This window comes from Schistocerca serialis, chromosome 7, assembly GCF_023864345.2.
Source record: "Schistocerca serialis cubense isolate TAMUIC-IGC-003099 chromosome 7, iqSchSeri2.2, whole genome shotgun sequence".
Lineage (NCBI taxonomy): Eukaryota > Metazoa > Arthropoda > Insecta > Orthoptera > Acrididae > Schistocerca > Schistocerca serialis.
This window is the reverse complement of record NC_064644.1, coordinates 116,284,561-116,356,649: the sequence shown is the minus strand read 5'-3', so window position 1 is coordinate 116,356,649 and position 72,089 is coordinate 116,284,561. Positions and strand designations below refer to the sequence as shown.

General features: G+C 43.0%; 1 pseudogene; it reads right to left on the bottom strand.

Moving 5' to 3' along the window:
* Positions 1 to 30,972: 30,972 nt before the first annotated feature.
* LOC126413581 (5S ribosomal RNA) lies at positions 30,973 to 31,091 on the bottom strand (annotated as a pseudogene).
* Positions 31,092 to 72,089: the final 40,998 nt, after the last annotated feature.

Here is a 72,089-nt window from a genome sequence, read left to right as displayed (position 1 = left end):
TGACGGACAAAGAATGTTGGGAAAAAAAGATTCCGAGCTTTTCTGCTCTAATGTTTTCATCATAAACCTGAAGATGTGTTTTCTAGCGCCACGACACCGGTAGTGGTACAGCAATAAAGGACCAAATACAGCTGAAACGGTTATTAATACCTAAGATGAATACTCATAGCTGTGGTTGCCCCACCTAAAAGGCTATCTGTCTCAAATGGATTTGTTACTCAGGTGACACGCAGTGCGTCGTCCACGCTCGAAATCACTGAACTCTCCTGACATATATTGTGCTGTTTCTGCTTCTCTTTTGACAACACAATACTACCCGCCTCCTTTTAACTGGCGATTCCGTCTCTCTTGACACCTACTGGTCAATTCGTCATTACGCCAGATAGTATACTTGAAAGTCTAATTTGACAAGGATGATTCAGGTAGGCGGCCATTGCTTTGTAGTAGGCATTTTCCTAAAGTAGTTTCGTTTATACATTTTTACAAAGAGGGTATTTGATAATGTAAAAGACTATAGTATACTGTTCGTTACATTCTCAACATCAGACAATGCATGCGTAGCAGACGCCTCCAACTGACACTAGACTACGATGAGATTCTGGTTGCCATGTGTGTAACGAAGCTATTCTTTTTCTTGCCTGCAAAACTGACTTACCACTCTTCCGCAATGAGTGAGCTCTTGGAGGAGGATAAAATGTTAGTATTATCTGTTGCAAACTTTTGGCGTGATGTTTTTCAGAAAGAGTGTTGTGAAATGACAGAGGTTTATTAGTATTTACTTAGGTTATACTTTTCTTATGAAGCCTCTACTCTATTTTATCCAACTGTCCTTCACTGTGTTGGTGTTGATTTAGCTCTCCGCGTTAGTCGACTCCGTGCCAACCTCTTTATTTCTGATTAACTACTGCAGCGCACTACCCAAACGGATACGTTCGTCGTTCGTCCCGTATTGATTTCTGCCGTTATTTCACACAGTGTTGCACAGTCACTGACAAATCTACGCAAAAGCCGCTGTTCTTGGTCGTTAACTGAAGACCGTCGGCCACTGCGTTATCCGCGGTGAGAGGTAATGCCCGAAATTTGTTATTCTCGGCACACTCTTGACGCTTTTGATCGTGGAATATTGAATTCCCTAACGATTACCGAGATGGAATATCCCATGCGCCTAGCTCCAACTGACATTCCGCGTTCAAAGTATATTAATTCCTGTCGTACGCCCATAATCACCTCGGACACTTTTCCACCTGAGTACAAATAACAGCTTCACCAATGCACTGCCCTTTTATACATTGTATATGCGACACTGCCTTCACTATCTGTATCCGTGCATATCACTATCCCATGACTTTTGTCACCTCAGTATTCCCTGATGCCTTAACAAGCTTCCTATCACCCTGTACCTTCTTCTTGTCAATATCTTCCTTATATTCCTTTCCTCGGCAATTCTGCGAAGAACCTCCTCATTCTTGTCTTATCAGTCCAGCTAATTTTCAACATTCGCCTGTAGCACCACATCTCGAATGCTTCGATTCTCTTTTGTTCCGGTTTTCCCACAGTCCATGTTCACTACCATACAATGCCGTGCTCCAGACGTACGTACATTCTCCGAAATTTCTCCCTCAAAATAAGGCCTATGTTTGATACTAGCAGACTTCTCTAGAGCAGGAATGCCCTTTTCGTCAGTGCTAGTCTGTTTTTATATCCCCCTTTCTCCTTCCGTCATTAGTTATTTTGCTGCCTAGACGTAATTATTAGACTTCGTCTATTCCGCAATCCGCAGTTACAATGTTGAGTTTCTCGCTGTTATTACTTTTGATGCCCCTCATTACTTTCATCTTTCTTCGATTTACTTTCAGTCGATATTCCTTACCCATTAGTCTGCCCATTTCGCTCAACAAATCCTTTAATGGGTTTTCATTTTCACTCAGAATAGCAATATTATTAGCGAGTGTTATGATTGATACTATTTCACCGTAAATTTTAATTCCGCATTTGAATCGTCCTTTTATTTGCTTCACTGCTTATTCGATGTATATATTGAATAGCAGGTTCGAAAGACTGCACCTCTGCCTTACACCCTTTTTTTATTCGAGAACTTCGTTCTTGTCTTCCACTCTTATTATTCCCTTTTGGTTTTTGTACATATTTTCTTCTAGCCTACCTATATTTTTCCCCCCTATTTCCCTGTAGCTTACTACTATTTTTGTCAGAATTTCTAACATCTTGCACCATTTGACACTGTTTAAATAATTTTCCAGCGAAACAAATCATACGAACGTGTCTTGATTTTTCTTCAACTTTGCTCCCATTGTCAGCCGCAACGTCAGTACTGTTTCCCTCGTGCCTTTACATTCCTGAAGTCAACTGACTGTCATCTAACAGATCCTCTATTTTCTTTTCCACTCTTCTGTATATTTTCTTGTCGGTAACTTAGATACATTAGCTGTTAAGTTAACTGAGCGATAATTCTCGCATTTGTCGGCTCTTGCTACCTTCCAAGTTGTGAATATGATGTTTTCCCGAAGTCATTTTGTTGCCACTCCCCCCAATTATTTTAGAAATTCATATGTAATGTTCTCTATTGTTTCAGCCTTATTTGATCCGAATTCATCCAAAGCTCTTTTACGTTCTAGTGCTGATAACGGCTCCCCTATTGCATCCCTGTCGATTCTTGTTTCTTCTTCTATCAAGTCATCAGACCAGTTCCCCCCTCCCTCCCCCCCCCCCCCCCACCACAGAGGCGTTCAGTATACAGTTTCCTCGGCTCTCTCCTCAGCATTTAACAGTGGAATTCGCATTGCCCATGCTTTTAATTTTACCGACGGTTGTTTTGACTGTACTACACTCATGCTCATAAATTAAGGATAATGCTGATACATGGTGAAACGGCACTCTGGTCGGCGGTTTGTGGGTTTAAAGCACCTCGGGTTACGACCATGCGGTGCATTTGACCTGCAGTAGTCGCACGGTAGCGCTGGCAGCAGTCCACATACGCAGAGGTGTGTTGCTACATGTAAGAGTACGTGCAGCGAGTAAGTGTGCAGACGTTTTCATCCGTGCTAATGGTGACTGTGTGTTGAAAATGGCTCATATAACACATATTGATGACGTTATGAGGGGTAGAATACTAGGGCGACTGGAGGCTGGTCAAACACACCAGGTCGTACTACGGGCCCTCAGTGTGACACAAAGTGTGATCTCAAGATCATGGCAACGATTCCAGCAGACAGTAAACGTGTCCAGGCGCTACAGTACGGGACATCTACAGTGTACAACACCACAAGACGACCGATATCTCACCATCAGAGCCCGCAGAAGGCCACGGAGTACTGCAGGTAGCGTTGCTCGGGACCTTACCGCAGCCATTGGAACAGTTGTCTCCAGACACACAGTCTACAGACGACTGAACAGACGTGGTTTATTCGCCCGGAGACCTGCAAGGTACGTTTCACAGACCCCTGGTCACAGGAGAGCGCGAAAACCTTGGTGTCAAGAACACAGTATATGGACATTGGAACGGTGGTCTAAGGTTATGTTCACAGACGAGTCCAGGAATAGTCTGAACAGTGATTCTCACCGGCTTTTCGTCTGGCGTGAACCAGGAACCAGATAACAACCCCTTAATGTCTTTGAAAGGGACCTGTATGGAGGTTGTGGTATGATGGTGTGGGGTGGGATTATGATTGGTGCACGTATACCTCTGAATGTCTTTGAAAGAGGAACTGTAACAGGTCAGGTGTATTGGGACGTCATTTTGCACCAGTATGTCCGCCTTTTCAGGGGTGCAATGGGTCCCACCTTACTCCTGATGATGATAACGCACGGCCCCAAGGAGCTGCCATCGTGGAGGAGTACCTTGAAACAGAAGATATCAGGCGAATCGAGTGGCCTGCCTGTTCTCCAGACCTAAACCCCATCGAGCACGTCCGGGATGATCTTGGTCGACGTATTGCTGCACATCTTAAAACCCCTGTAACATTCCAGGGGCTCAGACAGGCACTGGTGCAAGATTGGGAGGCCATACCCCAGCAGTTGCTCGACCACCAACCTATTGTGCGGCCTGTGTACGTGTGCATGGTGATCATATGCCATATTGATGTCGGGGTACATGCCCAGGAAACAGTGGCGTTTTGTAGCACATGTGTTTAGGGACGGTTTTCTCAACTTATCACCAATACCGTGGACTTGCAGACATGTGTCGTGTGTGTTCCCTATGTGCCTATGCTATTAGCACCAGTTCTGTGTAGTGTCACTTTGTGTGACACCGCATTCCGCATTATCCTTAATTTATGAGCATGAGTGTATATGCTGAGTCAGTGTTTGGGACAGTCATTTATTTTTCGACTTCTTCACATTTCTCATGGAGCCATTTCGCCTTAGCTTTCTCGTATTTCCCGTTTCTTTCATTCCTAAGTGACTTAAATCACTGTATTCCGCAATTTCCTATAATATTTTGATACAACTTTTGTCGATCAGCCAAAGTATTTCTTCTGTTACCCGTGGTTTCCAAGCAGTTATCTTCCTTGTACCTATACTTTTTTCCAAGTTCTGTGATTGCCCTTCTAGAGATCCATTTCTTTTCAACGTTCTCCTAACTGAGCCATGCGTTATCACTGTATCTTAAGTCTCAGAGAATCTAAAGGGTTTCCCTTCATTCCTTAGTATTTCCGTATCCCATTTCTTTGCGCATTGATGCTTCCTGTTTAGTGTTTTGAAGTTCAGCCTACTCCTCGTCGTTACTAAATTGTGCTGTGTATACATTATAATCCAATATCTGATTTCGGAATCTCTGCCTGACCATTTGGAAACTTCTCGTGACTCCTGTCCAGTTATACCTGCTCCTCTTGTGATTCTTGAACTTAGTATTCGCTATTATTAACTGATATTTAATACAGAACACAATTATTATTGTTTCACCTCACTCAATCCTACGAGCAAACCCATATTCTTCCGTAACCCTTTCTTGTACTCCCATCTCTATAACTACAACTCAATTCCAATCCCCTATGACTATTAGATTTTCCTCTCCCTTTACACACTGAATTACTCGTTCATTATCCTCATATACTTTATCTCTTTATCCTCTGCTAGCGACGTCGGCATGTATACCTGAACTATCGTTGTCGGTGTTCGTTTGCTGCTGATTCTGATGAGAACAACCCTATCACTGAACTGTTTGCACTAACTTACTCTCTGTCCTACTTTTCTATTAGTAACGAATCCTACTCCCGTTATAATATTTTCTGATGCTGCTGATACTACTCTATACTCACCAGACCAGAAATCTTTGGCTCCTTACCGATTCACTTCTTTGATCCCCAATATACCTAGATTGAGCCTTTGGATTTCCCTTTTCAGCTTGTCCTAGCTTCCTTACCACATTCCATGTTCTGATATTCCACGCTCCGACACTTACAACGTTGCTCTTTCGTTAGTTACTCAGTCTTTTTCTCATGGTCAGCTTCCCTTGGCAATCACCTCCCAGGGATCCTAACGGGGGAAGTAGTCCGGAATCCTCTGGCGTTGGAGAGACCATCATGATAATTTTTCAATTAAATATCATTTATTCTTTGATTAAACATCATGTGTTTTTAATGCAGTGGTTTGCGTTGTCTTCTGTATCTTCAAGCCGTTGATATACGCGATTTTCTCGCGTTGAGGGGCGAGAGAGTACCCTGAATCTCTGTCCGCCTTTCCACCCTATTTGAAAAGGCCGTTGGAAGAATGAGCATCGCGTGACTTCTTATGCTGTAAGTCTTCTGCCACCATTGCTGATGATTTTTGTTTAAAATTAAAGCAATGACAAGGTTCGAACCTGGGACCGAGGACGTTTCTAATACTAGTCTTTACTAGTCAAAGATGCTACCCCTAGATCATAGGTGATGTCAGGGAGACACATGGGAACCTTCCTATCCAATAAATACCTCAACATCACATAGACAGTTCATAGAGACACGTGCGATGTGTTGACAAGCATTGTGGTATGTGCGACTTTGTACAAAATGGTAAGGAAAGATGGGTTACATAACTGTGCGAAAACTGTCGTCGCAGGAAAGCTGTACAGGAGCAGGAATGTTGAGCGCACAAGCTAGCATAGTAAGCAGAAGATTTACTTAACTTGTATTCCTCCAAGACTAATTGCAAATAATGCAGCCAGAAACAGAGTACAGCTATCACAATGTCGACAACGATGAGCCCCTATGTACTAAAGCACGATCAATGGAGTCAGAGCCGCGTCTTGATACGTCTGCGCTGAATCACATAGCGAAGAGGGGGCAAGTGAGAGTGGGCTGTGTGTCTGCCACTGGCCGTCCTATATTGCAGCAGCAGAGGTCGCTCGCAGTCCAGAGCCGCTGGAGACGTGGCCAGCAGGCGTGCACCATTGGGTCTGCCAGATCACATGTGACCGCTATTGGTGTCCGATGGAAACTCGCACATTCCATTGCCAACCGTGACACATGTGGGGTGGCAGTGATAAATGACACCACACACCGTCCTGTTGAACAATGGTACCATGATACTGAAGCACGAGAGGTAACAAAAGACGACACAGGATTGTGCCGCCAGAGTTCCTTCAGTCACTACCAGCAGTTATATGCAGTCGTACCTGATGGCTCCCCACATCCTGATGCAATGAGTAATACTGCTGTGTCTCTCCAAAACGTTGTAACAATGGAACGTCTCACCAGATCGGCGCCATGCATCCTGACAATGGTCATTCAGAGTAGCAGAGAACTGCTGTTTATCAGTGAACACAATGTGGCGCCATTCAACGACAGTCCATGCTTCCCGGCCGAGGCACCAATCCAAACACAGACGTTTCTAAAGTGGTCTTAATGGTAGCCTCCACATGAGACGGTGACTTCGTTGTCTGGCTGTAGCTAGTCTCCAACTAATTGTGTGAGATCACACAGAATGTTTCAGGGAGTTCATAAACTGTTTATGCATGGCAGGAACAGATGTGAAAGGATTGCGATGCTTTTGGTGCACAGTATGGCATGGCTCATGGCGGTCTAGAAGTAGTGTGTCTGACTAGTAATTTAAACGTCCTCGATACCGGGCTATAACACTGCCGCTACTTAAATTTTGAATAAAAATAATCCACAAATGGCGACTGAAGACTTCCGGCGTAAGAAATCACCCTCATTCTGCCAATGGCCACGTCAAAGAGGGCAGAAGAGTGGACAGAGGTTGAGGGCACTCTCTTGTCCTTTGGGTGCGAAACTGTCCTTAAACGCGGAAGAAACAGCAATGATCAAGAGCATGAGGATGCAGAAACAACGAAAACCACTGCTTTAAAGACAGGTAATGCGTACTCATAGGACATTGAAAAAGTGTCATGATGATCTCCATAGTCAAATGATTCCGGAGGAGCCCCCATACGGATGCCCGGAAGGCGACTGCCAAAGGGGAGGTGACCATGGGAAAAAGGTCGAATAACCAACGAAATTATAACATTCTGTAAGTCAAGGTGTGGAATATTGGAAGTTTGGACGTAGTAGGGAAGCTAGAAAATCGGAAAAGGGAAGTGTAAAAGATATGTAGTGGTGATCAGTGGAGAGAAATGGAAAGATGACAAGGACTTATGGTCAGATAAGTACAGCGCAATATCAACAGCAGCAGAAAATGTTGTACTGGGACTAGGATTTGTTACGAATAGGGAAGTAGGACACAGAGTGAGTTACTCTGAACAATTCAGTAACAGGATTATTCCCATCAGAATCGACAGCAAACCAACACTCACAATAATAGTTCAGGTATACATGCCGACTTCGCTAGCAGAGAATAAAGGGATAGAGAAAGTATATGATGATACTGAACGGGTAATTCAGTATGTGAGAGGAGAGGAAAATCTAATAGTCGTAGAGGATTGGTGTGAAGTTTTAGGTAAGGGAATATGTAACGGTAACACCGACTATCTTAAATAGGAATCGATACTAACATTAAACCTCTTCGAGGAATTTTGAGAAAGTTGTGACCGTGAGATAACTTAACGGGAACAGAACAATTAAAACGGGATTCGTTTCCCAAACACTCCAGCAGAATACAACCAACAGTAAACAGGTTGGTCAGGAACAGACGTTCTCCCAGCACAAAATCGGGTTGCAATACTGCATATTAATATCGGTCGCCAGCCTAATGAGGCATTCTTCTGTCAAGCAGTAAAATAAAGCAGAAGCTAACTTAACCTTCCTTGACATACACACACACTAAACTCTTTCTTTATATCTGTTCACATTACAACACAGTAACCTAACCTTTCAGATAAATGTGCTATTAACTTGGAAGTCAGACAAACAAATGGGGAATGAGGTATTAAACAGTTGCCTCTGGCAACATGTACCTCAAATAAACTACATGGAGCAATTTATAGAACCAATCACCAGCACACATGAAACAAGTATCAATGCTAAACAGGGAAGAGCCTGATATGATTCTGATTTAAATCAGAGGATCAGCTGCCGATCATATTCTATAACATCATTGCTTAGTACAGGGGCTCTATGCCTGTGCATTAAACAACTTGCATAAGAATAGCTAATTATAATTAATTTTAATTAGTAATTAAGTAAAGCACAACAAACTATCTTTAAATAATAAAAGCGCTTTGATAAGCAGTCTTTAACCTACTCAAAATATAGTTGGCTGTGAAAATGCCCACACAACATTAAATTCAAGTTCAAACACATTCTCATTAAGTGGACACTGATAAAACTTCGTAATTCTGATCAAAGTGCATAAATGTAACAATTAATAATCTTTTTTACTTCAGATCAACTTTACTATTTTCAGACAGTTTTTCAAGTGCGGATAGTTATTTAACGAAATGGTTGCAAACTGACTTAAAAATGATCTGGAAGCGAACTTTAAACACTATAACTCCACACATTAGAAAGCAATCATAAATGTTTTAACAGCTGCCGAATAAATCTTACCATAATAAATTAGGACACTCTGAATTACATTCACTAGGATAGGGTTCCTGTTCAGGTTTGCGATTTGGCATAATCTCGGATATGAGATAGAGTTTTTAGCAACATGACAATTACTATTAAAATCAGCCAAATTTCACAAATACCTGGTCCATTTACAGAGTGCCAAATACAAACAATATGGTGTAAGGCTGGTGGTACCGGTGCCGTAATTTGCAGTGGCAGTTAACATGGCAGCGATGCAGTCATGGCAACAGTATTGGTCTCGCCCTGTTACAGGCCTTCTTGGCGTCGGAATTATACTTTTAAAGGGCCAAAAACTATGCCATGATAATAATATCACCAAATGCAGCTTCCGAGGCCCATAAATACTGCTCGTAAGCTTCTCTGGCCTCAAAAATCCAAGAATATGAACCACAATGATCCGATACTGCTAGCGAGATGTTAACCAAAGACTCCTTACCAGTCACAAAGGATGAGTTACCACTTGCGCGCCAATCACACCTTTTCCACTCCACCAGGCTACTTCCGTAGCTGAGGGGCTTCCCCGCATCTTTTACATTCAACCTTACGTTCCATAACTATATACCAAGTCATTTACAGTACGTAATATAACGATCATTCCAGTAGTTATTTAAAACCACAAGCACAATTTGAATAACATCGTTCGAAAGTTCACTTAACTGAAATATGTATACATAGCCAAAGAATTGAGTCAGATACAACATTCTACATAAGCAACACTACAAATTGACATAGAAATATCGATACCGATACAAAATAGGTCGAAAACACTTTCGCAATTATGTACGGCTATAGACGCTGGATGGCTCAATACTTCTGCAGCGAACTTTCAACGACTTGTTGAGTCCATCCTACGTCGAGATACTGCATTACCCCGGCAAAAGAAGGTCCGAAGCGATATTAAGAGGTATCCTATGACTTTCGTCATCTCATTGTATATGACTCACAGTGTGCTTCAGAGAAGCAACGTGACATCATAAAAAATTACAGAAGTCAGGTGGTTTTAAAAGTTTTGTCTCTATGTTAGTGACACTTTGAGAATACTGGGCGTATCACGATTATGAAAACTTTACCGTTCGATATACTAAGAGTATTAGTCTGCTTTAGCCTTAAGAAGAGCTGTATTCTGGTATATTCCAAGTTTAAATCTGTTTGCCTTTTGTTAGATTTCATGAAAGACAATGCGAAATAGTTGCAGTGGATGGCAAGTCCAGGACAAATGTAAAGTTACGTCCTCTAACCTGCAAAAGTTAAAACACGGGGAACTCTAGAGGACGTAGCGTAGTTTGGACGCATCGTGGACCGCTTAAAAAAGAATGCTTCCAAACGTTTAGGAATAGATACGGAGTTGCGGAGCATCTTTAAAGAAAGTTGCCAATAACGGAGTGACAAATTTCGAAGAAACTGGTGTTTCGTAATATGCGTTGCTTGTTGAGCGTCTTTTCAAAAAAAATGGTTCAAATGGCTCTGAGCACTATGGGACTTAACATCTATGGTCATCAGTCCCCTAGAACTTAGAACTACTTAAACCTAACTAACCTAAGGACAGCACACAACACCCAGCCATCACGAGGCAGAGAAAATCCTTGACCGCGCCGGGAATCGAACCCGGGAACCCGGGCGTGGGAAGCGAGAACGCTACCGCACGACCACGAGATGCGGGCGAGCGTCTGTTCCTTGGATATTTTCAGGTGGGAGTAAATTTCTATTTCTTCATGTATGTCCATAAAGTATCCGTTCTTCACTGTATGAAGGATTACGAGGTTGTTTTAGATATTGTGCACCGTGTGATTATCTTGTATGAGGTGAGCTATGAAGCAGCATTTACGTCCTATATTTTTTCTCTTTAATTCCGTGTGTTTTGATGTTTATTCGAATGATGTTTATTAGAATGATAACAGTAAATTTTGTACCTTTATGCTGCCCGTTTGGTACGAAACTTGCGTTGCGTTAATGTCGTCTATTAAGAGGTGTAATAGTGAAGGTTGACGTGTACATTATGTTTCCCTAATAAGATTGGGTAGTATATGAGACCTGGTCGCAGAAAGGAAACGATACATGTAGTTTTTTTTTATGTAGTTCCTCGTTTTGACTTAATTGATTCCTTTTGGACTTAGTGAAATTATAAATTTAGTCAGTGATAACGTTGTGATAGGCGTTATTCTAGGCTATGTTTCTCATCCAGCTGCTCCTTTCCTGCTTCATTAGCATTTGGTGGCGGTTTAAGGAGTCTATTTACCGCAGAAATTTCATTAGCGACGATGCTCTGATAGCCCCTATTTCTGGCTGTATTTCGCATCCAGCTAAGTCCCTTTCCTTCTTCATTAGCATGTTGTGACAGTTTAGGGATTCCATTTACTGCAGAACGGAAGACAGTCTTTCTCTACCTAGCCAGATGACATGATGTGGCAGGAGTAATGACGTCACATGATGTAGGTTCATGATAAACTATAAAGAATATCTATGTTGGTTCATGGCAATGGAAGGAGGAAGGATTAGTGTTTAACGTCCCGACGACGTCGAAGTTATTAGAGGCGGAGCACAAGCTCGGATTAAGGAAGGATGGGAAAGGAAATAGGCAGTGCCATTACAAAGAAACCATCCTGGCATTTAGGGAAATCACGGAAATCCCTTGCCCTCCAGTATGCGAAGCCAAATGTGCTAACCATTGCGTCACCTCTCCTCGGTGTGATAACAACGCTAAGATCGAAAAAAAAAATAATATTGTTATCTTTCTGGTGCTCGACTAAGAAAGTAATAATATTATACGTGTCTCTGGAGGCTTTAGAAAATTGGTCATATTTCACGTTGTGATGCAATGAATTGTCAGGGTAGCTACATCCGACAAACGAGAAGCAACTCGAAACGTGATACAAGGAACACACAGAACTAAAAAGAAGAAACATAGCATGTAAATCCACCTTCGCAGCTCACCTCAAACAAGATGGTCACACAGTGCACAGTACAGAAAATAATTTTGTAATCCTTTAGACAATGAAGAAGTGGTGCTTTATCGACAAATATGAAGAAGCAGAAATCTACATCCATAACAAAAAACAAAAAAAAAACAAGGAAAATACGTTCAAAAATTACCACTAGTTTCTTGGACATCTATTGCCCCGTTGTTGACAACTCCACAATTATGTAACGGTATGTAGATGCTTTTTTGAGCTGTCCGCGGTGTGTCTAAGCTCCGGTAGAGCGCTTTACATTTCCCTGCGTTTTATCTTTTGCACACAGAGCACTGTTCCGCAACCAGTGTGCTGCGGTACTCTGGCATGTTGCCACATAGGAAGGTTGTGACACGAACATTTACATGTTATTGAAAGAAATCAAGGGAATTCCAATATAGATATAACGTGAATTTTTATGTTTTTAAAGAAATTCAATGTAATTCATTTCCCTTGAGTTTAAGTAAGGAGGTGGTTGTTTATTTTTTAATTATTTAATACATCCTGCTAACAGCCACATTGTCACAGAAATTAAATATCATTCATTTGTTACGCATTGTTGTTATACTTTGCTTATCTTAACTTAATTGTGTTCTTGCATGCATCACTACACCGCCTACGCCGCTAGGGTGAGAGTACTTTGTAACACAGCATATTTTGTGAACAGCAGAATGTAGGTGCTTTTCTCTAAAATTCTAGGGTCATCAAAAATGTCCATTTCTTATTACGTATTTTATTGTCTTGTTTTGATATTTGTTCCAGTTTTTAGCCATTTCTTAAACCCTATTGCTGTTTTCGTTCGCCATCAAAGGACCCAAACATTGTCAAATCGTAATATAGAATTTCAGGTCAACAATATTTTTGTTGTCCCATCATGGACTTTCCATTGTTTGAGTACTTCAGTTTAGCTTTATCACAACTGCACTCTGCAGTAGTGCGAATATTGTTTATAAACCAGAATTTTCTATTACAGTGTTATTAAACTAACTATTTTTTTATATGGAGAAGCTTATTGGACAGAGTGGTCCGTCCTCGAGTGCGAGTAGTGAAACCATTGAGCCCGAAATAAAGAAACAGAAAGTACACTGCAGAGCCAAAGAGATTGGTACGCATGCCTAATATCGTCTAGGGCCCCCACGAGCATTCAGAAGTGTCGCAACACGACGTGGCATGGACTCAACTAATGTCTGAAGTAGTACTGGAGGGAACTGACACCATGAATCCTCCATGGACGTCCATTAATCCATAGAGTATGAGGGGGTGGAGATCTCTTCTGAACAGCACATTGCAAGGCATTCCAGATATGCTCAATATGTTCACGTCTGGGGAGTTTGGCAGCCATCGGAAGTATTTAAACTCCGATGAGTGTTCCTGGAGCCACTCTGTAACAATTCCGGACATGAGTGGTGTCGCACTCTCCTGCAGGAATTGCCCAAGTCCATCGGAATCCACAATGAATGTGAATGGAGGCAGGTGATCAGATTGGATGCTTACGTTCGTGTCACCTGTCAGAGTCGTACCGAGACCTATCAGTGGTTCCGTATCACTCCAACTGTCCAACTGCGCAAGCCCCACACCATTACAGAGCCTCCACCAGCTGACATGCAGGGTCCATAGATTCATGAGGTTGTCTACATACTCTTACATGTCCATCTGCTCGATATAATTTGAAACGAGACTCGTCCGACCAGGTGACACGTTTCCAGTGTTGACGGGCACAGGCAAGGCGTCAAGCTTTGCGTCGCACGGTCATCAAATGTACACGAGTGGGCCTTCGGCTCCAAAAGCCCATATCGATCATGTTCACACGCCGACACTTGTTGATGGCCCAGCACTGAAATCTGCAGCGATCTGCGGGAGGGTTGCACTTCTGTCATGTTGAACGATTCTCTTCAGTCATTGTTGGTCCCCTTCTCGCAGGACCTTTCTCTGGCCGCAACGATGTTGGAGATCTGATATTTTACCAGATTCGTGATATTCACGGTACACTCGTCAAATTGTCGTACGGGAAAATCCCCACTCCATCGCTACCTCGGAGATGCTGTGTCCCATAGCTAGTGCGCCGACTGTAGCAGCACCATGTTCAAACTCACTTAAATCTTGATAAGATGCCATTGCAGCAGCAGTAACCGATCTAGCAACTGCGCCAGACACTTGTTGTCTTACATAGGCGTTGCCGACGGCAGCGGCATATTCTGCTTGTTTACAAATCTCTGCATTTGAATACGCACGTCTATACCAGTTTCTTTGACGCTTCAGCGTAGTTCAAAGGCAATACCATAATCTTTATCTTGTGGGTTTTTGGCGTGGTGATAAATCACGCCCGATCCCTTAGTGTGTTGTGTGTCGCGAAAAACTGCTCTGATTTCTAGTAAACCGAAACGCCGTTTGTCAACAAAACAATGCTATTTTTTAAAGAAAAATGTGAATTTTTTCGTTGGTTGCTGGAACAAAATAAAAAACAACTGAAGCTCATGACTGAATTGGTGCATGTATCGCAAAAAGTAGGGCGTTCAGGAAACTAGCCAAACTTATCGTAGAGCCCAAAAACCACACACAATAAGAGAGACGTTGTTAATGCCCACATGTGAAGAAGTGGTAAAAATAGTCACTGAATTAGAAGCCGCTAATGAAATTTCAAAAATTTTCCTCTCTGCTGACACAGTTAGCAACCGATATAGTAACATTCTGAGGAAGAAAATAAAGAGCAGTCGTTAGTTCTCACTTCAGGACGTCCAATTCACCGATATTGGCGGCCACGCACAACTTCATTCCTGCGTGCTGATGGGGATGTAACTGGAAGTTATGTCTCTTTTTTGCGAAGAACTAGCCGAATGAGCAACCGATGAAGAAATATTTCGTGCAACTAATGAATATTTGGTCCGCAATGAATTAACGTGAGATGGTTACATTAACTTTTAAACAGACGGAGCCGCTTCTACGACAGACCGAGTGAAAGAATTCATGGGTTAAGTACGCAAAGTAAACCCTGCTTTACGAACCGACCATTGTCTCATTCAACGCGAAGCCATTGTCGCTAAGTCTTTGCCATCTCCTCTGAAAATTGTAATGGACGTAGTAGCGAAAGCCGTGAACATCAAATTACGACGCCTAACTAGGCGGCTAGTTAGCGTTTGTGTCAATAGACGGGATCGCTGGACACTATACTTTTGCTACATACAGATTTACGTCGGTTATCTCGACGTAAAGTGTTAACGCGAATGTTTGTATTTAGAGATAAGGTTCGTGCACATTTACTATTGACGAGTATGAGTATGTGGATGTATTATCAGGTGGTGAATGGGTATTTAGTTCGCATATCTTTCTAATATTGGATATGAACTAAACAAAAAAATGCAGGGTAGAAACAAAAATATTCTGATTAGCGTGGATAATACTCAAGAATCTATCAACCAGTTAAATTTGGGGATACAGACAACTGAAAATGGATCGTGTGAGGTATTTTCAATTGTATAGCTCTTTACTGACGATTATAACGTGTTGTTGGACTCAAATAAAGAACATTTTGTACTGTTGAATCAGTATTTCATAAAAATATTTTAGAGAGAATGCTGAAGATTTTGACTGGGTTCGCGATCCACTCGTGAATTAGAAACATGTTCCGAATAATTTAGGCTTAGGCTTACAAGAAGGGCTAGCAGATTTGAAAGTAACAGGACACTGAAATCAACATTTTGGTTATCAATATCAGTGAATACCCCTGTATCTTGGAGATTGGGTTATTACCACTTTCAGCTACATAGTAGTGTGGACTAGGCTTCTAGAAGTTGGCTGAAATTTAAATATCAAAGGGAGACTCAAATCAATTGTTGAATAAATGAGGCTTGCTTTTTCAAGGATCCTCCGACGCAGCTAAGCAGGCTCAAGTATCACATTGAAGGTATGCGTAGAGTTATTTAATTTAAAATCTATGAAAGAAATGTCTTTTTTCTACTGTGATTTGTAGTTAACATTTTGTTATAAATTACAAGTCTATTCCTGTTTTATAATAATAATAATAACAATAACAACAATAATAATAATGGGAACAGATAACATAAAATTTAGTAATTCGTAAGTACATTAACATTCACATGATTTTGAGCGGAGAGCCATTTTGGTATGCCGTGTTGAGTCGAAGCTCATCTGGATATTCCGTTAGTAATTAAGGTTGTGGACCACTGCAAGAGAGGACGTAACCTTACACTGGACTTGAACACCCCGTCCATTGGAACTGTTTTACATTTTTATTAAGTCTGGAAATTTACTGCAATCATTTTATTGGTAAAGCGTGCAAAGTGAAACTTCGAACGTTTCAGAATACGATACTTCTTAAAGCTCAATAGTGTCAATACATTTAATATATCGAATTGTACAGTTTTTGTAATCATGACACCCAAGTTCCCCCTCTGAATCATGTTAATCTTAATGTACTTACGAATTACTAAATTGTTATGTAATCTATTGCTCAATTGGCTCTAAGCACTATGGGACTTAACATCTGACGTCATCAGTCCCCTAATCTATTGCTATTATTATAAAACAGGTATAAGTTCATGATTTATTAACAAATTATTGGCTTTAACTTACGGTAGAAAACAGACATTTCTAATACAGATTTTAAAGAAAATTACTCATACCTTCAGTGTGACACTTGAGCCCGCTTACCTGCGGCATTCGGCTATAACTTTTTGAAATCGCTTGACTCTTACATTTTTTTGTGTTTCAGATCCACTTGAAAATGGCCTGACATAAAGACTCAGACTGGTATCTGACTTAATAAAGTTCTCATTGGCAAGTGGAGTGGCCTTCCATTAGCTGAACAGTGTCCACCGCCCATTATCTGGGTTGTCAGTGGGGCGTATTGTGACGAGACAGTTGCTCGGCCACCACTGACCAGACGTTTTCAATTGGTGAGAGATCTGGAGAATGTGCTGGCCAGGGCAGCAGTCGAACATTTTCTATATGCAGAAAGGCCTGTACAGGACCTGCAACATTCAGTCGTGCTTTATCCTGCTGAAATGCAGGGTTTCGCAGGGATCAAATGAAGGGTAGAGCCACGGGCCGTAACACATCTGAAATGTAACGTCCACCGTTCAAAGTGCCGTCAGTGCGAACAAGAGGTGACTGAGATGTGTAACCATTGGCACCCCATACCATTACGCCGGATAATACGCCAGTATGGCGATGACGAATACATACTTCCAATGTGCGTTCACCGTGATGTCGCCAAATACAGATGCGACCATCATAATGCTGTAAACAGAACCTGGATTCATCCGAAAAAATGACGTTTTGCCATTCGTGCACCCAGGTTCGTCGTCGAGTGCACCATCGCAGGCGCTCCTGTCTGTGATGCAGCGTCAAGGGTAACCGCAGCCATGGTCTCCGAGCTGATAGTCAATGTTGCTGCAAACGTCGTCGTACTGTTCGTGCAGATGGTTGTTGTCTTGCAAACGTCCCCATCTGTTGACTCATGGATCGAGACGTGGCTGCACGATCCTTTACAGCCAAGCGTATAACATGCCTGTCATCTCGACTGCTAGTGATACGAGGCCGTTGGTATCCAGCACGGCGTTCCGTATTACCCTTCTGAACCCACCGATTCCATATTCTGCTAACAGTTATTGGATCTCGACCAACGCGAGCAGCAATGTCGCGATGCGATAAACCGCAATCGCGATAGGCTACAATCCGACCTTTATGAAAGTCAGCAACGTGATGGTACGCATTTCTCTTCCTTACACGAGGCATCACAACAACGTTTCACCAGGCAACGCCGGTCAACTGCTGTTTGTGTAAGAGAATCCGGTTGGAAACTTTCCTCATGTCAGCACGTTGTAGGTGTCGCCACCGGCACAGCCTTGTGTGAATGCTCTGAAAAGCTAATCATTCACACCATCTTCTTCCTGTTGGTTAAATTTCGCGTCTGTAGCACGTCATCTTCGTGGTGTACCAATTTTAATGGCCAGTAGTGTACTCATCAAAGACTAGCGAAAACTAAGTCCATTTCGTGATCACAACACACGAAAGATTCTCCACCTCAAAATAGTCCATAATTCAACCTGATGATTCACAATCTAACAAACGGGATACGAAGAATAATAACTCATAGTCTGTCTATTCTCAGTTCCGTAAATCAAGCGGAAAAATTAAAAGCCCTACTGTGGAGCTATGGCCTCCCGAAATACAAAGTCGCTTCAGAAGTTAGAGTAATTTATCGGTCATTCACCGGCCTGAATAAATTACCTGTACGACTGAATCACGCACCTTAGCGTAGGCAAGTCTACCCTCTTCCATCATTCGACATAAAGTGTCCAGATTCGCTCCCTTGAGCTCGTCCCTCGAAAATCACCAGTCTCCATTTGACTCCAGCAGCGTTTCCCCACTGTCCATCTCTCATAGGTTGAAGGCCATCCTCACCAAAAATACATCGCTCTCTAGCTCAACAGACATGACATGATTCAACGTGACCACTTCCCGGACTACACTAATATATTATAGCAATATTTAAATAAAAAATATCATAAATATTCGGTTACACTCAGATAATTCACAATGCTTTTAAATAAAGATTCGTTCATTAATAAATCGGTCAACATTCCTGTGAACTTAAAAAAAAAACCCTAGATGATAACAGATTGTTGGTAAAAATGCAATGCTATCATCTGAGATATCATATGTTGAAATCGCATGAAGCGTTTAAAAGTTGTTAAATTAGAGGATAGTTGTGGATATGTTTATTTGCTGTGAGATATTAACTTATGTAGTTTTAAAGATATTGATATTTTTTTTCTTCCAGCTGTTGTTCACATTAAACAATGTCCCGTCCAAGTAATTTAGAAGTAAAGTCTTTTATGAAGATTTTGAGAGGAGTAAATATTACAATGAACTTTAAAGTTTACTTAGCTTGTATGTTGAAATGGCTCCGGTTTTTCTTATCTAGGGGTCTGATTCTTGAAGCTGAAAATCTTACGTCAGGTCCTCACGGTTGGTTTCAACTAAATAAATTTGAAGATTGTTGTTGCAGAATTTTTTTAGGTAAATATATTTTCCACTGACTTTGTTACATTTTAGTGTATCATATAGCGTTTTGATTTTTCACATTAACAAAGCCGAAATTACATAGTTCGCACTCATTACACAAAAATATGACCGATCACATCATAGGGAAGTTGACGAGTCTTACACTCTGGGGAAATAACAATACTGCAAAGAGTTTACAATTTTTCTTAACAAATTGATTCCTACTAGTTTTCGTTACATTATTAATGTGGTGTCACCGCCAGACACCACACTTGCTAGGTGGTAGCCTTTAAATCGGCCGCGGTCCGGTAGTATACGTCGGACCCGCGTGTCGCCACTGTCAGTGATTGCAAACCGAGCGCCACCACACGGCAGGTCTAGAGAGACTTCCTAGCACTCGCCCCAGTTGTACAGCAGACTTTGCTAGCGATGCTACACTGACAAATACGCTCTCATTTGCCGAGACGATAGTTAGCATAGCCTTCAGCTACGTCATTTGTTACGACCTAGCAAGGCGCCATTACCAGTTTATATTGAGGTTATAAAACATGTACCGTCAAGAGAGATGTACACCAATTATGGATTAAAGTTAAGTATTCCAAGATCTTCGTACTTCATTTGTAATTCTCAAGACATTGTCCTGTTCCAGATCTCACGCCAGTCTGCGTGAGCTTAAACGCGTGTACTTCGGCCTCCTCTAGCAACACGGTGTTGGCTCTTCTGCCAACACTACAATTAATTTCGATTATTATTTCACAAATGAATCCAGATATAAACATAGTAAACACTACAGGATTGTGTAATTGATAATAGAAATTTGAAGTATGCAAATAATTCGTAATTTGAAAAGTCTCGAAAAAAAAAATTAACTGCACGTTCAGAACTAGTACTTATCGATTACAACATCGGAACTAAAATATTTTATAAATAAATTCTTTTCCATAAATTGAAATCTAACGCACTGAGTATAAAATTACATGAAAGTTCTCAGGAAAGTTATTTGTAGTTCACTGTTGATATATAAGTGATACGACATTTTGTTATCTGGTGATTGTAAGAGAAGCTGTGGACGCTAGCCCATGGAGTGCCTCGGAACATTGCTGACAAAATCTTCTGTTTGAATTCAGTAGAAGGGTGACAGCAACGGAGGCATCGAGAAACGTTTGCGCCGTGTATGGTGATAATACACTACTGGCCACTAAAATTGCTACAACACGAAGATGACGTGCTACAGACGCGAAATTTAACCGACAGGAAGAAGATGCTGTGATATGCAAATGATTAGGTTTTCAAGGCATTCACACAGGGTTGGCGCCGATGGCCACACCTACAACGTGCTGACATGAGGAAAGTTTCCAACCGGTTCCTCATACACAAACAGCAGTTGACTGGCGTTGACAGGTGAAACGTTGTTGTGATGGTTCGTGTAAGGAGGAGAAATGCGTGCCATCACGTTTCCGACTTTGATAAAAGTCAGATTGTAGCCTACCGCGATTGCGGTTTATCGTATCGCGACATTGTTGTCCGCCTTCATCGAGATCCAATGACTGTTAGCAGAATATGGAATCGGTGGGTTCAGGAGGGTAATACGGAACGCCGTACTGGATCCCAACGGCCTCGTATCACTAGCAGTCGAGATGACAGGCATCTTATCCGCATGACTGTAACGGATCGTGCAGCCACGCCTCGATCCCTGAGTCAGCAGATGGGGACGTTTGCAAGGCAACAACCATCTGCACGAACTGTTCGACGAATTTTGCAGCAGCATGGACTATAAGCTCCGAGTCCATGGTTGCGGTTACCCTTGACGCCGCATCACAGACAGGAGCGCCTGCGAAGGTGTACTCAACGACGAACCTGTGTGCGCGAATGGCAAAACGTCATTTTTTCAGATGAATCCAGGTTCTGTTTACAGCATCATGATGGTCTCATCCGTGTTTGGCGACATCGCGCTGAACTCACATTGGAAGCGTGCATTTGTCATCGTCATACTGGCGTATCACACGGCGTGATGGTATGGGGGGCCATTGGTTACACGTCTCGGTCACCTCTTGTTCACATTGACGGCGCTTTGAACAGTGCAAGTTACATTTCAGATGTGTTACGACCCGTGGCTCTACCCTTCATTCGATCCCTGCGAAACCCTACATTTCAGCAGGATAATGCACGACCGCATGTTGCAGGTCCTGTACGGGCCTTTCTGGATACAGAAAATGTTCGACTGCTGCCCTGGCCAGCACATTCTCCAGATCTCTCACCAGCTGAAAATGTCTGGTTCAAAATGGCTCTGAGCACTATGGGACTTAACTTCTAATTTCATCACTCCCCTAGAACATAGAACTACGTAAACCTAACTAACCTAAGGACATCACACACAGCCATGCCCGAGGCAGGATTAGAACCTGCGGCCGTAGCGGTCGCGCGGTTCCAGACTGTAGCGCCTTTAACCGCTTGGCCACCCCGGCCGGCGAAAACGTCTGGTCAATGGTGGCCGAGCAACTGGCTCGTCACAATACTCTTGATGAACTGTGGCATCGCGTTGAAGCTGCATGGGCAGCTGTACCTGTACACGCCTTCCAAGCTCTGTTTGACTCAGTGCCCAGGCGTATCAAGGCCGTTATTACGGCCAGAGGTGATTGTTCTGGGTACTGATTCTCAGGATCTATGCACCTAAATTGCGTGAAAATGTAATCACATGTCAGTTATAGTATAATATATTTGTCCAATGAATACCCGTTTATCATCTGCATTTCTTCTTGGTGAAGCAATTTCAATGGCCAGTAGTGTATCATTGGAAGGAGAAAGGAAAGAAAATAGTTTTCTGATTTTGAGGAGGTTCGTTTCGATATTAGTGACTCTCCACTTTCAGGAAGATCATCGGGATTTGACGAAGATCGTTTCATCGCATTAATCCAAAATGTTCCACTTCACTATACTCGATAACTGGCAGTTGTGATCATTCCACTATCGTGCGATATTTGCATGCTATGGGGAAGGTTAAAAACAGGGTGTATGGGTACGCATGCTCTAAGCCAAAATCACAAACAATCTGCACCTCTGCTTGCTCGTCATCAATTGTCTCATGAACAACACTGATCATTCCCATCATGTATCGTTACTGGTCACCAGAAATGGTGTCTTGATGCTTACGTAAGGAAACGAAAGGAATCAGCAATTCCTCGTTGAAAGACCTGCGCGCATCCACAAAAGAAAATGTAATGCATTTGGTGGGACAACGACGGTGTGGTGTATTACGAATTGCTTACCCCACGTGTAACCATTTCTGCTGAGATTTATTGTCAACAACTGGGACGTCTTGCAGACGCAGTCTAAGAACAACGACCAGGACGACTGCATGAAGTGATGCCCACTCGCATTCGGCTAGACTGACGAAAAATACTATACACGCTCCCACCTTATTCACCCGATCTTGCACCCTCAGATTTTCACCTTTTCCGTTCTCTTTCGAACAATATTCAAGGAACTTCTTCTGCGCATGAAAATGCGCTCCGAACATGGCTTTACGAGCTCGTCGTTTCACAAACACGTTATTTCTATAGTCGAGGAATCGAAAAGTTAGCCCAGCGCTGGCCGCTGTTGTAAACAGAGCAGAAGAACAAGTTATTGATGACTAAAGTCTCTGCCATGTGTATCTGTTGTGTTTATTAAGCTTAGGAAAAGCATATGTTTTGAAAACATAAAACTAAGAGTTTAACTTTCGAACGTATGCATCAACCTAATGAATTGTATGCAATTTCTCTTCTGTTGGACTACGTCAGTATGTTTGATTAGTTCAGTTGCTCCACAAACTAAACGGCATGCACTACTGCAAAGTTAAAGTGCCTGAAGAATTAGTTCCTCCAGTGCTAAGTAGCGTATCGACCAGTACGTTTTCTTCATCGAACTCAATCAGCTGCCAGATATTCAGCACTGAAGATCGTTTTGCAAAAGTTCTTTTCCAGGTGTTACGAAGTCTTCCTCTACCTCCTTATCCACCTTATGGTTTCTATAACTGTGCTGGTTTGGGGATTCTTCGATCTGTCATGCGCAAAACATGCCCCACAAACACCAGTCTTCATTCGACAAGGATTTTGTGCAGGCTGCATAGACCGCTGTTTCTCAGCACTTCATCATCTAAAGAGTGGCTGAGATAATTCACCTGAGGCACTGCTGGTGCAAAACACTGATCTTTTGTGCTGATTTTACTGCCTTTTTTTAGGTCTTACACACGTATACGGCCTCCGGTAGAATGATAGAGTCTAATTGCCATTTGGATAGCATTTTCTTAAAGACTGCAGAAGTTCTACGTGTCTACTTCTGCGTACCGGTTATTACAGATAAGGCTACCGAGATATGGAAATTAATCAAGAGTTTGTAGTACCTTCTGTTGGACTATAGTTTGAGTAGATACATTTCCTCATTTTGTGCACGTTGTGTTTGTCTTACCACTTGTTGTTTTTAGCCCCACAGAACTAGACATTCCATCCAGCTTGGCAGTCATTAGTTTGGAGTGTTTCTATCAGAAGAACGATATCATCAGCAAAATTCAGGTCAGTAAGCTTCGAGTGCTTATTCCAAACATGCCCCAACTTTTGAGTCATCGATAGTTTGTCTCAGCACAAAATCTATGACTAATACGAAAATGATTGATATGCTTGTCTGACGCTTATCAGAATGCTAAAGAAATGGATGTTCCCATCATCTGCTCTTATACAGCAACTCGAGTCCAGATACAGGCTTTAGAAAACGTCAGTGAGGTTGTAAGTAGCCTGTTTGTATGGCTGTATGTTGCAGCGCTTTAGACTGCATTAACATTACTGACAGCGCTGTACTGGTCTCCGTAAGAGACCCTGTGCCTGGAAGGACTAGCAGTTAGCAGTTAATAGTCAGCAGTGATGGAGGTTAGGAGCAGTGTTAGCGCGAGCGGACGGTTTGGACGTGTGTCCGTCATGGAGATTTAATACTGGGTGGACATGGATTGTAAAATGTGGGTAATGGAATTATTGACGATTATATAATTTTTGGAACTGGATGTCGCGGACGATTATGTAATTTTTTGAGTCGGTTGTCACATGATTAAGGTAAAATTTGCTAAATACATTGTTTGTTCTGTAACAAAATCTTTCCTTTGCTACCCACATGCCTATTAGTAGTTAGATTCAACAGTGGTTAGAATGTTTTTATTTATGTGGCTGTATACTTGCTGTATTTGCTGTAGTTCGTGTCATGAAGATGTTCTCTGAGGTGAGTGACTTATGAAATATATGGGTTATTGTTCGAATTTCTTCGAATTCAGGGCCATCCTTTTGTGTTAACTAACAGTCAGACTGCGTTATCCTTGTGTATTGTGGGTCATAAATGAACAGAAAATCTTTGAGCTGTATTTGTCACGGAAAATTCTGTAGGTCAGTGTTGAATCGATATAGACGCGCAAAGGACAGTACGTCAGTTTCACTCAGCAGTTTAAGAAGGTTCACTTGCATTCATTTTCACTCAGCAGTTTCAGAAATTAAATAAAGAAGTTTCAGGGTAATCAGAACTTCCATGCAGGCTTACAATATTCCAAAATAATTCTGGTGAATGATCTCAAAATCAACTCTAAAATCAACGAAGTTTAGGTGGAGTGGACACCTAAATTTTAACCATTGCTCCACTGCGTTTCGCAGTAATAAAGAGGCTAGACAAAACTATGGCACCACCGTGATAGATTCATGCTTGACCTTAAATGTAAATGCTAGATAAGTCTGCAGCTAGCACTGTTGTATTTGATCACGAATGTGGCATCTGCGAGTCCTCAACACGTTGCAAGGTCAGTCGCGGAACAGAACAGCATTCTGTATAGTTATGTGCAAGTTAAGTGGAAACCAAGTGAAGTCGTATGTGGGCAAATTATTGGTTCTCGTATAGTGGGTGTGGTGTCACCGCCAGACACCACACTTGCTAGGTAGTAGCCTTTAAATTGGCCGCGGTCCGGTAGTATACGTCGGACCCGCGTGTCGCCACTGTCAGTGATTGCAGACCGAGCGCCGCCACACGGCAGGTCTAGAGAGACGTCCTAGCACTCACCCCAGTTGTACAGCCGACTTTGCTAGCGATGGTTCACTGACAAATTACGCTCTCAATTGCCGAGACGATAGTTAGCATAGCCTTCAGCTACGTCATTTGTTACGACCTAGCAAGGCGCCATTATCAATTGCTATTTATCTTGTGATGCATGTACCGTCAGACCGATGTTCACCATTTATGGATTAAAGCTAAGTATTCCAACAGCTTCGTACTTTATTTGCTAGACTCACATCCTTTAACTGTTCCAGACCTCACGCCAGCCTGCGTGAGCTTAAACGCGTGCCTTTCGGCTTCACCTCCTAGTGGCCTGGCTGTCTTGCCAAGTCACAACAGTGGGTGCCTGCTTAACCAAAGTAGCTGAAATGTTTGGTGTTTCAAGAATCACTACAATCAAGATTTATACGTGGGTTGACTGAAAAGTAATGCCTGCACCTTTTTAACTCTTCAACGGTTGGCAGCATTAGTATGCTGCAGATACTGGCTTGTTCCATAGCCTCTTCTCTACAGCTCCAGTTGGCGAGAAGCAGTATTGAGCGGTTGTTTTGTACAGTGTAAAGTATGGAACCCTACCCAGAGCGTCAGTCAATGCGATTTAAACAACGTGCAGTCATTGAATTCTTGACAGCAAAAGGTGTCATCCCAAAGGAGATTCATCAGAGAATGAAAGCAGTTTATGGTGATTGTGTTGATGTGAGTACTGTTCGTCGTTGGGCAAATAAGTTTAAAGATATTGAGGCAGGAACATCTGATCCACGTTACCAAAGAGTTGGACGTCCCGTGACAGCAACCACCAAGTTTCACAAGCAAAATGTTGACAGATTGATTCCGGGCGATTGTCGTATCACTCTGAGAGAAATTGCAATCACAATTGGCATTTCACAAGAACGTGTGGGTCTCATTATTGCTTTGCTTGGCTATCGGAAGATTTGTGCACGACCGGTACCCCAGATGCTGACTCCTGAATTGAAAATGCACAGACTTTAAATTTGTCAGGAACTACTCTCGCGTTGCGAGAATGAATGTGACGCCTTCCTCCAATCAATTATGAGAGGAGACGAAACGTGGGCACACCATACTACCCGGAGACGAAACATCAGTCTATGAAATATCGACAAAAAGACTCGCCCGACGAAAAGAAATTCAAGACACAGCCCTCAGCTGGAAAAATCATGGCCACAGTGTTCTGGGACGGAGATGGTGTTATCCATGTGATTTCTTTGATCGTCGAAGAACAATAATTCAGAGTGTTACATCACAACTCTGTGAACCCTGAAACGACGGCTAACAAGGGTCCGAAACGAAAAGGGAAATGTTTTCGTGCGTGACAATGTCAAACCACACACTTCACGTGCCACCACAGCAGAACTTCAGAGACTGAATCTCACCACCGTACAGCATCCTCCATACAGTCCAGATTTAGCCCCGTCTGACTTCCATCTGTTCCCGATAATGAAAGACGATCTGCGTGGACATCATTAGGCTTCTGATGAAGACGCTGAGACAATTGTGAGACTGTGGTTGCTGAAACATATTGTCGGATTCTTCCGTGACGGCTTCAGAAAACTTGTTCATCGTTGGCAGAAATGCATGCAATTGGTTGGTGATTATGTGGAAGAGTGAATACTGCTAATTAAAGATCACATTCTAAGGATTATTTCTGCGTTTGATTTATTAAAATATTTCCATCCAAACCGAATTAACGAAGGTGGAGGCATTACTTTTCATTCAACCTTCGTACCCAGTTCGGGAAAAGAAGGAAAACGTCATCCACTAAGTCAGAACGCGGATGAAAGAGTGTGCTGCGTTATCGTGACGGACGCTGACTCAAGATGACTGGCACGAAATATAAGAGGGCGACAGCTATAGAAGTCACTATAATCGGATTCGCGAACCCTATCAGCACTAAAACAATATAAAGGGAGCTCCAGAAGCGGCGCATTGCATGGAGAGCTGTGATTCCAAAGGCAATCATCCGTGAAGCGGATGCCCATAACACGAGGATGTGATGCCGAAGCCATAAAACGTGTACTGTGGTGCAGTGGAAGAACGTCACTTGGTTGGATGACGCAAGTTCCATACTGTTTCCACCTTCTGGCCGAGTTTACGTCCCAAGAGTGAAACATGCCAGGGGCTCGGTGATGTTTTGGACGGCCACATCGTGGTATTCCATCGGCTCCATGGCTACTCCGCAAGGATGCATAGCCACCAAAGGTTATATGACAATTGTGGCTGATCAAGTCCATCCCATGGTACAATGTTCGCCCATCGTGATGCTGTGTTCCAAGACGACACGGCCCCTATTCACACAGCTCGCATCTTGCAGTATTGGTTTTGTGAGGACTAGCATGAGTTGTCGCGTCTCTCCTGGCCACCATATTCACAGGTTCCCAATATTACCGAGCCTTTGTGGTCTACTTCGTAGAGAAGGGTGAGTGATCGCTATCCACTTCCATCACCGTTATCTGAACTTACCATTGTTTTTCAAGAAGAATGGTATTGTAAGTAGGCTGTTTAGGTTTTTATGTTGGTAACGCCACGGAGTGCACTGTGATGTGTGCAATCTGTGGTTGGTTGGCGTTGTTGGAATATTTGCTTTTTTAGTGTTGGGCAGTTGGATGTGAACAGCGCGTAGCGTTGTGCAGTTGGAGGTGAGCCGCCAGCAGTGGTGGATGTGGGGAGAGAGATGGCAGAGTGTTGAGACCGGACGATCTGGATGTGTGTCCGCCAGAAAAAAGGAAATTTGTAAGACTGGATGTCATGAACTGATATATATATATATATATATATATATATATATATATAATGACTTTTGAAAATTATTAATGTAAATACACTGTTTTATATATATATATATATATATATATATATATATATATATATATATAGTTATTAATGTAAATACATTTCTTGTTATCTATCAACATCTTTCATTTGCTGACTATGCCTATCAGCAGTTAGTGCCTTCCGTAGTTAGAATCTTTTACTTAGCTGGCAGTATTGGCGCTCGCTGTATTGCAGTAGTTCGAGTAACGAAGATTTTTGTGAGGTAAGTGATTCATGAAAGGTATAGGTTATTGTTAGTCAGGGCCATTCTTTTGTAGGGATTATTGAAAGTCAGATTAGGTTGTGCTAAAAATATTGTGTGTCAGTTTATTGATGATCAGAATAAGAAACGAGAGAAATGTCTGAGTACGTTCAGTTTTACTCATCTGTCTTTCTATCAAATAACGTAGAAGTTTACCAGCACAGCAATTTATAATTTTCCAAAGGGGGCGTTTCAGTATAAAGTTCCCTTGAAACCCATACAGGACCTGTATTTATCCATTCCGAGACGACGGGAAGCTGTTTTGAATGCCAACGGTTTTCTTACACCATATGAGGCATGGCAACGTGTTTTTGGCGTTACAATATTTTTTTCCAGTTCCTCTATTTCTTAAATGCAGGATTGCCCGCTTCGAAAGCCAGCCTGTTCTTCCCTAGCCAACGAACTACAGCTCGTTGTACCCTTTTTAGAAGAACGAGGTAAAAGACTTTGCCTGTCACCAAGAGAACCTAATACCTTGTAACAATTTTATAAAGAAGAGAAAGGGATGGATTGGATGTTGTGAACTAAAACTGAACTGAACTGGTTTCCTATTCTTTGTAACCCGTGTGTGTCTGTGTTGTAATGCTGAACAACGTAATTTGTTTAGTTACGAAAATGCTACCTGATAAAATGAGTTTCCAAAGGTCTGAAAGTGTACAAATGTGTTGCAATCAGCTCCAGTCAAATTAATTAGAAAAATTAAAATTGTAAACTAAATAAGCTGCCCTGTGAAAACAGTAGTGTGCAGTGCAGCGAACAACGCTACAGTGCGTGACGTCACACTCCGTGACATGCAGTTGTAACACACAAGACGGACAACATAAAGTTCTACATAAAATCTACTACTACTACTACGACGTGGTCAGGCCCAGTGGACCGCACACATCTACAAGTTTCCTCCTCCACTGTATTCTGTCCATTGCTGCTATCCGTCATTCGTCACATCTATTGACACTTGGTTTAAATCTTCATGGAGTCCATTCCTCCAGTGCATCGTGGGTCTTCCTGGCGGTCTCTTTCCTGTAGGTGTGAAATCCAGGAGCTTCCGAGGCCATCTGTGATCCTCCATCCGGGTCACATGGCCGGCCCACTGCATTCGTTTGTCTTTGACAGTTCCTGCTATGTTGGGCTGCTGGTATAGTTCCTCGAGCTCTTCGTCGTATCTGATCCTCCATTGCCCTGTATCTGCATCCAGAACCGGACCGAAGATCTTCCGAAGCACTTTTTCCTCAAAAACAAGGAGCTTATGGAAGTCCTGTTTCCGGACACTCCATGTCTCACAGCCATATAGAACAACAGGCTGGATCAGGGTTTTGTACAGTAGAATCTTGAACTGTCTGGAGAGATATCTGGACCGAAGCAGTTGTGCTAGGCTGCGGTAAGATCGGTTTCCTGCTTGTATTCTGGCATTCATCTCTGCTTCAGATGACGAGTTCTCAGTGAAAACTGCCCCTAGATATTTGAATTCTTGCACTCTCTTGTCTTGTAGGACTGGTCCCCAACCCGCAGTGTTGTAGAGTTTGAAAAGATACGAATGGGTACCCAAAAATCCGAAACAATTTTTTTAAAGCTATATATTTTCGAATTGCTTACAAAACAACCTCATATTACTCAAAATACTCTCCATTACAACTGATACGTTTGTCCCAGCGAAGCATTTTTTGTAGTCATCTTTAGAAATGGTTCACAGCCCCTTCCTCGTTTTCCTCTTGACTTCATGAGTATTGTCAAATCCGGGTCCTGTCACGCCCCTTTTTACGCATGGGAATAAGGAAAAGTCGTTCGGAGCCAGATAAGTAACGTGTGTGGGGCAGCGGAACCGTGCCATTTTCAGCCAAAAACTGTCTGACAGAGATGGCTAAGTGTGCAGGTGCATTGTCGTGGTGGAAGAGCCAGTCTCCTCTCTGCCGCAAATCGGGTCTTTTTTGACGATCAATGTCGAATAACCTTCTTACAACTTCGTAAAACGATCTGTGTGCACAAGCTCTCGTATTGTTCTTCAGTATTTTTGCCTATTAGGGCAGTTGATGGACGTCCAGAACGAGGTTTGTCATCAGAGAACATGTCGCTATTTTTTAATCGAGCAAACCAATCGTACACTTGAGTTTTTCCCACAGCTTCATTTTGGTAAACTGTTTTCAACTTTAAAACAGTTTCAACCATTTTAACCGAGTAGAGGATAAAATTTCGCATCTGCATGTTGTTCACTTAAAATTGCCATCATAAAAAACGAAACAAGAACAAAACAGCGCTAGCAAAAACAGTTACTGCAGATGGACAGAACAATCCAGGTCGACAACGCAGGCGGCTCAGAACTGGCAATGGGTTGCGCTGAGCACGACTAGCGGCAGAAATGCGTACTACACAAATTCCGCCTACGGCAATATTATTCCGTTTTTCTTTTTGTTTTTTGTTGTTTTTTTTTTTGAGGGGGGGGGGGACGGTGGGCGGGGGAGGGTACCATAAACAAATAACCAAAATGTTTCTACAAATTATGACTTGTATATTTACGTGCGCAAACAGACTAAAGAAAATTCCAAACATTAGACGGTACACACGCAAATGTAACATTACACTGTAAGAATGAGTCTATCTGGTAAAGTAAATGAAATCTGAACTGATCTTTACTTAAACTGAACCTGATAATGATTTTGAAATGCAACGCCTAACTATGAATGATCTTACTATCCTCTCTCTCTCAACAGGCCTCAGAAGGCAACCGACCGCCTTGTCATCTTCAACCGAATGCGTCACTGGATGCGGATATGGACGGGAGTGAGGTCAGCACACCGCTCTCCTGGTCGTTGTCAGATTTCGTGACCGAAGTCGCTACTTTTCATTCAAATAGCTCCTCAGTTGGATGCACAAGGATTGAGTGCAACCCGCTTGCCAACAGCTCTCGGCAGACCTGAACGGTCATCCGTCCAAGTACTGGCCAAGCCCGACAGCGCTTAGCCTCGGTGATCTGACGGGAACCGGTGTTACCACTGTGGCAAGGCCGTTGACGTAATGTAAAACTTGCTGTAACAAATTTTTATAGTTTACTTGTGGCAACGGGAAGTCGGTACTGCTGGAAAGTGATGAACATTAAAAATACAGCTCTGCAGCGAACCAGTTAAAAAGGATAGATAGCCTTGCTCAGTGCAGTGCAAGGATATGCAACTATTTTAAGCACATTAAACTTTGGCTTTAGCCTCTGTTTACCGCAAAATGCACTGCGGCGAGACGCAATTGAGAATACCAATTTTTGTTAGCAGGCGGGGGAAGATTTTGCAGTTACTAAATGATTAAAAAGAGACTAGCATTCAAATACTATAAAATCATTCTTTTTATAAAAAATGTGACTCTGCCACTAAATGACTTAAATGAATGGTAAAGGAATGATAAATCTGTAACTTCTGAGTGCAAGCTATGTGAATAATAATTTTACTTAATCACGTCTCGACAGTTGAACTAACTGACCCAAACCAACAAATAAAAAACACCAACAATTTGTTTTTCAAACACATCGTGAATTACGCGCAAGCAAGCTCTGCAGAGAGAACATTACCTGAAAATCTTCATGGCTCCCAAATCGAGGTTTCCCAAATCATACTTCCAAATAGCGACATCCTCTGAATTTGTATCTTTGTAAGCTGTAGCTTAACCACTACCCGAGTCACTCACTTCTAACAATGCTGTTGAGAACCAAAGATCACACAACTTCAAGTCAAAACGTCTACGCGGTAACATAACGCCTATCGAAGACTTTTGTTTGAAAAACATCTAGTCTACAAATATAAAGTATGACACATCGAATGAAAATATAGAGCTCATATCATTCTCCTTAGTACCACAACAAGCTAGACACTTCACACAACCTTTACAATTTGTGCATTTGCTTAGATTTTCTTTCTTCGGTAATTTGACAATGATGACACGCCTTAAGTCATCTGGAACTTACCTTGTTTGCCGACAGGTATTTCACAGTTTACTGACGTGGTGAATTAAGCCCGAAACTTCATATTTGTGAATTGGGGTTGAGATTTGATCCAAACCAGCCCGGATCAAAAAGATGAGTACTGGGCGTTGGATTATCAACAAGATCTCTTAAAATTTTTCTACAGCTACGGAAACAACAAGAAAAATTAAGCTATCCGGACGTGACTGTTCTGAACGTAAACGTGCTTGAAGAATAATTACAAATACAAAATGCATTCCAGCAGTAATAAATAAAGCTTTATACAGGGAATAACAAAAGTCTACCGTCATAGTTTCAGGAAATATTCCTCTCGCGTGAAAGAAGAAAATATATGGACTTGGAGCCGGTAACGCTTGATGTTAGGTCTCAGGTTCTAGAACTCTTCACCACATTAATCACCTACTTTGAAACCAAGTCTCAACCGTGAAGAGCTCATTTTCACTAAAGTGAAGGTTGACACATTGTTGAAAGAACTTTTCGCAGAAGTGTATCGATACAGGAAAATCAGACGCTGACAGTGCAGGCACACGCTGCTCACGGTACAGATTCAGCAGTTCCTGATATGTCTCTCTCGTGACAGTCCGCGAGTAATAGACTTAAACGTTCCATGTTGCCTAAGACGCTGATCAGTTGCTTCAAAAGTTGTCCTGTCGGGCACATTCGTTCTCGAAATGTATCTCGAAACAAATGTTGAGCTCCACGACCATTACCATCTGCTAATCCGCACGTCATACGGACATCTCCCCAACTACGCATCTGAGTGTACGTTCACTGTACTACGACGGTCACTCCAAAAGAAACGCACGCTATTTTTTTTTTAATCCATCTTTTATTCTACATGTTTGAAAGTTTTACAGTGCGTAGATACATCCTTTAGGAACAATATTTTCATTTCTCCACATAATTTCCATCCCTCTCAACTGCCTTACGCCATGTTGGAACCAGCGCCTGTATACCCTCACGGTAAAATTCTGGACCAAACTGTTGGAGCCACTGTTTGGCAGCGTGCACAAGGGAGTCATCATCTTCAAACCTTGTTCCACGAAGAGAGTCTTTCAGTTTCCCTAAGAGATGATAGTCACATGGAGCCAGTTCAACACTGTTTCAGTGTTGTCCATCCGAATTTCGTTATCGCTTCCATGGTTTTTGACTGACATGTGGCCGTGCATTGCCGTGCAACAGCAAAACATTCTGCTTTTGCAGATGTGGTCGAACACGACTCAGTCAGGCTTGAAGTTTCTTTAGTGTCGTCATCAATTTTTGGTGGTTCCACTTGGCAAGATGTTCACAAGCAAGAGTCCTTCGGAATCGAAAAACGCCGTAGCCATAACTTTTCCAGCAGAAGGTGTGGTTTTGAATTTTTTTTTTCTTGGGTGAATTTGCATGATGCCACTCCATTGATTGCCTCTTCGCCTCTGGTGATAAATGATGGCGCCATGTTTCATCATCTGTCACAATTCTTCCAAGAAATTCATCTCCACCATACTCGTACTGTTCCAAAAGGTCGGTGTATACCGTTTTTCTTGTTTCTTTGTGAACCACTGTCAACATCCTGGGAACCCACCTTGCACAAACCTTTTTTAACGCCAACACTTCAAGTATTCTGCAATCACCTCCTTCCCCTATCCCAACGCAGCGTGACAATTCGTTCATTGTGATGCGTCTTTCAGCAGTCACCAATTCGTTAACACTCTGAACATTGTCTGGAGTGTGTGCAGTACGAGGCCTGCCGCTGCGAGGACAATCCTCAATATTGCCGTACCCGCTTTCATCACGTAACCTGCTTGCTCACCGACTAACTGTACTGCGATCGACATCAGAATCTCCATACACCTTTTTCAACCTCCTGCGGATGCTTCCCACTGTCTCGTTTTTACAGCAAAGGAATTCTATGACAGCACGTTGCTTCTGACGAACGTCAAGTGTAGCAGCCATCTTGAAGACATGCTGTGACGGCGTCACTCACGGGAACAGGTTGAACTAAGTTTGAAAACAAGCGGGAAGAATGTATCTACACACTGTAAAACTTTCACACATGCAGAATGAAAACTATATTTTTATAAAATAGTGCGCATATTTTTTGGAGTGACCCTAGTATAACAGAGTACAAGTCTGCGATGAACACCAATCAGTTGATGCTCCGTGCTTCATGATATCAGAGCATGTCAAAGCAAGCAGTAAAGTGAGTCGCAGGTCAAGATCACTCATTTTGAATTGGAACAACAAATACTGGTGGTAAAACTATGAATTACAATGTACTGTACATTCTAACCAAAGGTTCAAAAAAATGTTCAAATGTGTGAAGAATCTTACGAAAATTAACTGCTAAGGTCATCAGTCCCTAAGCTTAAACACTACTTTAACCTAAACTATCCTAAGGACAAACACAAAGACCCGTGCCCGAGGGAGGACTCGAACCTCCGCCGGGACCAGCCGCACAGTCAAAGACTGCAGTGCCTTAGACCGCTCGGCTAACCAAAGGTAACCAATTCGATTTTTTGAACATTTCATGTAAGAAAACGTTTCATGTGATGTTGTTACGTTTTGTTTGTGCATATCTCCATGAGTAACGTGATTATACAGTGACAAAAGTCATGGGATACCTCCTAAAATCGTGTTGGACCGGCTTAGCGGAACAACTCGGCGTTGCTTGGACTCAACAAGTCCCTGGAAGTCGCCTGCAGAAATATTGAGCCATGTTGCCTCTATAACCTTCCATACTTGCGAAAATGCTGTCGGTGCAGAAATTTGTGCACGAACTGACCTCTCGATTATGCCTCATAAATGTTCGATAGGATTCATGTCGGGCGATCTGGGTGGCGGAACCAATCGCTCGAATTGTCCAGAATCATCTTCAAATCAATCGTGAGCAACTGTGGCTCGGTGACATGGCGCATTGTCATCCACAATACACTACTGGCCATTAAAATTGCTACACCACGAAGATGACATGCTACAGACGCGAAATTTAACCGACAGCAAAAACATCCTGTAATACCCAAATGATTAGCTTTTCAGAGCATTCACACAAGGTTGGCGCCGGTGGCGACACCTACAACGTGCTGACATGAGGAAAGATTCCAACCGATTTATCATACACAAACAGCAGTTGACCGGCGTTACCTGGTGAAACGTTGTTGTGATGCCTCGTGTAAGGAGGATAAATGCGTACCATCACGTTTCCGACTTTGATAAAGGTCGGAATGTAGCCTATCGCGATTACGGTTTATCGTATCGCGACGTTGCTACTCGCTTTGGTCGAGATCCAATGACTGTTAGCAGAATATGGAACCGGTGGGTTCAGAAGAGTAATATGGAACGCCGTGCTGGATGCCAACGGCCTCGTATCACTAGCAGTCGGGATGACAGGCATCTTATCCGCATGGCTGTAACGGATCGTGCAGCCACGTCTCGATCCATGAGTCAACAGATGGGGACGTTTGCAAGACAACAATCATCTGCACGAACACTTCGATGACGTTTGCAGCAGCATAGACTATCAGCTCGGAGACCATGGTTGCGGCTACCCTTGACGCTGCATCACAGACAGGAGCACCTGCGATTGTATACTCAACGACGAACCTGGGTGCTCGAATGAGGAACCGTCATTTTTTCGTATGACTCCAGGTTCTGTTTACAGCATCATGATGGTCGCATCCGTTTTTAGCGTCGTCGCAGTGAACGCACATCGGAAGCGTGCATTCGTATCACCCTGCGTGATGGTATGGGGTCCCGGTCACCTCTTGTTCGCATTGGCGGCACTTTGAACAGTTGACGTTACATTTCAGATGTGTTACGACCCGTGGCTCTATCCTTCATACGATCCCTGCGAAAACCTACATTTCAGCAGGATAATGCACGACCGCATGTTGCAGGTCCTGTACGGTCCTTTCTGGATACATAAAATGTTCGACTGCTGCCCTGACCAACGCTTTCTCCAGATCTCTCACCAACTGAAAACGTCTGGTCAATGGTGGCCGAGCAACTGGCTCGTCACAATACGCCAGTCACTACTCTTGATGAACTGTGGTCTCGTGTTGAAGCTGCATGGCCAGCTGTACCTGTACACGCCATCCAGGCTCTGTTTGACTCAATGCCCAGGCGTATCAAGGCCGTTATTACGGCCAGAGGTGGTTGTTCTGGGTACTGATTCCCCAGGATCTGTGCACCCAAACTGAGTGAAAATGTAATCACATGTCAGTTCTAGTATAATATATTTGACGAATGAATACCCGTTTATAATGAGCATTTAGTTCTTGGTGTAGCAATTTTAATGGCCAGTAGTGTAATTCCATCTTTGTTTTCGAACGTAACGTCCATGAATGGCTACAAATGGTCTCCAAATAACCGAAGATCCAGAGCTCTCAGTCCATTCTGCTTGAACGCAGCCCACATCATTACAGAGCCACCACCAGCTTTCACAGTGCTTCGCTGACAAGTTGCGTCCATGGCCTCATGGGGTCTGTGCCACACACGAGCCCTACCATCAGCTCTTACCAACCGGAATCTGGACTCATCTAACCATACCACTGTTTACCAGCCGGCTAGGGTCCAACCGATATGGCCACGAGCCCATGAGAGGTGCTGCAGGCGATGTCATGCTGTTAGCAAAGGCACTCGAGTCGGTTGTCTGCTGCTATGGCCCTTTAACGCCACCTATCCTAACGGATATGTACGTCGTACGCCTCACACTGATTTCTGTGGCTGTTTCATGCAATGGTGCTTGTCTGTTAACACTGACATTTCTATGCAAACCCTGCAGCTATGGGTTTTTAACTGAAGGCCGTCGGCCACCGCGTTGTCTTTAATGAGAGGTAATGCCCGAAATGTGGTATTTTCGGCACACTCTTGACATTGTGGATCTCGGAATACTGAATCCCTAATGATTTCAGAAATGGAATGTCCCATGCGTCTGTCTGCGACTACCATTCCGAGTTCAGAGTCTTTTAATTCCCATCGTGCGGCCATAATCACGTCGGAAACTTTTTCACATGAATCAGCTGAGTACAAATGATAGCTCCGTCAAAGCACTGCTCTTTTATGCCTTGCATACGCGATACTACCGCCATCTAAGTGTGTGCATATAGCTGTCCCATGACTTGTTGTCACGCCAGTGTAAAGAGAAGTAGAAAATGAGCCACAAAATGGAAATAAAGCATTTCCGGACCAATACGCAAATAACACGTTTTATTTCTCTGTGTGTGAGGAAATGTACTATTTTTCCTGGGTGGACTTGGGTTAAAAGAAATGTAAACTAAATATTACGATAAATTTTATAAATAATCGACAAGTACGCCAAAGAAGAAGAGCTAGGACTACAATGGACATGTTATTCCATGGACTCTTGCGCTTCTATGTATGAACTACCTTTCCTTTGTCATTGACTTATCTTATCTGCTTGGATTCGGACCTAAGAGGACGTTCTTGTGTAAAGCTCATCTTGCTGTACCAGTTGATAATGTAAGTTGTACTTAAAACCCGAAAAATGTAATGGTTATTTCGTCAAAAGAATTTTGTGTATGTGGTCAATCTATTGTTAGTCTGATAACTAAACTGCCTTAAGTAGATATAGGCCTTAACAAAGAATTTACATTGTTAGGCACCATCTTAGAAAAATCTTTAACATTTTTCTTTTAGTTCATCTACGAGACGTGCCGTCGGTTAGGACAATTAACTCTATTTCAGATCGAACGAGACCGGACGCAACTACCAGCAATTTAACAATTTTACTTTCAGATTTTCTTTATATAACGAGATAACGTCCCAGGCAGAAAACGTCTGGTCACGGGATTTCAGTTCCATTGTAGGATTTCATTTGTAGATGCTACTCTTGTTATGTTGTGGAATCGAGACGAAGCCACAGCATTAAGTTACGTACTACAGTAGTGTACATCGAACAGACTTGGCAAATATTCTCTAGAATAAATAAGAAAAGGACAATTAATTATAGACGATTACGTAACTACCCTGAGAACTGAGCTAGTTTACTGAGTGCTTATACACGTCGGGCTAAATTAAACAACATATTACACTGTTAATAATATTTCTACATTAGTTATTTCTCTTTTATGCTGAGCCATTGCATTAATGTGTATTTCTTTTTTGTATTTTATTACATTACACTAATAGTCAAAAAACAAATAAATTTTTTTATTTTATTAGATTACAGAATGTTTCGTGAAAGTGTGGCCATACCTTTTTGTTATACCCTGTATCTTTTAATTACGGCGTTCAAAAGGCGATGTTATTTATAAACTAAGAACAGTATTTTATAGCCAACACGAGTGTCGTTCTATGCCTTAACATGTGGCACGATTGCATAATAACGTATCGTCAGCAATGTTAGAAGTCTTAACAACTTGAAATTGTGGAGCATCAAACGCAAAAAGAGAGGAAAAAGACAGACAAAAATTTTGTAGCTGCACCAGCCCTTGGCTTGCACGTGTCCTGATGGTGCCGGATTCATTTCACCTGGCACGAGGGAGATGTTGCGGATCCGCTTCGCTGCGCCTTAATAGAAACCTGCTGCGGTCAGGAGTCGTATCGGCGTGGCTGCAGACGCGGATGTCTGGGATGTTGGCGTAACGCATCGGCCGGGGAGCGGAGGAGTGTGTACCGGCGAGATTGGATGGCCGTGGGCGCGCCGCTGTTAACAGGCCCCTGCTCCCCGCTCTGACTGCCGAATGTCTGCTCGCTACCGACGTCTCGGCCGCGTTATTAGCGCGTCGGCGGCGGACGCCTCGGTAGAGGGTCTCGGTACGCGAGCTAGCAAATTGCGAACGAGTATGACCTGATTCTGCCTCTGTGATTTCAGAACATCGTCGCCGAATCCCATCCGTATTCATACACTCCTGGAAATTGAAATAATAACACCGTGAATTCATTGTCCCAGGAAGGGGAAACTTTATTGACACATTCCTGGGGTCAGATACATCACATGATCGCACTGACAGAACCACAGGCACATAGACACAGGCAACAGAGCATGCACAATGTCGGCACTAGTACAGTGTATATCCACCTTTCGCAGCAATGCAGGCTGCTATTCTCCCATGGAGACGATCGTAGAGATGCTGGATGTAGTCCTGTGGAACGGCTTGCCATGCCATTTCCACCTGGCGCCTCAGTTGGACCAGCGTTCGTGCTGGACGCGCAAACCGCGTGAGACGACGCTTCATCCAGTCCCAAACATGCTCAATGGGGGACAGATCCGGAGATCTTGCTGGCCAGGGTAGTTGACTTACACCTTCTAGAGCACGTTGGGTGGCACGGGATACATGCGGACGTGCATTGTCCTGTTGGAACAGCAAGTTCCCTTGCCGGTCTAGGAATGGTAGAACGATGGGTTCGATGACGGTTTGGATGTACCGTGCACTATTCAGTGTCCCCTCGACGATCACCAGTGGTGTACGGCCAGTGTAGGAGATCGCTCCCCACACCATGATGCTGGGTGTTGGCCCTGTGTGCCTCGGTCGTATGCAGTCCTGATTGTGGCGCTCACCTGCACGGCGCCAAACACGCGTACGACCATCATTGGCACCAAGGCAGAAGCGACTCTCATCGCTGAAGACGACACGTCTCCATTCGTCCCTCCATTCACGCCTGTCGCGACACCACTGGAGGCGGGCTGCACGATGTTGGGGCGTGAGCGGAAGACGGCCTAACGGTGTGCGGGACCGTAGCCCAGCTTCATGGAGACGGTTGCGAATGGTCCTCTCCGATACCCCAGGAGCAACAGTGTCCCTAATTAGCTGGTAAGTGGCGGTGCGGTCCCCTACGGCACTGCGTACGATCCTACGGTCTTGGCGTGCATCCGTGCGTCGCTGCGGTCCGGTCCCAGGTCCACGGGCACGTGCACCTTCCGCCGACCACTGGCGGCATCATCGATGTACTGTGGAGACCTCACGCCCCACGTGTTGAGCAATTCGGCGGTACGTCCACCCGGCCTCCAGCATGCCCACTATACGCCCTCGCTCAAAGTCCGTCAACTGCACATACGGTTCACGTCCACGCTGTCGCGGCATGCTACCAGTGTTAAAGACTGCGATGGAGCTCCGTATGCCACGGCAAACTGGCTGACACTGACGGCGGCGGCGCACAAATGCTGCGCAGCTAGCGCCATTCGACGGCCAACACCGCGGTTCCTGGTGTGTCCGCTGTGCTGTGCGTGTGATCATTGCTTGTACAGTCCTCTCGCAGTGTCCGGAGCAAGTATGGTGGGTCTGACACACCGGTGTCAATGTGTTCTTTTTTCCATTTCCAGGAGTGTATTTCATTTCAGTAAAGAATAGTTTGACAATTACCTTTGTAGGGGACCTGCAGCTTTTATTGACCTATGTGTAACAGACTGACGGAAAAAAAATCGTAGCATCAAGGAGTTGTGCGACATAGAAGAAAGTCGGTAGGCGTCTTTCTACATCTGAAAGAGGATGTCTACTCAAATTTCACTCCACTCACATAAGACTGGCGCCAGTAGCGTGAGGAGTTTATGCTAATCAAGAATACCTTCAAGGTGACAACGAAGCCATTATCTTCAGCTCACTGAGTTTGAACGAGGTAGTGTAATAGCGCTACAGGAGCTGAATGATCTTTCTGCGATATTGCAGGAAGACTTGGCAGGAATGTAGCCACTGTACATGACTGCTGGCAGCAGTGGTAAAGAGAAAGTACGAGCTCCGGAAGCCCAACCACTGAGAGGGAGGCATCGTGTTCGGCGTATACTCTGGAGCATCGTGCAGCGTCGGCAGCAGCAATTTGAGCAGAGCTGGCAACGCAGTGACACAACGAAGTTTACAAATCGGTTATTTCAAGAACAGCTCCGAGCCAGAGGCCGTCTAGCGTCGATTCTACTGGTCCCAAACCACCGCCATTTGCGACTTCAGTTTTGGCAAGCGAGAGCTCATTAGAGGACAGGGTGGAGGTCTGTTGCCTCGGTACCAGTGATAGCCTTGTGTTGTTTAAGAGGAGGACAGTTAAGGGCTTGCAACCAACCTGTCTGCGTGCTAGACACACTTGACCTACACCTTGGGTTATGTTCTGATGTGCGATTTCATATCACAGCAGGAACACTTTCGTGATTGTCCCACGCACACTGCCTGCAAATTTGTACATCAGTCTGCTGATTCGACCTGCTATGCTGCCATTAATGGATATCATTCGAGCGGGTGTTTTCCAACAGGACAAAGCTCGCCCACATACCGCTGTTGTAAACCGACATGCTCTACAGAGTGTCGACATGTTGTCTTGACCTGCTCAGATCTGTACATATGGGATATCAGTGGACGACAACTTTAGCGTCACCCACAAAGAGCACTTAACCGTCCATTTATTGACCGACCAAGCACGACAGGCATGAAACTGCAACATATAAACTGACATCCGGTACCTGTAGAACATAATATGTGCCAATTTGCAATCTTACATGCAGCGTTCTGGAGTTTATACCGGTTATTAATGTACCAGCATTCCACATTTGTAACGGTTTATCTCGCGCTTACATTAACCTGTGATCTTGCTGTGTTAATCACTTAAATATGTTACCTAGGCAAATGTATTCCCGAAATCTCATTAAAAAAAACTATACTCCGCCCTAAAAGGTTACGATGTCGAATGGTACCGACCGGCCATCATTTCATCCTCAGCCCACAGGCGCGCTGGCCGCAGTGGTCGAGCGTTCTACGCGCTTCAGCCCGGAACCGCGCGACTGCTACGGTGGCAGGTTCGAATCTTGCCTCGGGCATGGATATGTGTGATGTCCTTAGATTAGTTAGGTTTAAGTAGTTCTAGGGGACTGATGACCTCAGATGTTAAGTCCCATAGTGCTCAGAGCCATTTGAGCCACTTGAACCCACAGGCGTCGCTGCATGCGGATACGGACGGGCAACTGTACACTACTCTCTCTGCCGTTAAGTCAGTTTATGAAATCTCGTTACTCTAGATTAATTCTTTGTTGTCGTTGCAATTTTTGCCACCAGTGCTCATATATGCTAGATCTCATAAGCAGTATTCCATATTTAATTCATCCGATTTCATAAGGCTCCGCAGTAGTACCCCACTTTGGGCAGAGAAGGAGCGGCTGATGTAATTTTCAGTGGCGGGATCTTGCCCACGTAGCAACTAGGTGACATCGGACTGCGTTTTAGTTTCTCACTGGCTGAGATGAGACATGGCGTTTAAGGAAACGAAACGGCACTACTGTGGACTGGTCGAGAGGATTTTTAGCGTCGGGAAGCTCCAAGAACTCAGTTGCGCGTTGAGGGCAGTCGAGTGCGGGCGTTCCACGGTACCCCGTACTGCAACGCGGGAGACCGCGGTTCTGTTCCCCACTGGGGAGCAATGTTCAACCCTCACCTTACGTTTTTAACACTCGCTAGGGTATTTATTTGTGCTAGACTGACCGTACACGTGAGGTTGCCGTCAGGAAGGGTGCAAGACCGTCAAGATTTGAATATACACTGAGGTGATAAAAATCATGAGATATCGGTATGCAAACATACAGGTTTCAGCATATCGCTTACGCAAGGTATAAAAGGGCAGTGCTTTGGCGGAGCTGTAATACTTACTCAGGTGGTTCACGTGAAGAGGTTCCCGACGTGATTATGACCACACTACGGGAATTGACAGGCTTCCAACGCGCAAAGGTAGTTGCAGCTACATGCTTGGGACATTCGAAAATCGTTAGGGAATTCAATATACCGAGATCGACTGTGACCTGAACGTGCCGAGAATACCAAATTTCAAGAATTATCTGTCACCACATACAATGCAGTGACCGAAGGCCTTCACTTAACGACGGAGAGCTGCGGCGTTTGCTTAGAGTTGTTGAAGCTAACAGAGAAGCAACACTGCGTGGAATAACCACAGATACCAATGTGAGATGTAAAACGAACATATTCTTTAGGACAGTGTGGCGAAAACTGGCGGTAATGGGATATGGTAGCAGACGAGTTCCTTTGCTAACAGCACGACATCGCCTGCATCTCTCCTGGGCTCGTGACCACATCAGTTGGACCCTGGCCCACTGAAAAACCGTGGCCTGGTCAAATAACTCTCGATTTCAGTTGGCAAGAGCTGATGGTAAGCTCCACGAAGTCACGCACCCAAGTTGTCACTCTGCAGCTGGTGTTGGCTTCGTAAAGAAGTGGGTTGTGTTTACAAGGAATGCAGTGGAGCCTCTGGTCAAACTCAACCAGTCATTGACTGGAAGTGGTTAAGTTCGGCTGCCTGGAGACCATTTGCAGCCATTCACCATGCGCCATGTTACCGGGCCACAGTTGATCGCGATTGATTTGAGGAATGTTCTGAAAAATTCGAGAAAATGATTTGGCCACTAAGATCACCCGACATGACAACTCGAGCGAATGAGTTGGCCACCTATAAAGAACGACATCAATTCCATGGAACGTTTATGGGATATTATCCAGAGGTCAGATCGTGTACAAAATCCTGCACCGCAACACTTTCGAAATTATGGAAGGGTGTAGAAGCAGTATGGCCCACTATTTCTGCAGGGGACTTTGCTTCAGTCCATGCCACGTCGAGATGCTGCACTACACTGTGCGAAAGGAGATCAGACACGATATTAGGAGGTATGGTATGACTTCTGTCACCTCATTATGCTTCACTATTGTATGAAACGGGCTTCATTTTAGGTAAGCACACGTGCAGGAAAGCAAGAATCGACCATACGGTGCCGCAGCAGCTATTGCTTCTACTTAGTATGAGGTACGAAGCTAGAGTAAACGGAAGTTTAGGCATAGAGGTGATACTGGTAAAACATGAGAGGAATAGTAGTAGCAAAGTAATACACTTCGTCCACAGAGGAATTTTACTTATACACGGTTCAGTAACCGCCTATGTTCGATTCAACATGCAATAAAGAACCAACAGATGGCTGGTGGCAGTACTAACACTGGAGAGTAAATAAAACATGTCGGGGGATCCGCAAAACGGTGCAGTCGTAATGCGGAAACGGAACGATTTATCTGATTTTCAAAAGGGCATGATTATTGGCTTTTGGGGGAAGGGTGGAAGATTTTCCGAAACAGCTAAGTTTGTTCGTGTGTTGCTGTGGTTAAAGTGTACCGTGCTTGGTAAAACGGCCTATCGAAAACTGATGCTGAAGCAACTGTGGTGCACTACGGGCCATAGATGAGAAAGCTGAACGACGGCTACGGAGATGTGTACGGGCTAATAGAAGTGCAACTACGATAATGATCGTAGCGGACGAAATGAATTAAAATTTGTGCTGCTGCCGGGACTCGAACTCGTGTCTTCTTGCTTGCTAGGCAGAAATGCTAACCATTATACCACCGCATTGTTGCACGAATTACCTGAGTACCCTCCCCAACACAAACTTCAATTCATTTTCCCTTATACATTGTCACTACTGCCGGGGCTGTCGGACATTGGCAAGCACCCCAACATTGGTCGTAATGGGACCTCTATAGATCTTATAATGCTGGAGTTCTTGCCAATAACGGAGAGCCCTGGCAGTAGTGACAATATTTAAGGGAAAATGAAGTTTGTGTTGGGAGGATACTTGCCTTAGGTAATTCGTGCAGCAGTGTTGACCATAGTCCTTCGGTGGTGTAATGGTTAGCGTTTGTGCCTAGCAAGCACGCAGACCCGGGTTCGAGTCCCGGCCGCAACACGAATTTTAGTTCATTTCGTCTGTTTCGTTTATTATTGTGGATAATAAAAAAACTCTTAGGAAAAAATTTAATTATAGGAAGTGGAGCTGTTGAGCATCTGACCGCCCAAATGATGTAAGGGGCTAAAAACAACGTCCCCTCAAACTTCCAGCGAACGTTTCTGTGTATGGACCTCTGCAGCAGGTGCCTGGTTCATCCACCCATGCTGACTGCTGTTCATTGCCGACGAAGGCTGGAATTTGCTCGATCAGTATCGCAAGTGGACGTGACAGGTTGATTTTTCAGATGAACTACGTTTTATGCTCTATCGGATAGATGGCCCTTGGCGTATGCGGCGTGATCCGTCTGAAAGCAGACACCCTGTAATAATCTTCGGAAGGGTCCAGACCGAGGGAGGGAGTGTTATGGTCTGCGGAACGTTTTTATGGCATTTCCTGGGTGATCTCGTCATTATGTAAGGCACAATGCACGAACACATGTATGCATCTTTCCTTTGGGAGCAGTTTGCTTTCCTTAGCTCGATCGTATCTACCAACTGGAGAATGCAATGGATCAGACAGCTCGCAGTGTACAAGCATGGGTAAGGAAGGGTTTACCATTCTCCATTGGCCGCTAAATTCCCTCGTATCAAATCCAATTGAGAATCTGTGGGATCACTTCGATCTGGCCTTCGCATCATGGATCCTGAACCGAGATACGTAACTGTGGCACAGGAGCTAGCATGGTTCAACATCCCTGTCAGTACCTTCCAGAACATCACTGACTCTCTTTCTGCACATCTCGTAGCGGTCCGCCCTGGAGAATGTGGTTATTCAGCCTTTTGACACGTGGTTACGCTGATCTGACTAGACAGTGTAGAACACTTTTAAAAGTAGCAGTGAATGAAAAGAGCTGCCGTAATGTTTGATTTTTACTCGAGCTCGGTTGCTGAAAATGGTAACATCCGGTTTGCGAAGTGCGTGATAGAACATATGAGGATGGTTGTAAACATCACTTAGGGATTAGGCCTTAAGCCTGTTCCAGCTGGCCGACTGATGCCTACAAGGCAGCTCGGATAGGATCAATGATTGTGGGACAAGTGTCAGCATGTCGCCGATCCCTCCTGCTACTATTGACAGTAGGTGAATCCTGATGGTGCCGCTGCTTCTTTAATCAAGCAGTTCCTCATCTGGTCTCACGAGAACGAGACTGTGTGGAGCTCGTTCCAGACGTCCCTCAGGAAAATCATTGGGAGGTATAAGGAATAGAATCTGGGCCCATCTGCACCAAAGGCAGTGACGCTAATCATTTTTGTCTTTCTTCTGATCTGTTTTTTCGTCGTTTCTCTTCTGCAATTTCGGCTGATTTCACGTGACATCTCTGAAATCTCTTCGGTGCAAACTTTCCTCAGTTCTTTTATTACTGGGGGTAATAAAAGAATACCTTGACTGAACTCGTTGAGCTCCTCTTTCATTCGGGTACCTATCATATGCTTTATAGAGACAAGGATGCAACACCACGACTAGGATAATTCAGACATCACGACGATTCTCTTCCGTAGCTCTACATCATGACAAAAACAATACACAAAAGGACAGAAAAAGCTTGGAAGTACGTGGCAAGGGTCACGTTCTCTCCACGGAGCGGAAATGTACCAGAGAGGCAATTCTGACTCTGGGCTTATTAATGGAAAGTGGACTGAAATAATATTACAATACCTGTCTAGCGTTTGTGGACCTACAGTAGGTCTTCCATGCAATAAGACATTCGCAGTCCTTAATCCTTTCAGACCCTCTGGCTACAATTCTGTACATTAACTTTTACTGTGTCCTAGCTGCAAAAGAAGAATTTTTTCCTAATGGAGATCTGAGGTACACATTTGTGAATGTTCAACCATTTCATCACGTGCAAGTGCTGCCAACTGTTGGGCATCACTATGAAAGTATTAGAAAGTCAGTGCAGCGGTCCACAGCAGCTCGTGCCCACCAGAATACACGGATCTGGTTGATCTGCTATGTTCCACTCTATAAATGAATATTATTATTGTTATTTTGCACGCTAATTATTGAATGATAACTTTACCATTTACTACAATAGAAAAAATTTGGTGATTAGTTACTTTATAAAACTAAGCCATGTGTACGAAGTATGTTTTGAAAACATACTCATATTTTGGGATAAATCTTGCATCTAAAATCATTAAAAAAATATGTAAGAGAATTACCACATGAAAACATTCTTTCCGCCAGAAAAAATTGTCGTCTGAAAGAGTTAAAAGATGAGGGCTACAGACCAGACATAGACGACTAATGTACATCTACAGATAGTAATAGAATTGACGGCAACAAAGTCAAGTTGGTGTTAAGAAAAGTGTAAGACAGATTTGCTGCTGACCACCACTGTTGTTCAGCTTGTATAACGGGCGATCAAAAAGTTTCCGTTTGAGAGCGTTGCTGCAGCTGCAGCGTATCTGTAACGTAGCGCGTCTGCCAGACGGGTATATAAGCACCGACATGTAGGAGAGGGATTTGTGTAGAATTCGTGTCTTCCTGGCGTGTGTGTTAAATGCGGAAACTTGAAATATGGTGACATTATCACTGCAATCCAGCCGCACCTGGCTGTAACTTGTGCTCAGAATATCGCACAAAACTAATTTTCCCTATCCTAAACGATGGTACCGCTACAACTCGATAACACTACAATCTCTGGCAGCCGAAGAACCAAAGAATACGTATCGTTCATGTGTTCAGCCATGCAAAGATGCTCGTAGTGGTATTCATTCCAAACAAACATTTCTCATGATATATACATTCTTCATACCCATTTCCCCCTACACGTGCTGGCGCCTTTGTTTTGCAGTAGTAGAGCTAGGCATTTGGACCTGCTGTGTACGAGAGCGACATTGTTGCTTTCTGTAGAACTTGATGAACCGCTAAGCTGCTACTGACTGCAAAGCGGTAAATTCCTGTTGCAAGACGCGCCAGTGGCTGCTCGTCTGACTCGAGGCTCAGGAACTGAATAGGCAGTACTTGGCGATGCCAGACCTGTTGTACAAATACTATGGCTCAGCTGCCGCTACACTACTGTAAGGTTCCGACTTCAAGAAGCAGAGCCGTTGCCAGTAGCATGGGAGGGCAGAATTATGATGGTTTTGGGGAACGAAAATCTCTTCTACAAAAATAAACATGGATTTCGCAAACGGAGATCAAATCGATCTGTTCCTGCATGAGAGCCAAAGCGGTGGAAAGAACGACACTTAGCTTGATGCCGTGTTCCTTGACTTCAGGAAGGCATTTAACACGGTCCTGTCCGCAGCTCGTGGTCGTGCGGTAGCGTTGTCGCTTCCCGCGCCCGGGTTCCCGGGTTCGATTCGCGGCGGGGTCAGGGATTTTCTCTGCCTCGTGATGACTGGGTGTTGTGTGATGTCCTTAGGTTAGTTAGGTTTAAGTAGTTCTACGTTCTAGGGGACTGATGACCATAGATGTTAAGTCTCATAGTGCTCGGAGCCATTTGAACCATTTAACACGGTCCTGCGCTGCACCTTCATGAAAGAAGTACCAGCTTATCGAGTATCGGACCAAATTTGCTACTGGATTTAAGACTTCCTTGCAGATGGAACTCAACACGTCGCTCTTAACGGAACAAAATCGACAGATGTAAAGATAATTTCCGGAGTACTACAGTGTATACAAATGATCTGTTAGATGCTCTTTAAAACTGTTGGTGCTATTTGGTTACAGCCAGGTGCGGCTGGATTGCAGTGAGCTAAGCATACCAATGGTTGTGAAGTAGAATGGAGGCCACAGGGCCGTCGATCCGCTGAAAAGCGTAAACGCAGTGGTTCGCATGGCGGAAGTTACAGGCAGAAGGGGCCCACTGGCGCAGTCGAGTACGTAACTCGGAGCAGCGCGTTAGCAAAACAGAGGCACACAGCTGAGTATAAATGTTACCGTTTTCTAACGAGATTCATTCAAGTGTGGCAGCTCTCCTGGATGGTGGGATGTGTCACACCACCGGCTACACACCACAGCTGATGGGGTGCCAGCGTTCCAGTCCCCTGTGGATCGCTGGTTCGACCCTCTGAGGCCAATGCGAGGCATTCAAGAGCGGCAGCTCTCTTGAGCAGCAGGGTCCCAGTCCACGGTGGGTTGTTGGTTCAACCCTCTGAGGCCAACACGGGGTCTGCAGCCAGCCATTGATGGGCCACTCTTCGGCTCGTTACTGCAGGCTCCCGACACGTGCTGGTGACTTCCCGAGGCGAGGGCCACAGATTCGGATTCTGGATAGCGGAGACTGGTTGCCGCAGTGATCTCAGCTACGCCAGTGGGGAAGAAGCATTGCGGGGCCGGCCTACAGCTCCAGGCGGAACAGCACGGAGAAAATGAGGACGGTGGCTACTGAATTGGCTGCTGGCGCAGCCATCCTGATATAGTCAGAACTCTGTAGCTGGTGTACAAGGCCATCTCGACACAGCAGCGCGTTGCACTGGGTCGCTCGGGCGGTGGACTCAGCATTGCAGGACCCTGTGATGCAGACCGAGGTGAACGGGGAACTGTAGTTAAAACAAGTAATCATTTGGAAAGTTCTCACCGAATTTTAATACGGCTCCTCCTGGCACCCATCTACTACATTTGGTGTCTTCCCACTACATTTGGTCATCCTGATACAATCGGTGGCAGAAGTCGCCACTACAGAGTAGAGCTCAGGTGGGCAAAGGAGTCGGATGCAGTTGTCAGCCAGAGAGAGAGAGAGAGAGAGAGAGAGAGATAGAGAGAGAATTGTGTCATAATATCAGAGTGAGGAGCTTGGGTAGAGGGCGTACCACACAGAGAGTTGAGATGGTCCAATTTGTGTAATTGAGGATAGATGATGATTTAAGAAGACTTTAGAGAGAGATGGCTCATTTGGTAAAAAGTAATTTGCAATTTTATTTTACTCTAATAGCAAGCCACTTAACTACTGCGGTGTAAAGATATCATTATGTGTAACAATATCAAAGTTTTGGTATCCAGAAAAAGCTATTATCATTTGTTAAGTATTTTAATTTGCTTACTCTGTCCATTGTTAGTCAAACCATTTCATTGAGAAAGACAAAGAATAAATCTTATGTATGAGGGTTGTCCAGAAAGTAGTGCACCGCATTTTTTTCTTCAACAGTTCTTTATTGAACATAATGAGAATTACACTCACGAAAGAATGGTGTTTTATCTACACCCCCTATTTTTCTACATAATTTCCATCCTGTTCTATGGCCTTCCTCCAGTACTAAACAAGAGCGTGTATGCCCTGTCAGTGCCAATCATCGTCCTGGTGGCGGAGCCAGTGCTACACTGTGTGAACCACCTCCTTCCACGTCGTCCTCTTTTCCACAATGGCATCCACTAACGGCCCAAACAAGTAGAAACTGGTTTTGCGTCAAAAGGAATACAATGACAGCTCTTTACTTGGAACACACCTCCGTCACAGACGCTTTTGAAGGCTACTAGAGCGCCGCTAACTATCGCAACTTCATAAAACTGTAGAGACTGAAGCGAGATTATTCCCCGATGATCCGCAAGAAATTCTGCGAGTTTACAACCGAAATTAACTGAGAAAAAATGTGTTGCATCCCTTACTGAACGCCCCTTGTATTTCATGAAGCTTATCCCCAGCATAAAATGAAAAATAGATTTGGTAAAACCTCCACTGTCACGCCTTGCAGTATTGCGTGGACAGTGAATTATATTTTCGAGAGCAGAACAAAAGTTCAAATTGCTAATGTACCCTAATAAATAAAATAAAATAAGGCATTTTACCATGCAATGGTTTATTCCCAGTACAATCAGTTCAGCAGTGCATGATATTGCAGTCTGCAGACAGAGTAGAGTCGAGTTATTCGTTGCAAGGTAAATCTATTGTATTAACATTTTCAAATAACATTAGAAGCGATATTCATTTACAAAATTTAGTATAAATTCAGTGGATGCGTTTAATAATAGGGCACATTTGTGTTACGCAACAATTAGCCACTGTAAGTGATTGTTTCATGAGAAAGGTAGTCTGAGCATTGTTGATAACCGTGCTTTATATTCGTTTACCGACAGTAAGACGCGATTTGAATTAATTGATATCTCTTACATTAAAAATAACTTGCATAAATGTTTTCATGTTTGAAAGTAAGGTATCAAAGGCGATTCTAGATCAGAGTACATGGGCGACACTGTAATGGAAATTAAAAAGTACTTGCTTTCACGTTGTTAGAGAGGTTTTGTCTCATACAATTTCTACACAGGTTGATAAAAATTGAAATGAGTTTCGTTGTGATACGATTCTCCAAAAACTTGCCATTTGTCACCTTCATCTGCTCTCTACAGTTCAGAGCACTCTCCCTCTCTCTTTCTCTCTCTCTCTCTCTCTCTCTCTCTCACTCACTATCTCTCTCTCTCCTCCCTTCCTCTCTCTCTACGACTTGATCGTATTTCTATGTAGCTATGTACGGTTTCAATACATTTGGACTGTGATGTTTATTACTCTATAAGAAAACTTTAGCGAAGGCTGCCCTCGGGTAAATATTGTGTTTTGGTTAATTCTAATATCAGAAAATTTCAATTTTTTTGCTCCTTAATTGTTTCTTATTAGAGATATCCTCCCATCTTCCCCGAATCACACCGACTCCTTACAAGGTCGTATATTGGGCGGGAAATCAATTTAATTTTCCTGGGGGCGTGGTAACATTTATGGTGTCCGAAGTCTGTGGCTAGAACCTCCCATTTTCGGCACCTGGATTTGCAAGAGCTGTTAGAAGACAGCGGGGTGAGGTAGACACAAATGTACGATTACAAATACATAAGGTGTCTCTTTTCTTATTGAAAGTACGGCATTTATTAAAGATATTGACTACAGAAGTACACACTGCGCGATTCTTATTAATACTTAAAATCGCACGAAATGACGTAGATGATCCTGAGATAAGTAATTTAATATAAGACATATGGGGGTCGTAAATGTGGGGAAATACCCCAAAATATGACGACAGATTTTGAACAAGTGACGTCACCAGATGACGTACCTTGCCGCAAATGCAGCGATTCGGCTTTTCGATCCAACCCTCGCCGGTAGGGAGCAGTGCTACACATAGCTCCGTTAGGCTACTCCGTTTTCGAACACCTTTTGTAAATGTGATCTGTTGTGACCGTAGAAGTTATAGAATTATTGTTCTCACTGTAGCCAAGCAAAATGTTTTCCTATTTTGTGTTTCTTTCCTTTTGTCTATTCTTTTTTTTTACGTATTTCGTGTAGTAAAGAACACAAAAGCTTATACTTGGAAAGCTGTACGGTATGTTTTTGTTGCACTGTACTTTTCAGTTAACCAGCGCTGATTGCGAGACCGGTTAATAAAATAATTACCTCAATGTAAACACATAACTGTCTAAAGCAATGCAAAAATAATTCTGCTTGCCAGACGTAGGCCTCGAACCCTGAGCCCAATGTGCTAAAGTCACGCACGTAGGCACTTAGCTACACCGACGTTAATACTTGCCTTGGGATGATCAGGTGTGACAGATCTATAGGCTCCACCGCTATACTTGCGACGATTTACGTCATCTGGTGACCTTACATGAACAATATTTGTCATTCACTTATGGGATATTTCCCGACATTTACGACCCCCATGTGTCTTATATTAAATTACTTGTCTCAGCGTCGTCTACGCCGCTTCAGAGATCACCCCGTATAGACAAAAATGTTTTTACTACAACTAGTGTTTCGTAGTTCATCTGCTGAATCAAGGGAACACTGCCAGAACAAAACAAATATCAAATGCAGAAAACGCGATTAAAGCAATTAATTATGAATTTCCCTTACTAGTATCGTTTCTTCTTTTTTATGTCTAGTTAATTATTTACCTCTAGTGCTTAGAGTCTCTGATATATATAACGCTTCAGGTTGGATTACTTTGATGTAATGATTTAATTTTGCTTTTGCAGACACTTATTTTTTATTGCACCTGTTCCATGTAATTCTGTAAGCTGTTGGTAATCTAATAATCCTCTCTTTGTTTACTTCGCGATTTGGTCCAGATTGTATGATAATTGCTTCTACGTATTTAAATCTGGGTACTTGAGATATTTTCTCAAACTGTGTAAACGTGAGTTGTCCGTATAGGAGTCGAGGAGAAACTTCCACATACTGAGTTTTCTGATAATAACTTTCAGTCCACTTTTAGCTGCCGTTTGATGTTAATACAATTAAGAAACTTCTCACTTGCATATTAATAATAAAAAGGGATCGCGTATGATATATTCATAAATGGAAGGACTTTCACATTTACAAAAAAATGGTTCAAATGGCTCTGAGCACTACGGGACTTAACTGCTGAGGTCATCAGTCCCCTAGAACTTAGAACTACTTAAACCTAACTAACCTAAAGACGTCGCACACATCCATGCCCGAGGCAGGATTCGAACCTGCGACCGTAGCGGTCGCGCGGTTCCAGACTGTAGCGCCTAGAGCCGCTCGGCCACCCCGTCCGGCTCACATTTACATCTTCATAAAAGATGGCAGCATTGTATAATGAAAAGATTTAATTCAATCTGAGTCAGATCTTAAAGCTGTATCTGTATTGTTTGTTGTGTTCTATATTTAGAGAAAATTCGTGATATTACATGTTTAAATACGAAAGATCTGACATAAAATAAAATAGAAAGATTAAAAGCAGGAATAAATGTAGCGAAAATTTAATATATGGAGAGGAATAGGTGTATAGAGAGAATTTGTTGCTAGTGTTAATGGTACTGTAGTTGGTTGAAAAATTGTTTGTCTTATTTGTGGTTCTGGAAGAAATCGCATATTAAAAGTACTTAAATTCTAAATACAAATAGTTAGTTTCTGTTTCTATTTTAAACGTTAATAAAAAACATTTGTAAGAAGATATGTAACTTCAACAGAGAGGACGGCTATACGCTTGAAGGATCGTGGCTCCCTGCCGTCAAGCAAGTGAACACACGGCCGTGGCATGCAGCAATACAAAAAATGCCCTGGAAGCTACCTCTGCGGACAACAATATTTTGGATAAACATTCCCGCTCTAATGGTCTGCCCGTTCCGCTTCTAACCAATAGTATGCGCACACCAACAGAAGCAGGAGTAATCTAAACCAATAACTCTCCTCCAGCATAAGTGAAGCAAAAATCCTTTTCTAACCAATGAAGATGGTATATCAACGCTAGCCACAAGTGTCTTAGCCAATAACCCCCTGCTTCGGCATTAGCGCGAAAAACTTCTATTACTATCCAGTGATGATGATGCATAAATGGTAGGCCAAGGTTTTATTCAATAATCCCCATTCTCCAACACAAGCCTGAAAACTCCATGTTATTCCCCTTTATAAGAGAAGGCGACACTGACATGGTTCAATCTGCAGTGCACACTGCAAGATCCTGAAGAGAATCCCGTTAGAGGGGTCGAAAAGTCGATTGTTTGAAGAAAGATGACTCGGCCTAACAACCCAGAAGATTTTAACCTCAGTGACAACGGCCTCGAAAGCCTGCAAACTCATATCATAGAATTTGTTAAGACACGAGCCCTCAAGCCCGGATCGTGTTTTTATCAGGATGTCGAGTGATCGTGTGGAGCACCGGCTTGAAACATCATTCAATTAACAGTCATTTATTGCCGAGAGTTTTACTATCACACAGTCTTTTTCCTGGCGCTGCCTAGCTGCGGTCGTGCTCATCTTGCGCTGCTTGAGAGCGTGAGTGGTGCCCGGGAAGGAATTTACTGAGGACAGTTCCAAGAGTTGTCTGTGGTTAGCGTCACGACCCGTACGAAGGAAGCGGTGGGCGTGCATCTCCGGAGCCCACCACGGCTGCGGACTTCTGTCAGAGCCTCAGCACTCGCGATGAATGAAGCAGCGCTTAGGCTCTTTCCCAGAGTACTGCAGTTGGCTGGCGGCTGCCGGTATGGCGTGAAGGCGGAACACCCAGCAGCAACACGAAGGACAGCGTGAATGGTAGTCCCAGCATACAGCCTGTAAGGCGGCAGTTGTACCTTCCAAGCAGTGGCGACACCAGCGCCCAGAGCCCTATATCAGCTTGCAGATGGGCAGATTGGTTGTTAATTCAAAGAAGATCGGCCTGGCCCCCTCATCCCCAGAGAGTCACCGTTCGTCATTGGCAGGACTGCCAAGTCCGCTCTACAGCCGATCGGTTGTGGATTTGTAGCAGTGTACTGCAAGTTGGTGGCAGCTTGTATACTCTTATTGAATGCACCAGAGCATTCTGATATATAATAGAGCTGGTATTACATGTATCCACGGCGCACATGGAATGGCCTCACTCTGAAAATGAGATTGAGGAGGGCGGGGGATTTGTAGCAGGGAGGATGTGATGCCTCCCAAACTGGTGACCGAATGTGCCCTCGGTCGCTCGGCCTGTTAGCTCTCTCATCTACTCTAATGTTTAACTTCAAGTTTTCAGAGCGTTCCTTTATGCGAAGTTCGTCTCATGAAAGGCGTTCGTGTGAAAACTCTAAGTGAAGTTACTACATTTCACCTGGTCACAATAGAGCATTCCGCCTGCTCCACACAGTTGTCAAAGTGCTGAACAAGATGTTCTTGGCTTTTCTTTCGCGTAGTCTGACGAAGCAATCTCCCAGTTTGTTTGTACTTTGAGCTTCCCATGGTGAAATTTGGATACGACACAATTACATAGCTGGCAGACGGGTCCCACTAAGCGCGTTTCTATAGTTTTATAACAAAATTTTATTCCCGCACTTACTTTTCTACTGTTCAACAAAATACGAGTATTACAATTTTGTGTATGCTAAGTATGTTTTCTGTGAAACAAGTATGTTGTATTTAAAAGCCTCACATTTCCATGCCAGCTACCTTGGTAAAGAACACGACACTGTTTGTAGCGGAACCCATGGGTAGTGATATATATAAAGATATAAATCTAAGATATCATTTTGTACAAAAATTTTTCCGTGGTTCAGCTTTCTCGCCATTCTACGCATTACATTTGAGTAGAATTTCTGGCTTGGAACGTACTTAGCGATTGTAATGCTTAATTGTCACAACTCGGAGGACACTTTTCTATTAGGACACTTTTCTATTATCAGTTGTGACTCTTGTGCATGAAGCATATCAGTACCACACGGGTGACAGAGTTCATTGCGTTTGGAGTGTTCATGGTGGCGTTGTTGATGACACGGAAGATCGAAGGATTAGGACCAGTGCCGATACAGGATCAGTTTATCAGACAGAACAACATCAAGAGGAATGTCCTCACATAATGGACAGACAACATCAACAGTGTCGTTGCTCTTGTTTGGCGTGCGGTCGAACATATCTGAATGCATGGCAATTACGCCGATGGACTACCGAATCTAAATATATTTAAAATATTTAGGGAACGAGTATTTTTTATTCCATACGCTCACCCACGACCCCTCTTCCCCCACACCAAAGGTAAGCTGGAAACGGTCCAAAATGTTGCTCTTCAGCTGTAGATTATTGGGTTATGTAAACTGACAACATGGATTTTGTTTTTTAAAACATGTATAGCGGTGATGATTAAATATTGAGTTAGATATCGATGATTTATGTTTTATGAAGTAAGAGGTTGACATTGTAAGGAAGTCTGGTGACTGAAGGAAAGGAGTTTGGTGGGGTAGGTTTCATGCGAATGTTTTATCTAGGAGAGCGCGGATGCCTATGGGATTAAGGAGGACTGGCTGCCGGGGAGGTTGAATTTTGTGACTGGGTTAACAGAAGGACATGAGTGATATGATGAGGGGGTTTTAAGGGTGGTGAGCAGTCAGAGGAGGGAAATGTTCGCTGTAGCCGCGTCTTTGTGATTGGAGTGTAGGTTATGGTGGTGTGTAGGGCTAGCTCCGGCGAATAAGTAGCTTTCTTATGTAGGTGGGTAACATTTTAGGCAACTATAGAAATTTGTTGAAGGTGGTGAGACTGTTGGAAAGGGTGTATCTTTTACAAAAGGAGGGGGTGGGGGTGAAGCGGCTCTCACCTGGTCGGATGTGCATAGTATTCGAGAGCTTTTCCCTTTCTTTTATTGTACTTTCATAGTCTCGTCTCTATCGTGCGAGGCTGGACTTGCAGCGATGTAATATTCTGCACTTCAACCACAAACGTTTAAACTAATACTAATGGTTGTGCAGCATTAAAAGGGAGTAATGTTAACACGAATTATCAAATTATTAAAATAATGATTTCACATTGACGATCTTCGTAAGAAATACGGTTGTAACGATTGAAGCACTTCACTGCACTAAACGCGAAGGAGCTGCCTTACCGAATGGGGATGATTATAGAAAGGCCATATCGAGCGATTCTGATGGAGTGAGGGGTGAGGGTATTTATCGAACAAGAGGACTGGTGTCTGGGAATGGATGTGGCATGGGAACATTGGTGGCAGCGGAGACATGGGATTTTTCGACAGATGTAAGTAGGGTGTAGGCCAGGCCACGGTTATGAGGCGGAAACAGTGGATGAGAAGGGAAGGGTAATGGAAGAGGGAGCCCTTGTGTGTGTGCCATACCGGCCGGGATACAAACTTCGTTGGCCATTGTCGTGCCAGCAACCCGAGTTTCTCGATATGAGCGCTTCGGGAGGGTTCAGTGGTCACAGTGGTGAGAGTGAAGTATGAAGTATGTTGCGACGTTAGAAGACTTGATCTTGAATATAGAAATTATTACAAATGAAACTAAGAACCGGAAATTCGGTAAAAAGAAGCGCATTAATTAAAGAATTGAGGGAAATGTTTTATAAGAAGCTAGGGTAGCTACCGCGGGTTTCTTGGCTCGGACAATGAAGATTGACTCACGTGCTTGTGTGGTCAGAAACGGTAATTGTTCTAAATAGTAATTTACGTGGCGACTATTTCTGAGGGGCACTATCGAATAAAAATATCTTTGTAAATATAATGAGGAGTGTGAGTGTAGATTGAAATATTGTTTGGTTGAAGTTGCTGTCTAATAAATTACAAGTGCTTCTGGCTAGTTACAGCGGACCACATTATATGTTAACTTACACTACTGGCCAATAAAATTGCTACACCACGAAGATGACGCTACAGACGTGAAATTTACCGACAGGAAGAGGATGCTGTGATATGCAAATGATTAGCTTTTCAGAGCATTCACACAAGGCTGGCGCCGGTGGCGACACTAAAAACGTGCTGACATGAGGAAAGTTTCCAACCGATTTCTCATACACAAACATCAGTTGACTGGCGTTGCCTGGTGAAACGTTGTTGTGGTGACTCGTGTAAGGAGGAGAAATGCGTACCATCACGTTCGGACTTTGATAAAGGTCGGATTGTAACCTATTGCGACTACGGTTTATCGTATCGCGTCATTGCTGCTCGCGTTGGTCGAGATCCAATGACTGTTTGCAGAATATCGAATCGGTGGTTTCCGGAGGGTAATACGGAACGCCGTGCTGGATCCCAACGGCCTCGTATCACTAGCAATCGAGATGACAGGCATCTTATCCGCCTGGCTGTAACGGATCATGCAGCCACGTCTCGATACCTGAGCCAACAGATGGGGACGTTTGCAAGACAACAATCATCTGCACGAACAGTTCGACGACGTCTGCAGCAGCATGGACTATCAGCTCGGAGACCATGGCTGCTGTTACCCTTGACGCTGCATCACAGACAGGAGCGCCTGCGATGGTGTACTCAACGACGAACCTGGGTGCACGAATGGCAAAACGTCATTTTTTCAGATAAATCCAGGTTCTGTTTACAGTATCATGATGGTCGCATCCGTGTTTGGCGACATCTCGGTGAAAGCACGTTGGAAGCGTGTATTCGTCATCGCCATACTGGCGTATCACCCGGCGTGATGGTATGGGGTTCCATTGGTTACACGTCTCGGTCATTGACGGCACTTTCAACAGTGGACGTTACATTTCAGATGTGTTAGGATCCGTGGCTCTACCCTTCATTCGATCCCTGCGAAACCACACATTTCAGCAGGATAATGCACGACCGCATGTTGCAGGTCCTGTACGGGCCTTCCTGGATACAGAAAATGTTCGTCTGCTGCACTGGCCAGCACATTTTACAGATCTCTCACCAATTGAAAACGTCTGGTCAATGGTGGTCGAGCGACTGGCTCGTCTCAATACGGCAGTCACTGCTTATGATGACCTGTGGTATCGTGTTGAAGCTGCATGGGCAGCTGTACCTGTACACGCCATCCAAGCTGTGTTTGACTCCATGCCCAGGCGTATCAAGACCGTTATTACGGCCAGAGGTGGTTGTTCTGGGTACTGATTTCTCAGGATCTATGCACCCAAATTGCGTGAAAATGTAATCACATGTCCGTTCTAGTATATTTGTCCAATGAATACCCGTTTATCATCTGCATTTCTTCTTGGTGTAGCAATTTTAAATGCCAGTAGAGTATAATGAAGCATCGATTAGTAATTCTAGTGCTCTGTAATTTGAATATTACATTTTTCTTTCTTAGGAATGGTAAGTATTTTACTTTTTATTAATTCTGTTGGTAGTGCTGAATCCTCATAGCATAGGTACAAAAATGTGTGCCACTGTTTTTCCGCCTTCACCGGTATTCTTTAGTAACTCAGTATGGCAAGTGATTTTTTTTTATTGCAAGAACGTAAAGTATCGCCACATAAGCTCGAGTGCTTGAGTTTTTCTGCACTCCGTATGTTGGATTAAATGCTGCACGATGAGCAGGATTATGTCCTGCACGCTTTCAGTTACGTGGTGTTTGCCTTTGGAACAACCAGCAGTCTCTCGTCTGGTAGCGTATTTAATTAGCAGCTGTTCCTGCAGAATTTCTTTACTGTTTTATAGCACATATTCCTTCTCACATATCTTTCTCTTCTGACAAATCGATAACAATTTGGGGGGGGATTCAATGCTTTATTATAGTTTGCAAGCAACAGTTGTTCTAAAATTAGTACTAAAAACGCACACCGTCAATTCGCGGGCATTCTGACCATAAGATTCATCTCAGTACATTAAGCGATGGCTGCAGAAGGCAGTTCTTGAGCGTTTAATTGCTGATACTAGGTCTCTCACAGCTAATCAAGTTTCAACTTCAGCTATAAGAGTTTCGTTTTTCGTCCAAGAGTTTTCTCGCTTACGGCCTGTTGTGCCGTCTTTGGGCAAACAAGCAAAGTTGGCGCCACTATATTGGTCGTCGTTGATTGTTTGCCCGAGTGCGGGAAGTTTGTGCAGCAATTAACGCCGGCCCTGCAGCGCAGAAGTTTTAATTTGGACCGCAGCAGCGCCAGCGACACCGCCACTGCAGGGCTGTCCGATAAGGGAGGAAGACCGCCCCCAAGTTACGACGTCGCGGGGGCGGCAAGGGTTTTTTGCGGACGGCGTGAACTTGCTGGGTGCAACTGGATGAGAACTAAGCGAAAATGGAAAACAGAGATAAAGTGCTTTACGTATAAAGGTAACAATGATGGTGAGCACAGGAAATACCGCATTAGCGACGGAGCTATAGTAATAAGTCTGCCGACAAAACTCCTGGTGTACGAATATTATGTCTTTCACGCTGATAATCTTTTGAAGTAGGGTATTTTAACGTTGGTTCAGGGCTTTGGAGTAAATATTACAACATTTCGGCAGCGTACTGAAAGACACGCTCGATTGGCGTGCTGAGAAGCAGGAGATACTGAGCATGGTGGTGCTTTTGGGAATCAGAATGTTTGCTGAAGATTTTAGTTTTGAACTGTTCGATGGGCAGACAATTACACAGATAATATATGCTTTTTCATAAAGCCTGTGTTACATAAACAGGGATTAATGAACTGAAAATTAAATAACTTTATCCATCAGTAAGGGAAAGGTGGATAAATTCACTAATCCGGCATCATTTTACAAAATTTTAATAAGATGTAAAATTAGCTATATAGCCACTGTCCAGTTTCGTTTTTTAGTGTACGTTAAAGGAACTTTTACTACGATTTTTTTTCCGATCTATGATTTATACGATTCAATCATTCATTCATTCACACATCGTGTTCCCAAGTACCAGCATGAAAGAGTTAGTCAGTTTCATTTTCCATGAATCATTAGCACGATAAATCGTAATGAAGTGGAACGAGTCATTTTACATACATTTACATACACATCACAACTCAATTCTTTAAGTATGGCTATATGCTGAGCATTTATGAAATACCATTGTATACACACATCAAAAAAAGTTTTGCATCACCTCGGTACCGAGAGTTCCGGAACCTGTACAGAAAACTGGAATAGAGATCAACATAAACATCATTTCCGCCCTTTTTATTGCTCATGAAAACCACACATTGCATGTTGCACCACCATACAGCGAGACCTTCAGAGACGGTGGTCCAGATTGCTGTACATACCGGTACCTCTAATACCCAGTAGCACGTCCTCTTCCATTGATGTATACCTCTATTTGTTGTGGCATGCTACCCACAAGTTCATCAGGGCACTGTTGGTCCAGATTGTCCCACTCCTCAACGGCCATTCGGCGTAGATCTCTCAGAGTGGTTGGTGGGTCACGTCTCTATCTCTGGCATGTTCGTTAGGGTTCATATCTGGACAACATGTTGGCCACTCAAGTCGAGCGATGTCGTTATCCTGAAGGAAGTCATTCACAAGATGTGCACGATGGGGGCGCGAATTGTCGTCCATGAAGACCAATGCCTCACCAATATGCTGCTGAAATGGTTGCACTAACGGTCGGAGGATGGCATTCACGTATCGCACAGCCGTTACGGCGCCTTCCATGGCCACCAGCGGCGTACGTCAGCCCTACGTAATGCCACCGCAAACCAGCAGGGAACCTCCACCTTGCTGCACTCGTTGGACAGTGTCTTAGGCGTTCAGCGTGACCGGGTTCCCTCCAAACACGTCTCCGACGATTGTCAGTTTGAAGGCATGTGCGATACTCATCGGTGAAGAGAACGTGATGCCAACCCTGAGCGGTGTATTGGGCATGTAGTTGGGCCCGACTGTACTGCATGGTGTCGTGGTTGCAAAGATGGACCTCGCCATGGACATCGGCAGTGAAGTTGCGCATCATGCAGCCTATTGCACACAGTTTGAGTTGTATCACGACGTCCTGCGGCTGCAAGAAACGCATTATTCCACATGGTGCTTTGTTGTCAGGGTTTCTCCGAGCCATAATCCGTAGGTAGCAGTCATCCACTGCAGCAGTAGCCCTTGGGCGGTCTGAGCGAGGCATGTCATCGACAGTTCCTGTCTCTCTGTATCTCCTCCATGTCCGAACAACATCACTTTGGTTCACTCCGAGACGCCTGGACACTTCCCTTGTTGAGAGATCTTCCTGGCACAAAGTAACAGTGAGAACGCGATCGAACTGCGGTATTGACCGTCTAGGCATACTTGAACTACAGACAACACGAGCCTTGTACCTCCTTCCTGTTGGATTGTCTGGAACTGATCGGCTGTCAGACCCCCTCCGTCTAACAGGCACTGCATATGCATGGTTTTTCACATCTTCGGGCGGGTTTAGTGACATCTCTGATCAGTCAAAGGGACTGCGTCTGTGATACAATACCCACAGTCAACGTCTATCTTCAGGAGCTCTGGGAACCGGGGTGATGCAAAACTTTTTTGATGTGAGGTGGGTAATCGGAAATTAAGGAACGATCGGGCGCAAAATGGAAAATAGAGTGAAAATCTGATGAAGCTTTGCACACACGCGTTGGGCACTGTGTCTAGTACGCCCGTCGATCGCATCATGTCGCTCTTTTCAGTTCTGAGCTCACAGTGAGAACGTAAAGATGGCTAGAAATTAGCGTCTCCCGCCAAGTATGAGGGCCTGGTGAAAGATTTCGCCTGAAGCTATGCAATCCATATAACATAACTATCATGCGGTTCTTTCTACACGACAATTCTCGGCCGCACTCTGCAGGGGCAATGAAGATATTCCTGCAGCGTTTTCGATGGGGGGGTGTTTGATCACCCACAATACAGCTTGTAATTGGCTACCCCTGAGGTTCATCTCTGCTCAAATGAACCGCTGGCTATGAAAACAATATTTTCAGAAGTTTTTATCCCAGGGTAGTTTATCAAAAATTTTTCTTTCTCATTGTGCACCCTTTTTTGAGCTACAAACAACCTTAATGTTGAGCAATGAATGTCGTTTTTTTCTTGTGGCATTGTAATTATGTGCGTGTTTTTTTTCCTTTTTATATGCAGTGAATTATTTACTGCAAACATAAGGTAACAAATATACTGTGAAGCAGTAGTCAGAATGCCCAACTCTTTAAACAGATGTCTAGAAGATAATTGTGGGTGAGCACTATCTCTTACTCTTACAGCACGTTTTTGATTAATAAAGATTTTCTTTCTTAAAATGAGTTACCCCAGAGCAATATTCCATATGACATTATTGAATGAAAATATACAAAAATAGCCAACTTACTAATTTACCTTTCTCCAGGATTTTCAATAATTCTAAGCGCAAATTTGGCTAAACCTAGTTGTTTTAGGAGTTCCAAAATTCGCCTTTTCCTGTTTATACTCTGATCGATATGATACATAGGAATTCTGAAGTTTCCACCCTGTTTATTTTATCCTCACCACGTGTTTCACTTCTCATTGGTGTAGTCCCCCTAGATATGTAAAACTGAATATGTCACGTCTTCTTGAAACTGAGGTAAGACCATTCACAGAAAACCAGTAAATGATGTTTTTAAGAACGTTGTTTGCTATTTCTTGTGTTTCTGTATGTATGCTTGGATAGATTACAATACTAACTTCGTCTGCAGAAACACTAATTCTGCGTTTTACGTATTAGACAGAAGTGAGGAACAACAGTAGACCTAAGATTGAGCGTTGTGGAAACTTTACGACATTTATCCCCGGTCAGAAACACGTTCTCGAACTAAGTACAGCTGTCTGCATTCTTTTGGATTAGATATGACGTTATCTACTGGCTGGCCACATAGTCAACACAAAGGGCCCTTCAGGGGCTTTCAGAAATGTGGCACTAGTAAAGTTATACATTTACAGATAGGAAGAACCATTGCTTACTGTTGCTGTAAACTACACACAGATTATGACGAACACTAATTTACTCAAAAGGGCAATTATGATAATTACTTATACGTTACTTTACCAATATATATTATCAAAGAAACAGCTACTTAAAACAACTCTAATACTTTAACAAAGCATGTATGTAATCTCACACAGGAGAAACTGTCAGTATCTAGCGATATGGCATGAACAGTCATTTGAATGAAAATACATACAACTGATTTCAAGTGGTTCGAAGACAGAACACATTTAATGTACATTTTTTTGGACTAGTGGCGCGCAACCAGAGGCATTGATGAGGCAGAGTTACCTGCATTTTTTGGAAAATTAATTTGTTGACTACCTTGAGAAAAGTCCCTCGGCCACGCGGACTGCAGTGTGCTTTCAGCATGACGAAGTACCTCCACATTTTACAAGTCATATGAGGGAACGTCTCGTCCGCACGTACCCTAATCGCTGGATTGATCATGGTAGCAGAATTAACCGGCCACCAAGTCGCCAGACCTTACGGTTTTAGATTCTTATTTATGGGGTTGGAGGTGTGCAAATGAAAGGTTAGTACTCGAGATGAACTGCCTAGCAGCATCATGGACGCTGCTGCCCTCATTAGACAACATACAGGGACACTCAGACAAGCAACACAACATGTTCTCCCAAGAGTGCACAAATGCACAGATGTTGATGTTGAGATATTCGAACATTTATTGGAACTGTACAACAGCTACAATGTTATGCATACCATAATGCCTAGAGTTTTATGTGTTAAAAACACATATTTTTCAACTAATACTTTTTAAAACGCACATTGTAATGTTTATTCACTCTTGTACTTACGTAAACCTTACTATGTATTGAAAATACGGAAAATAAACGACTCTGTACGTTAAATTTACTCTATCTCGGTAACCACCCGGAGTAGGACAAAGGTCCAGCTGAAGTTTTTTGCTGTAAATGATCGTTCCAGTCATTTCTCTGACTTTTGGCCATTCCTAATGGGTCACTCAGCATGTTGGCAAAGTCAGAAGCTACGTATAAGGGCAGTAAAATGAAAACAGATGACAAAAATGTAAGTAAACTATTTATTACTTCAAAAGTAATTGCTATAACTGTTAATACATTTATCTCATGTCAGACAAGAGGAACAACGCCTCTATCTTGGTGTGCACCTCTTCATCCAAAGCAAATCAACGGCCACAAATGTCTTTCTTCAGAGCAGCAAAAATATGGAATCCGCCTAGGGACAGACCAGGAGTGATGGAGGATGCATCGGGGCTTCACAGTGACTATTCTGCAGCATACTCAAAACAAAAGGCACGCTGGCTCCGGGGAAGTCATGATGTTTGCTCTGAGTGCAAAGGCCCGCTGCGCACTGACTTTTTGGGACACGAAGCGACAATTAATGCAGAAAGCTACATTGCCACTTTGTAAAAATTGAAGCGCGCCATGGAGTCCAAATTACCAGAATTGTTGAGGATGGCATCATTCGATCGCAGGGCTACTCCCACCCACGTACAGTGAAGGCTATTTCAGCTACACTGCAAAAGTTTCGCTGGGAAGCCCTTATACAGTAGTTAGATTAGTATAAACATCCTACTGGCCCGTTGTTTATCAAGTAGTTAACAAGTAGTTTAACAAATGGTTTAACAAATAGTTTAACAAGTGGTATTTGCAACTATTAACACTGGGATCTGGTGAGGATTAATTCTATTACTGTATGAACAACTAATGAACATGTATTTTTTATAGGTATACAGGTGCCGACAGGTATTTAATAGTTCATTGACATAAGTAGAGGTGTATTCCTTATAAGTAACACTAAATTTGTACATAAATTTTTTTATCAAAATGATAATAGTAAATACGTGAGTGTCTTGCCTAATTACGCAACTAGAACAACTGTAAATGTGAAGATAAATGACCTCACTAGTGAATGCACCTTAAAATTTTATATTTCATAAATGTCAATAATGTTGTGTTATGTATTGTATAGTATTTGTTGTAAATCAGAAACTAATTGTGGGCATTAGTGAGCACAGGATGCGCAAAAAACTTTGCGAGACACACTGGAAGCAGCAACACGATGTGTGGATGGAATGGGAGGCTAATGGCATTCCATATGTAAACGGAGCCTGGTCGCAGACGTGGGCTATTCATCAGCTGCCTGAAGATATCAAGCCGGCGACAACAGACAATGGCGTCCCAGGTAAGGCGGCCAGCACAGCAGAGTGGTGTTTAACCAGCCACTAATGGCCGAGGATCCTTCCACATCATCAGTTCTGCGAGAGACTGGTAACCTGACGGGATCAACAATCGGCTGAGGGTCCAAAGACTGACTTGTAAAGTCAACATGTCCCATCTCAAATAATCTTCACGTCCTAAACTTCACAAAAGAAAATATAAAATGAAAACTGTAGCTTCCATCCCCATACACAAATGTAGACGAAAGTGTGTCGTGATATTCGAATAAGTGTGTGACTCTTGATAAAAAAAAAGGTGCACAATGTAGTGAACACTGACAGTTCCACCCAAAAACTGTCTCCGATATCTATCATTTTTCTAAACATTTTCTACTTGTTTTTCAGAGTAGTCTTAAGTAAACATGTGTGTATATATTCATCTAAGAGTAGTGTTTAACACTCTCTTTGATAATGATACAATGTCCTTCACTGTTTTTATATACTTGCATATTTCCAGAAATTTATTTGTGTATGTATTTATGTAAAAACTATTGTTTGTCATTTTCTTTGTTAATGATGCCATGGCTTTGAATGTTTTTATGTATTACATTTTTATACACTGTGAACTAGCCCTTTAGTAAAAAAATTGATGGTCGATCCAAACACCTATTACAAATATTAATTGTCACAGTAACTGTAAATGCAGTTTGTCAAAGAACGTTTTAGAACATTAGATTTTGGAAATGTTTAAAGAGTATACACTTTAGGGAAACACTAGACTTGGTCAATCAGTTTGTGAAATGATGTTTTTTTTTTGTGATGTAAGCCAAGAGCATAAATATGACCAAGTAAATTACACAGAATGTTTCATAGAATTTTATATATTTGTATAATGAACAATAGATAACCTCTTGGATAATTCATGTAACCTCTCGTCTTGCATATTAATAGCCAAATGAAGCACATGTAATTTATTGGACGATCACTTTGAAAACATTAGGATACTTTACTTAAATATTTCTTTCCTCAACCTATGTCTTAGGGATGGATGAATGACAGAGAGTGTGGGCCTTAAGCCTAAAGAAAGATGGGAACTGCCATTTTTGAAAGGCCATAAAATATTTTTTGTAATGTTACTTAAATTTCTTTTGATATTTATATTCCAATTGTCATCTCTCGGAATATTGTCCCAAATATAAAGGGTAGACAGATTATAATAAACATGTAATAAGTAAATTTATGGCAGTAAACTCATGAATGAATGTAGAATGATTGTAGAAGAACGTATCATGATTCAAGTGTTCCTCTGCCCTCGTATTTTTGTTAGTTAGCTAGTACAGACGATTGATGGTTATATGATTTTGTACTGGATGAGATAATACTATAAGAATTACCCTATCCTAGTACAAAATTAGTTCGTTAGGTGGGGGTATTGTAAGGTGGCTATAATTTCGCACCTTACAAGAACCCATCCACATACTTTGCCGTGATCAACAAACACAATTAGGAGTCATGTGAAAGGTGGTACATCGTACATATGAATATTTAAAGGAGACTGACATTGTCACGTATGCCTTGTAAATAATTGTTAATGCTTATTGCATGAAAGGTGATGCAGTGTCTTTATTATCAGAACGGTTTAATGAATGATTGCCTATACTAGTAGAGGTTGGAACGACAGTGGAAATGAAACGGCAGGCAGAACTCAAGCTCTGGATGGAAGGCCCACACAGGTGTTGGTCCTGCTTAAACACAGGAATTAGATAGACGGACGTTGTGGCACCAGAACTCTGGAGCACAATACAAATGCGGCTGGCTGCTATTGTAGTAGGGCCGGAAGGATAACCGGAAAATACTTCCGAACGCTGCAAATCTTGGATGCAAGTGAGAGGAGCGAAGAAGCGGCGTCTCGGAAACCATGCAGGCAGGGTATTTCCAAGGATTTTTACTCAGAAGCGTACCATTGTACGAGTATAGGTTTTTTCTCGCAAACTTTCCGCTCTGGACGACAAAAGAATAAAATATGGTTGGTCGGCGTTCGGAAGAATCTGTAGAGAGGGAGAATATTCCGTGGTTTCGGGAATATGATTCGTTTTCGGAATTACGATTGTGGGGAGCTGAGCCTTGCTGGGACGCCAGCGGTGGAGAGACGAGGTCTTCCGTTGTGAGCGCCCATGTGTGACGGTCGCCCAGTATCAGATATGTTGGTACAGGCGGACATGTTGTCTTTGCTCTCAGGAGAGTTTATTGTTAGAACAGTTAGGTACTGTACTGTGGTGAACCTATATGATTCTGGACTTCATCTCCGGCTTGGAAGTCGTCGTGGAGTACGCAGTGTTTAGGTTGTAATTTGTATGTTAAAGTCCAATAAGAGATCCTGAGATCTGCTTCAGGGGGTAGTCAGACAGGGCTTCATTTTAGTGTTTATTATTTTCCGTTGCGCACATTTATTTTTACAAGCACCTGGAGTAGCATCTTGGGCGATTGATGAGGTGCACGCCTGAATACAATCATAGTTCCATAGGCAGCCGCAAACATTTTTCCATGAACGCATTGGCCGTCTTGTCTCGCAGTGGGAGAAATGTATTAGCAATTTGGTGATTTCTTTTGAAATAACAAACAATTTAATTGTTTTTTTTCCAGCAGCTCTTATTCATTTGAATACCTGTTAAAGTTCAAATTTTAGAGTTAGGTGGAATTCACATTTCTGAATCCAAGTATTCAGATAAATTGTAGAAGGAGAGGCTAATGAAGTATCCTTCCCTTTCGTTTTTAAATATTGGGGTGTTTTCTATTTCCTGCTTGTCCACAGCATCAGTCTTGAATCAGAATATGAAACTCCATCTTGAACCCTAGAGAGGGATGCATATGGAACTTATTTCTATTTGTAGTATTGACGTTGAGAATTTACTGAGTTCAGCATTAATTCACTCAATTTGTTAACCACAAACAAAATTAGAGAGTGTGTGTACTGATATGTATGAAAGCTTAGGCCCGTGGAGAAGCTCCTGAAAAATTTTCAGTTATCCATTTCACTCAGTATTTTTATTGAACACTTCTGTGGCTTCAACAATATTTCGCTGTAGGTAGAGTGTGCCAGATCATTCTGCCACAGACCTGAGCAAAGGAATGCAAAGTGTGCTAGCAATCTTGTCTGCATATCAATACGGCAGGAGAGATTTCAGTATACAAAACGGTTAGAAATGGGCTTTATGGTTGACTCACCCACACGCTGGTTTCTCAGCTTACCATCCACCTTGATGCCTAGGGTCTTCAGATGTACAGCCTCGCCCAATATACTCGTATGCCTAGTGAGCTCTTCTTATAATGCCTGAAAGTTTTTTCTGTTTGTTTGCAATTGCATAATACTATGTTTTGTAAGATTTAGGGCTAAGCTGCTGGCTTTGAACCAGTTGTGACCCTGTTCCATTACTCTGTGTCTTGTATGTGTGATTACACCCTTTATCATTGTACATGTACCAAACATTACAAGTGAGTGAAACTAGTTAATGCTTATCTGCAATGTGGAAGTGGTTTCAGCATAGTGACTGTTATCCTATGTGTTTGGATTAAGAGATTAACTTTCAGTTATAGAATTCAGTAGCTTAATTCTGTTACTTATTTTGAAACAACGAATAATACAGACCTGTGCAATGGGATCAAAACACGAGGTATTCATGAGGTATGAACATGAGCTGTGGTAAATTTCCGGTTGTGCTTTAGACAGACATTCACAATGAAAAACTTTATAATACATTTTATCACAATATGTGGTCTTCTCGGAAACGAGTCTCAAAAGCAAATTTAATTAAAATTTTTATTTCTGCTTTGATCTGAACACTTTATAACGATTATTCTTAAAATTGTATAGCTAGTTGCCTGACGAAATGTTTTTATCTCATCGGCATCAACAAATAAGTAATTGACTGATATCAGTAATTGTTCTTATATTGAACACGTTCATGCTAATAAACATTTTCCTCTCCGTGGTGCGGCGCGCGTAATCAAACTTTACTGTATCTGGCGGCACAGCTTTTCATGTTTACCCTCGTGGGGCGGCGGTGATTTTCAAACGTCCGATGCTACTATTTTAATGCATCGGCATTTACTAAGTTAACCACGAATTATCTGGTATCTCGTTTGTTCAGGAAGCTCTTTTGCGGGTCACATAAAATACGAGTAAACGTAGTCATAGCTGTTCGTGGCGCCTGGCTCGTAGATAATACATTATACGCTAGTGTAATGCATGTAGCGTACATGAAAGGCAGTTAAGGCTGAACGATTTGCCGTTCAGGTGTTGCACGGCAGACAGGGTAAGTGATACTATCAACACACCGGAACCACCATAAGGATGGAATTCCAATTACTTTTACCGTATTTTGTGCTAGCCTGTCATTCTAAAAGGACTGTTTCTATACCTCCACGTATTTCTACAACAAGTATTCACCTCTCTCACCCTGATTTTTAGGCTTCCGTACCTCAGTCGGTGACAATGGAATCCTTATAGGATCACTTTAGTAGACCTACAATTGTGAAATTTGGTAAGAAGCATGGTTTAACAGTGCAAGTAAAGGAATAATCCGGAACTGATAATTTGTAATTATATATTACGCGAAAGAAAATTGTTATTTGTTATCTGATTGTGACTCTGTCCGTTCGTCTGTTAAGACGTCTTTTTATGAGGAGTGGGTAGACATCTCGAGTTGAAATTTATGTCGCATACTAAGGTCAATGGTTTCCTGGTGGTGTAAAATGTTTAGCTTATAAATCAGCGCAGTCAAAAGATACGGCTAGTTACGTCTCATGTTTCGTTACTCGAAAATTCACTCATTGTAGTCTAAGAGGTACTTCCCGTGAACCTAGAATCACGTAAATGTGGAAGAAGTAAGGATTCAGAGTACAAGGAAAGGAAAAAATCAGAAACTTTAATTTGTAATTATATCACTCGAAAAATTTTTATATTGTCATTTGTTATCTGACTTTAAACTTAAGATTACAACACTCTCGAAAGTTTTGGAATTCCTGGGACCGATATCTTGCCAGTATCAATGTCGATAACAGTCAAAAATTGTCGATTCTCGATTCCCAGGATGGTTGAACTGTAGATTCACATAATCAAGTTTGTACGGAAGCCTCAGATGGCGAGTCCTAGTCGCTCTGGCAAATTTTTCCCTTTAAAATCTCTCTGTTTCCTCTCCCAGGAGAATGAGTAGTTGTTTACAGCCGCTGTTTCTGGCTTCACAAGCCTCTATAGCTGACGATCCCACTTATTCCTGGACCCCTTGTATGCACAATGGTGCTTGTCTGAACTTACGATTTACTAAGGTTGCAAGTGTGAGTTGGAAGCCGATATTCCCTTGCATTGTTAGTAGACAACTGACAAAGTGTCCTCTTCTCTTAGACACTGTTGCGTACATTTTGATCTGAAGTTGACAGGTAACGGTCGAAATGAGTTATCGAATTACCTATATGTAACCTTTCATAAAAGACGATTAAAATCAACAGTTATTAAATAATAGATCGGCTCTTTACACTTCCAATGTCAAGTAACCACACACACAAAAAAAATCCTTCCTTCACATTAGGCAAGAATTTTACAATTTCTCTTATAGTTCTGAATCTGCAAGAATTATGACTATCCTATTGCAATAAAATTGTGAAAGCGCGTTTATTGTGTATATTTTGCAGGAAATAAACAAGAATATCTGCGACGTTATAAACATTTCTCCGTTAGCAAAAGACTTACAGCATGCAGGAGTACAGATTACTTTCCTGAAAGCTGCGCTTTTGAGAGAAATGGTGTCGCATTTGCAGTACATGTCTCTTAGGACAAAAAATGCTGACAGGCACAGAGTATATAAAGATGCGTTTCGCTTTAGAATGAGAGGTAGATGCCCTTGCACATGTTAATACGAGGTTTTTTTTTTTTTTTTTTTTTTTTTTTTTTTTTTTTTTTTAAATGAGTACTGGTGTAAGTGATAGCAGTGGCGTTTCCAGTCAAATGCTGACGACTCTGTTGTAGAGGGATCCTCATTGTATGAGACACCTCATTTTACGAAGAGAAAGTGCTTACAGGTTTCGCTAATATTGTGTCTAAAACAACCGATTTCTATTGCGTCTAATGGCGTTATTTTGCGGAACACTGTAATGACTGAACGAAGCAAAAGCGAAAATAAAGGAGAATGCGCAAGTACACTT